A 72,089-nucleotide genomic window follows, 5' to 3' on the forward strand; every position below is an offset into this window, starting at 1 on the left:
GAAGGTCCCATAATCAAATGCCTTATGACATTCATATTTTGTAAAGTAAAGCAGAAGTGGGTGAGATTTAGCCTCGGGCCATAATAGTTCCTTACCCTGACTCTGTTTACAGTTCCCAAATGATTCTCACCTCTGACCTACATGAAGTTGCTGGAAGAGCTCATCTGGAATTTAGAGTTGGAAGATGCCACTGCTTTTTGTTTAGTTGTTGTTTATTTATTCAGTCGCTTCCAACTCTTTGTGACCTCATGGACCAGCCCACGCCAGAGCTCCCTGTCGGCCGTCACCATCCCAAGCTCCTTCAAGGTCAAGCCAATCACTTCAAGGATAACATCCATCCATCTTGACCTTGGTCGGCCCCTCTTCCTTTTCCCTTCCATTTTCCCCAGCATCATTCTCTTCTCCAAGCTTTCCTGTCTTCTTATTATGTGGCCAAAGTATTTCATCTTTGCTTCTAATATCCTTCCCTCCAGTGAGCAGTTGGGCATTATTTCCTGGAGGATGGACTGGTTGTATCTTCTTGTGGTCCAAGGCACTCTCAGAATTTCCTTCAACACCACAGTTCAAAAGCGTCTATCTTCCTTCGCTCAGCCTTTCTTATGGTCCAGCTCTTGCATCCATAGGCCACTGTTTCAGTGATACACAATTCCCTTTCTCTTCTGCAATTAGTGCCAAAGATACTGTAAAAATCTCAAGCCACTATATGAATGTAATGAAAACTTGCTTCTGGCTGAATAAATTGGGACTCAATAGAAGAAGATGGAAATCCTGTTGACCAGTAGGAATATTAATCTGGGATTAAGATTACAATCTGTTCTAGATAGGGTTGCAGTCCCCATGGAAGACCAGGTTCAAAGCTTGAGGATAATCGTGGACCCTGCTTGCTTCTACAAGGCAAGATGGCTATTGGACCCTTTGCCCAATTTTGGTTGGGTCACCCTCCACTAGGGTGAGCAGAATTTCTCATCATGGTTCAAACCTTAATGAACTTCCAATTAGACTAGTGCAATGAGTTATACGTAGTAAATACATAGCTGCCTTTGAAAGGGGAACAGGCGCTAAAGCTAAAGCAAAAAGCAGCTGAAATGTTTTGGGCTATGTGCATCTATATAGTATATGCTCTTGTAGTATAGCAATTCTCTTAAACCTAACTGTTCCCACCTATTTCTTTTCAACCATTCTCTTCCATTCTAGCAAACATGTGTTGAACATGAGATGTTTTGCTGAAGGAGCAACCCCAAAAGCCATTATGTGACCATTTAGGTCACCAAAAAAGCAACAAGATTAAGCAATGTAAATAAATACTTTCACAGAGACATAACAAAGAAAAATGTTGGAACATTGTGGGAAATAGCCGCTGCCTTCATCTCATCATGTTTGCTTCTTTGAAAATTATTTCGACCCATGGTAAAATGAAGGCAGCTGCTCCATGAAGTGGAACGATCTTCTGGCTTGAAGGAATTTTTTTCTTCAGAAAATCTACAAGTTAGGCTTTAATACAGATTTTTCTGCAAAAGGAAACTCCCCTTTGGAACAGTTCTGAAGCTGTTATTTATCCATATATTAGAAGTGACATGTAATATGCAGCAGTGTCTAGAGAGCCAGCATGATATAGTGGTTTGAGCATGGGACTATGATTCTGGACATCAGAGTTCAAATCCCTTCTCAGACATAGAAACCTTCAGGGTGATTATGCGCAAGTGACCCTCCCAGCTTCAGAGTGAAGCAAAGGCAAAACTTTCCAAAACAATCCCATGAAAGATTTGCCTTAGGGTCATCATAAATTGGGCACAACTTGGGAGGCTATTGAACATATATATATATATATATATATATATATATATATATATATAAAATCAAGTTGTTTCACAATGTTTCAAAACTTCTTTTGCTGAAACACATTAAACTGTTTTTCATATTTCTGCTGTCAGAACCTAACCCTATTCTTTCCATAGTATTCATACTTCGAGTACCAAAGTTTGTTTTAAAAAAAAAAGTAAAGCCTAAGAGCACATGTACTTTGTTAATTGAAGTATTCCCATACATTGGGACAAAGACATTGTAGGGTGTTGGTATTGTTGTTTTATGTTTTTACATGTAATGCACTCAGCTCTTAAAGGAGAATAGGCTCTAGAGATGTAGGTTTTAAATTACTCTTTAATTACACAGCTGCATACAGATGTTTGCTTTGCTTTTCTACAGGGAAAATCCCTCCCTCTTTATACTGGTGGTAGGCCAATTTTAAAAGGCTCAAAAAGGTTTTGGTATGCTTATAAGCGCATATGATACAATGGACATTGTCAGATTGAGGTCATGTTGGACATCTTGCCTCTTTTTCAGTCAGAAAACAGACTGGGGAAATTTGCAAAAAGGTTTAGCCTTCTTGCAAATATATTTGTGTTCTATGGAGAGGAAGTCATTTGCTGTTTTACACTTCGAAATTATCAAACCAGTGACCTCTAAAACAGAGCTGGCTTTATCATTAGGTAGAGTGAGGCATACCAGGAGGTTTAATTCAGAGTTGTTTGTATGATTTTTGGCCTCAGTTGTCAAAATAACTTCAGTGGTTTCAGATGCTAAACACCTTGAGAAGAATATGATTTGCTGCTCTTCCTCAGGAATATCTTGGGTCTGTCCAACCCACCTGCAAACTGAAGTGTCACATTCAAAAAGATGAATTGTAGTCCATGACAAGAATTTGAACATCACTCAGTTTTTTCTCCATTATTCAGACATCAGTGTCGCTGTTTATTTTCTAGCAGATCGCTCCCACACTAGTTTTCTAATAGGTTTTTTTTTCAAAAATATACTACTCTGAACACATCACTCTAACCAGGGTCATACCTGACTATTCCCTATATTAGAGACTATGGGTGTGTCTAGATCATAGAATTAATGCCATTTGACACCACTTGAAGTGCCACGGATCAATGCTAGGAGAGCGTGGAAGTTGTAATTTTACAAGGTCTCTAGCTTTCTGTGCCAAATAGTGCTGATGCCTCACCAAATTACAAATCCTGTTGCTCCATGGCTTCGAGCCATGGCACTTCAAGTGGTAACAAACTGCATTAATGCTACACTATAGATCAGGCATGGGCAAACTAAGGTCTGCAGGCTGGACATCGCCCTCTGGGCCCTTATGTCCTCAAAATTTCCTCCATCCTCTGAGCATAAGGATGCGGCAGGCTGCAACATCCTTATGCCAAAAGGATGAGGGAGGGAGGGAGGGAGGGAGGGAGGGAGGCATACGGCAGCTGGGAGCCCTCTAGAGTGCTCTCAGTCACCACGTGCCTTCCTTGGGCCCTCCTCCCTGCATAAGGACAGGGCGAGTGGTCCTGTCCCAATGCCGGGAGAAGCCTCGTACAGGCAAAGAGGCAAGCAGCAGATGGAGCGTCTCCAAGGCCGCCTCACCTGCCACTTGCCTCTCCCTTCATCTGGCATCAGGACATGAATCCCCATCCAAATTCCGGGAGAAGCCTGGCCTGGCGAAGAGGCAAGCAGTGGATGAAGCGGCCTCGGCTGCTGCTTGCCTCTCATTTCTCCCAGCGTCAGGACAAAGTGAGACCCCATCGTGGTGCTGGCAGAAGGGCCAAGGGACCTCCAAAGTGTCAGCTCCCTCCTAACATATGCTGGAAGAAAAGCCTCAGGGTGATCCATCCCTGGCCCTGGCCCCTGCCCTGCCCCCTCCTGGGCTTGCTCAGGCCCTGCCCCTCCCAGGTGCACCCCAGCCCTGCCCCACCTCCATGGCTCAGCCCACCCCCAGTCCATCCACTCCTGAGCCTATCTCGCCCTCCCTCCTGACCTGACCCCCTGGCAGGGCCTGCAATGCAGCCCCAGGGCAAAAAAAAAGTTTGCCCATGCCTGCTATAGATGCATTCTACCAAGAATCTCCAAGTGATTCATCAAGGAGAGATTCCTGCTTGAAACCTTAGGCCCCCATCTACCCTGCCATATAAAATCCAGATTATCTGCTTTGAACTGGATTATAATCTGGTTCAAAGCAGATAATCTGGATTTTATATGGCAGGGTAGATAGGGCCTTAGAAAGTTTAGAAAGATCAATTTATCCTTAATGTAAAGAAATCTGCACGAAGTCTTATCTATCTGATGAATGCTGAGATAAAAACTATTTTGAAGTTTGTAGTAAAGTAAATGTAGGCTTTTTAGGGTGTGAACCACTGACAAATCTTCATATATTTGCTCTTATAATTAGGAAAACACCCAGTGTTGTTAACATGTTGGCGTTTCAGCCGTTTTCTTCTCTTTTTCTTTCCCCATGAACACTCATTTCCTTCCCGCATAGATCTTGGTTTCCTTGACGACTCCCTCTAGACAAGTCTGGAATGTGAAGATGTCTGATCCCATATGCCCATAAATGGAAGGTAGTCCAAGTCACTTTATTACAAAATAAGTCAATGAAACAATTTGTGGGTATAGACCCTGATTTGTCTGGGAAGGCTTTGTTTCCTAATTCAACTTGTCCCATTTCCCAGAATAGAATAAAAATCCCTGCTCTTCAAGCTCTTGTAAACCAAAGAAGACATTTTAGCTTTCATTCTTGTCTAACGGCCAGGGTGAGTGTGGGAGGAGAAATACTGTAATAGCACAGGAAAACCCACTGTAACTGATTATTTGTACAAATTGCAACCAAGGAAATGAACCTTTAAAATTCAGAACTAGATGTATGGATAGGAAAAGGACTTTTTTTTTCAGGGATCACCTTTAAACCTTGAAAGGATGTATTCAAGTTTGACATTCAATGCAAAATGTGTGGTTGTATGGAATTAGGGGCAGGAGTGGGTGAATTTCAAATGATAGACAAGCCAAACAAAGAAACAGTGCTATTCAAAAGAAGTAATTTCATAAAACTGTTATAAGTATTTGGTGATATAGGTTTTATAATGCCTCTTGATAATCTCATCTCTCTTTTCATGCAAACACTCCAAATAATTCCAGCTGAGTCAGCAAACCAATGGAATTTCAGTAATGAATAAGAAACACCCACATATGGTTCAGTTTCTGAAAGAGCATATCTCACAACTGAGCAATTTCAGAAAACTTTCTGAGTAGGAAGACTCAGGCCCCATCTACGTACACTGTATGAAAAACTGGTGTAGGGAACACATTACCATGAGTCATATAAACGAAGCATCATGATAATGCAGATCAACCGACAATAAACATGGAAATCCAGATTTATTCTGGGTTAAAAAACACTTCCAAAGATTCAGACCTCTTACTAAGATCCTCTTTTTTGGAGGTGTGGTGAGTGTGGAGACAGTTGCTGAGATCACCATCTGTGATCTCAGCAGCAGTCTCCATAGCAATCTTGCCTCCTTAGGTTCAAGCAGCCCATGGAGGAGGGATGGTAATGCCATCCTCCTCTCCTTTGCCCCCTTTCCTGATAGTAAAGGGTTAAAGAAAGCTGTTTACCCAATGTAGAGACTTGTAATTGCTTTGTTTTCCTTCTAAGGGATGAGTGGAACTCTGGAGGAATTCCCACCTTCCTTCTCCAAAAAACTTTGTCACATCCTTTATTCAGAGAGGCAATGCCTGATTGTCTTCTGGCTATAGCTTCTTGTTGTGTGCCTTTACATCATTTCCAATTTATGGAAATGGACCCTAGGGGTTTTTGAGATTGAGAATGTGACTGGCCTGAGGTCACCCAGTGAGTTTCCATGGACAAGTGTGGAATTGAACACGGGTCTCCAGAGTCACCTCTCAGTACTAAAATCACTACACCAAATTGTCTCTTACATACAGATTTTCACAGCCACATTTTATACCACTCAGAACAAGCTAAAATCAACATAGGTCAGTTCTACATTGACCCAGGCTTGATCTGGCATCCTGGACACTGGATCAAGCCCACTTGGTGGCCTGAAAGAGATTCCCTAAGCCACTCTGGAGATGGTGTGGAGTCCCTATTACCCAGCCACTCCAAACAATGTTTGGTGCCACTGGGCAGGATTCCTAGAGGGACTAATATTGTGGCTACTGAAAGCCACAAAACCCTGATCTACCTGCCTTTTGGGGCAAACTAACTGATGTCAGGCACTGCATGGTTTGCAAAGGAGACTGGGGGACTATGATGACCACAGTCACAATGCAACTCCAACCTTTTTACTTTTCCCTGCACTGCAGGGAATGGTGATGGTGACACTGAACAAGGTAGACAGTAGGCCACTTCAAATTAGAGATGAAAAAGCTGTCCACACTAACCTTGGAATGCAGAGCTATTCCAGAGTTTTACTCAAACTCTGAAATGTTTTCCAACTTCAACTAAAATGAATTAAAACCAGTTTAACCAGTTTTATTACATGTTATCAAACAGATGCGTATGGATGCCACCTGGATATCCAAGAGATATTTCTAATCAACACTATTTAGGGCCAGTAATGGGGCCAGTGTAGATCAGCATAGAGTTAAAGGCAACATGAAGTGGCTAGATCAAATGTCTATCTTTCGGCTGAAGAAAATGTAACCCATGAGCCACATACACCTCACACCCATATCATCTTCAGAAGCTCACTCACTCTCATTTGCTACAGGTACATTGCAGCCACTTTCAAAAGCTTCATAAAATCAGTATCATATGAAACCTCTTTTGGCCTTCTATTTCTTGCAGACCAATAGAATTTATGACTGGGAGAGGAGAATTCTCACAGTTGCGATTTTTCCTGCCATTGTGATATCACTGACTTAATGGAACAATGAAGGTGAAGAAGTGGATGATGACAGAACTGAATTTCACATATTCATTTGAACAATACTGGTTGTATATTGATTGTGGGATTCTAATTTTCTCTGGAGTTTTTAATTACATTAACACCAAAAAATCCAGGTTACAGACAAATTCTTGAAGGCAACACCCCCATGAAATATATGCATACTGCTATAGATCATAAACATTTCATAAGAAATAACAGGCTACTGGGTACAAGAAGAGTTTGCTTTGGTCTTTTGATTTCTTTTTTTTTAATGAAACAGTCATAGACGTGTACAGAAATCTGAGGTCAGACCTTTAACTCGAAATAAGTAAAAAGCCTCTGTAAAACATTTTCTTTATGCAAGTTTTGCAACACTTAGAGTTTCAACTTTTGTCATGTATTTCAGGGTTTCCTCCCAAAGTGAACAATATTTCAAAAAAGTTCTAAACAGATTCCCCTTGAAATTAATTATGCGAAATCTTTTAGCATAGCAGGGATGGGAAAAATTGTCAAAATATTTGAAAAATGGTCATAAATGCCTTTGTCAAGTATTGAAAAACATTGAGGAAAAGAATCCTGGACAGACACGAATCTTCACAGTTTAGAACTTATGTAATTTTCTCTGCAGAAAATGTTGTTTCTTGAGTAGAAAATTTTGTAGATGGAAACATATTCTGTGCAAGATGTTCATGCCATTGTTTTATGCAGGGAGGGGAAGGCATTTTCTATCCAATCAGCAGCATTTCCTGCAAATAAAGTAATATTACACCAAAGAAATAATATTTCTTAAACATTTCCTGTACCAAAAATGCTGTTTTTCAGAAACCATGTGAAAAATGTGCATAAAATATGGCTAAGCTGTAAATAGTCTTCAAAAACAGTAGACATTTTCACAGCAATGAGGAAATTTCTAAAATCTTTCATAGTTTGCTTTCAGTGGAAAATTAGCAAATTATACATATCTATAACTAGTGTTAGAACAGGCTCCATATTTAAGTGTATACAGCTGAGATTGCATGGCAGCCTTTCTAGCTGCTGAAGACATCTACATTGAGGGACTGGGAGCTTGCTGAATGTCATGATGTGAGAGGAAGGGGTGGATTTCCAAAAAATCAAGTGGAGGTTCATTTGTCAATAGCAGTGCATATGAAAGATGTCACTCCATCCATCAGTGTGCTGCAATCTTCTGTGTATTATTTTCAATAGGTAGCCATGAACAAGAATGGTAGAGAAATCAACTTGCATTATTCAAATGGCACAAACTTAAATCTGGATTGAAACTTTATTTTTCCAGAGTGGAACTTATCTTCTGAAGTGTTTTCGACTTCATAATCAGAGAATTAGGTATGATTATGCCATGATTATCTTTATGAATCCCTTTTTTTAAATGTTAGTTTTAATATTTGTTCAGATGATAGTGCAATCATATTATAATCTGCTTCATAGTAGATCCACTGAGTTTTAAAGGGGTTACTATTTGACAAATGTGTACAGGATTGCAAAATTAAGTATTGGCTAATTTTGCATCAGGTAGAGTCCATGTGTTTTCTTTTTTCTGTGTTCATCTATTCATAGCATAATCCTTTACATGTTTACTTAGATCAGGTCTGAGTAGAACTGTGCAAACCTTGATGTTATTAAATGACATCTCCCAGCATTCTTCATCCAGGGCTATACACACATGGCCTGCCAGGATTTGCTGTTCAACAATATCCAGAAGACCCCAAATTCCTACCCCTGCTTTTGATGAAAACATTGTTGTTTTTAGTGGCACAGGATAGCTGTCTCACTCATTCATTGGGATCACTTTTGCCCCATGTGCATTAATGTAAGTGAGGAGAATTCTGGCCCTCCGTTCAACCACATCAATCAGTTTTTCAATGCCTTGACGACCACCTTGGCTATCCCAAAATATTTTGTCAAGGAACAAAGACTGAAGAAGCTTTTCTCGCAAATGTTGGCTTCTCAGCACAGATATTGCTGATTCGGGGAACCTGAAAGTCAACAAACAAACAAACAAAAATTGATGTAATTTTGCTTAAATGTTATTAGAAATTATAGTTGAACAACCCCCTATTTTTCTCAATATCACTGTTCCATTGTGTGTATAAAATAATATCTGCTGGTTATTTCCAGGATCTGTTTTCCACTGACAGAATGACGCTCATGGATGATGCCTCCTCCCAATCCCACAGCCTAGTGAGCCACCCCAACTCCACCCCACTGTATATCATATTTTCCCCCAAATAGGACTGGGTTTTATGTTAAGTTTTGCTCCAAAAGACATATTGGGGCTTACTTTCAGGGGATGTCTTATTTTTTCATGTACAACAATATACATTCATTCATGTAAAACAATCTGCATTTATTCAAATACAGTGATGTTATCTTCTTCTGGAACATCATCATAATATTATGTCAATACTATTAATTAATTAATTAATTAATTATATGTAGTTATATATTCATATTGTTATTTTATACTTCAAGACATCTGTCATTTATTGCAACAAGTACACTACCGGTAAATTCATCTGCCTGACTGATGCCCTAAACTAGGGCTTATTTGGGGGTTAAGGCTTCTATTACAATATTCCTGAAAAATCATGCTAGGGCAGTGGTTCTCAACCTCTGGGTCCTCAGGTGTTTTGGCCCAGAACTCCCAGTAATCCCAGCCTTATTTTTGGGGAAACTGAGTAGTATTTTCAAGAGCTATCTCCTCTTGAAAATGCTATACAGTGGAGAAGGAGAAGGTTTGCTCCCACTGTCTAACTCAGTGGTTCTCAACCCGTGGGTCCCCAGATGTTTTGGCCTTCAACTCCCAGAAATCCTAAGAGCTGGTAAACTAGCTGAGATTTCTGGGAGTTGTAGGCCAAAACATCTGGGGACTCACAGGAGGAGAACCACTGGTCTAACTGCATGCATTTGAATATAGATCCAGCTCAATCAGTGGAAGGGCATTTCCCCAAGAATATGCAAAGTAGATGAAAACAAGAAGCAGAACTAACAGGAGCTATGAAAATTTCCAAAGGCAAGAACTTTAACAGAGAATTGCAATGGACCACCTTTTAGCAAAAAAACAACTGATACCTCCCACTGTGGAATAATATAGAAAGACACTATAGATCTGAAATAAATGGTGAAGGAAAAAGGAGTCCCTTCATTTTCTGGTATAATATGGAACTTACTCATTTATGCCTTGTAATAATTTGAAATCCAGATTGTCTTCACTTCTGTCAAAGAAGCCTTTATTGTCTATAAAAACCAAATGCCTTGGATCATCCTTCCTCTGGATAATATGTGTCAAAGCAATGTTATCCTGATCATCACAAATTCCACTCAGTCCTTTCTCTACACAGGAATCCTCTTTACGTGGTTTAAACCCACAGCAGTTCTTATCCAAGCGGTGATATATCTGGAAATGAATATACATCATTCAGTGGACTGAAACACACAGTCATGTGAAAACAGCTATCCCATAAGATTATATGAGTCACTGCAAAGCATGTGAAGATGAAGTGTCTCTAGTATATATCATTCCTATAAGCTAAAATGTTTTATTATTTTAATTAAAGGAGAAGAAATGTGGTATGGTAATCAAGAAAATGACTTCTATGCCAAGTTTAGATTATAACTCCAAGAATCCAGGGTGGGAGAAAGAACTCTGTTCTGTTTGAAGCAAGTGTGAATGTAAATAAAGAACACCACTCAGAAACAGGGGATTCCAGACAGCAAACAATCAAGTGCCAGTTAACTCCTCCCAAATAAATGATGCCCCCTGGCAGCAACAGCCAGGTTTGCCTTTGCAAGGCTACTCAATGCTAATCAAGCTGGTTAATTGCCACATTCACACTTGCTTAAAACAGACAAGAGTTTTTTCTTCCACCCTGGACATTCCACAGATATATATACACACCCCATTTGCCTCATTTCCAACAGACCTCTGAACAAACCTCTGAGCATGCCTGCCATATATACTGGAGCATTGCCAAACAGCCCCAAAAAAACTCACAGTAACCCAATTAATTTCAATCTCTTTGGTTTTTGTTAAGATCTTCAAGGCAAACTGATAAAGAAAAGAGGAAGGTGTATATATGATATTATGGACCTCTTTACACGGCCCACAGGGGCCATGCCATTGCACCAGCAGCACTGGCGAAAGGAAAGGCACGTGGGGTGCCTTTTGGTGCCCCCTCCCCCGTACATCCTTCCTCCTTCCCCCTTCACTTGGTGCCCTGTCCCTGTCCCCCTAAGATAGCAAAAAGGGTGGTAATGCAAGGCAACATGCCCTGCTGCTCTTTCCCCCACCATATGGGGAAAAGGGGAGGAAAGTGTGAGTAGCTCCATCAGAGCTATCCAAAACATACTTTCCTCCTCCTTATGGAAGAGGAAGCACATTTTGATGCTTCCTTTCCATTTTGGGAGGAATGTGCGTGGGGCCTGGCGTGCATCATTTGTAGGCGCTCAGCAGGCCCTGTATAAACCGTGGAAAAAGCAAAAATTTGGCCCTATGTGAAGAAGTCGATTATAAGGGGGAGGGGGAGATGATGTGGGTGAAAACTGGAGCTTTTTAATGGTCATAGGGTTATCCTTTTCTCCCAGGCTCAAGACATGGACAAGAAGAGATGGGACCAAAATTACAATATGCATTTCTATGTGTTTAATTCTGTAATACAGTTCAATTATCATATCTGTGGGGGATACATTCCCAGGATTCTGTGGGTAATAGCAAGCCCTATTATTTTTAATGAGATGAATGACAGAGAGTGTAGTTTGTACAGGATGCATATTATTATTATTATTATTTTATTATGACACAGCAAACAAGATAGATATGCTGGATTTCATATCACAAAATCACAAGTCGAACACTTCCCAAGTGTCTAGGACTGTGTGATGTATTTTCGGATGATGCGTGCAGATCCCAGAAGGGTGGCCTTTTGCAGTTGGCAGATCGTAATTTTGTCAAGGTCTATTGTTTCCAAATGCCGGCTGAGATCTTTTAGCACGGCACCCAGTGTGCTCATCACCACCAGGACCAGCTCATCACCAACAGGACCCTGTACTGGTTTCTGTCAAAGTCTTTGAAGTTCAGTCTTGAGGTCCTGATAGCGGCTGAGTTTTTCCTGTTCCTGTTGTTGTTGTTGTTGTTGTTGTTGTTGTTGTTGTTGTTGTTATTATTATTATTATTTAGTGTCAAAATAAAAAGCAATGCTTTTGCATTGGAAAGATCAGCTGTTTACAAGAAACATTGCTCAGGGGACACACAAATGTATTTACTCAATTTTCAAGGAGGATCTTTCTGTGTCCCCTAGGGTGTATAATGAAAACCATGGATAAATGAAAACACATATATCTGTTCTACATGTATGGAAGTCATATTGTGCAGGCTTTCAATTTAAACTAAATTTGCAGTTCTCATGATTGAGATATTTATTTATACATGTTAAGCATCTCATATCTGGAAATCCAACATACTTCAGTGTTGAAAAATGTCCACATGGGTGGCTGAGATAGTGACACCTTTGGTTTCTGATGGATTAAGCTATACAAACTTTGTTTCCACAAATTATTACAAGTATTATGTATAATATTATCTTCATGCTATGTGTCTAAAGTGCATATGAAACATAAATGAATTTTGTGTTTGGACATGGGTTCCATCTCCAAAATGCATATACAAATATTTTATAATCTGAAAAAAAATCTGAAATACAAAATATTTCTGGTCTCAAGCATTTTGAATAAGGGATATACTAACATTAGTGTCTTTGGGAGGTGGTGCAAGACAAAACAAAACACTTTTTGGATTTGATGATCAAGCAAGTACTGTCAACTATCTGTGGGGTAACAAACATCCACACAAAGTAGTAAGCTTGGGAGGCAGTCCATTATTAAAATATGGGTTACTAAAATTAATCTTGCATGCCACCGTAACTCTAACCCTAACCCTAACCCTAACCCTGACGACAAACTAGAAATCCATCATTCTATAGCATTGAGCCATAGCAGTTAAACTGGTGTTCAATCGCTATATTTCTGTAGTGTGGATACAGCTGAAATCTCTTTAGAAATTTGGACATCCCTTTGCTTACCTGTAAAAGAAAATCCAAGAGTGCCATTTTAGACCACTCAAAATGATGGATGCCAGTACATCCCCATTCTGCTTTGGGCACTTTGCCATTTTGCCAACACTGGTGCTTCAGCAGTTTCTTGTAAGTTCCCCAGTTCAGCTGCACCGAAGAATGGGTCTCACTGTCTGTCTGAGCCAAAGAAGGATCCCAAAGAATAATAGGGCTTGGCTGATCACCTCATGTGAACAAAGAGGAAGAAGACCAAATAGAACCATGAGCATTGTTAGGCAGAGCATTTAAGATTTACAATCTTTGGTCTTTCTCCAGACATTATCTAAAACCACAACACATGCTTATAAAAAGGCACTTTAAAGATGCAGCAGGAAAAATCTGAAACCAAAAATGGCTTTACTTCCTCTTGGTGATTGTGGTCACACTCCACATCTGAAAGAAGCTACCACATTTAAGTAACAACCTTGGACATTGTAATTTACTTCAATGTCTAAAAGTAGCAGCTACAAAGCAAACTGCTTAAAAGGAGCACCAGCGCATAAGAAGATTTATTAAACAGATTAAAAGTGGTTTGGCAGATCAGACCCTGGTATAAATCTCTGTAGCTCATTCAGTTTCAGCATACCAATATTCATTTATGAAAGTGTCATCATTTAGTGATATATGTCTGATGGTACAATGGATTCTGGCATTCAGAAAGCAGATTTATATTCTCATATTTATTGTAATTGTTTTTAAGAATGTATGTGAACATACCATGTTGGCCATACAGCAAAATTAAAAATTTGTACAAAATCCACAAAAGAGTGAAACCTTTGTTGGCCAAACAGAATGCACAAAACACAGGCTGGAAACTTATGCCATGAGATTGTTCATTAGCCAAAATACGTTTCAAAACCAATACAGGATAAGAAAAGTTAAAGTACTGGAGTCACAGGCCCACATTTTGTATCAGATGCTATTTCTGTTGCAGTTCAGTTACATCCTCTTCACCCTGTACTTTCGAGCTGGGCCATTGAACCGCAATAGGGAAAGTGCACAGGGCGGCTCGTGGCACCCCACATGCCCTCCCTCCTCTCCTCATCCTATGGTGGAGATGGGGCAGGGTGCATTGGCACCCTGTCCCTGTCCCCATCAGATAGCAGAAAGGACGGCGACGTGTGGCAACATATGTTGCCCTGCCATCCTTTCTGCCTTCACACGGCAAAAAGGGGAGGAAAGTGTGGGTAGCTCTGTAAGCACTTTCCAGTGCTTCCCCTCTACTTTGGGAGGAATGTGAGTGGGTCCTGCCATGTGTTGTGTGATGGCATAGGGCAGGCCTGTCCAAGCTGCACATAAAAGTAGCAAAATGGGGCAAAAATGTCTCATGTGAAGAGGTCCTTAGGTTGAAGGGATCTCAATGCAGGTAGAGGACATCATTATCTTGGCCTTGTGTAAACTAAGACAAAGGACAAGAAAATGCAACCTCCATTAAAAGCACTAAAGTAACTCCTCTTGGGATCCGAGGTATCTCTGTCTTTTGTAAAGCCCAGGTCTGTTTCTTAGGCAGATACTGAATTTGGCCACAACCTGGGAATCCTAAACAAGAGGAAACTAAAAATTGGAACATGACCCTTTGAGGTTTCAACCTCCAACAAACAAAAAAGTTGTTTTGTAATACAATGGGCTGAGGTTTACCTATATAGCACATTAAGATTTTCCCAGATATAACAGTAAAGGGACAACTTGAGAAATTCAATGTTCTCTACCCAAGAATGAGGCCTTTGCAAGTATGAATTTTTTTATTTCACTTTTATTTTGGAAGATATGAGATATAACTTCTCCAAGACAAAGGAGAAATGACAGCAGCAGACACCTTTGCTATCTTGTTTTCATATCTATATTGAATCTTTCTAATACTTTGTTTTATACCTAGACAAAGGTGGATTCCTGAAAGATCTAATTTAGTGATAAAATCCCCCACCATTATTCTATACCCATACAAGCAAAACTTTGTTTAACCAACACACACACACACACAATTGGCCTCTTGTCCTGTCAAAGACACAAAGTAGATCTCCCCTCTTTTCTTTAAAGCAAAGGTATGTGACTTATTTATTCCTGTTCTCAAGGCATGTATCTCTTCTTGTTAGCCAAAAATCAGTTTTTCCTATGATGATCTCTCTGTTTTCTTCCCCCATCATGACTTCCTCTCATAGGAACAGAAAGGTGGCGAACAAAGAAAGAACACCTATTTTGACTAGACTAGACATGAAAACATATAACTTGGAAAGAACAAAATGAAGATAATGGGAAGCACAGACAGGAAACATGTGTGATTTATAGGAAATAAAGCATAGCAAAAATCAGTCACTCCTAAGAATGCTATCTTCAACTTTTTCCAACAAAGAGACTGCATCTGAAATAGATGAAACATGTCCAAGCAAACATGAGAGAAGGCAAGCTTTTAAATATTTAGCATAACTTTGCAATTCAAATAACAGCCTATGCTTTCACAAGGGGTAGGAATGCAGTGAAAAATAGGGGGAAAACATGAATTAAAAATACTGAGGGCGGGGGTTAACCTGAGAAAACATCTCTCTTAAGAATCTTTAGGTTCACCTGTACAAAAGTTGATCATAGAGTTGTACTAGAGATTTCTACAAAGGACACTAATTAAATATGCAAAAAAATCAAATCCACAAAAATTAAACTCTCACATGAGAAGAGTCAATTGTAGAATGAATCTAAAAACGTTCTGTTATAACTTTTTGCTCTAAAGATCTCTGATAAATATGTTTTATAAGAGTTAACTGGCATCTACATTATAGTGTAACACAATCTCCAAATTGGCCAAGCTACTTGGTACTCTAAAAGCAAAAGGGAGACAGCTCAGTTGCCTGCTATTTTGAAATGTCCTAGATGAATGGTTCTCAACCTTCCTTATGCTGCGACCCTTTAATACAGTTCCTCATGTTGTGGTGGCCCCCAACCACAACATTATTTTCATTGCTACTTCATAACTTCATACCTTAGGATTGTCTATGTTTGTGTGATGATGTTGTTCTTCAGACGATAGGCCGTCCCTGAGTTACAAACTATTCCTAATTAAGAATGGGGCTGAGACAACAGGGAGGGAGAGGACTCTATTCTTTTTACTCCATAAAAAGTTATCAAAGGGGAAAGTGTCTTCACTGAAGCTATATCTCCAATCCTTGTTTCCAATTTTTTCAAAATCCAATTATCACAGGGACAGAAAGTGAGGTGAAATATTTTGAACAGGGGCGCAGACAGCAGAACAAATACAACGGGGGTGTTAACCCTTCCCTATACTATTCAAAGCTTGAGTGTGTGTGTGTGTGTGCGTGTGCGGCTGGAGTTAATAATAATAATAATAAACTTTATTTATACCCCGCCACCATCTCCCCAATGGGGACTCGGGGCGGCTTACATGGGGCCATGCCCAGAACAATACAATATCACAGAATATAAATAGAACAACCAATCATAACACATTAAACAATACAATAAAAGATAATATACACTGCATTAAGCAAAATCAAGAGAACAATAAAACCATGGGCGGGCCACATGAACACTAGGTTAAAAACTCGAGGTGAGAAAGGGAATAGGAATAAATCACAGAAAACAGGGTCATAAAGTAGTGATGCAATCTGGAGGACAGATATTGGAGGAGAGTAACAAAAGGGATGTATGCAGTAATTACTCTCTAAAAGTTACACTTAAGAAATGTACCTATTCTGGCTTACATGCAAATTCAACTTAACCTATCTTGTTTGTAACTTGGGGACTGCCTGTATATGCTTAAGAGGAGGGATGAATCTGCAAAGACTTGAACAGGGATGTGGATGAGAAGGTCTCTTCTTTAGAGGGAGGCTGCTCTGATGTGACTTCAAATCAAACCTGGCCTTTGGAAATCTTAGGCCAAGACCAGCAGGGTTTTGATTGTGTTGTCACTATTGCCTTCCTTTGAGGCTGGGAAAGAAAGAAAGAAAGAAAGAAGAAGAAGAAGAAAAGGAAGGAAGGAAGGAAGGAAGGAAGGAAGGAAGGAAGGAAGGAAGGAAGGAAGGAAGGGGAGGAGGGAGGAGGAGAGAAAGAGAAACTGAGGGATGGGTAGAAAAAAGGGGAAAGGAGAAAGAGAGGGGGAAAAGGAGGGTGACAGAATGAGAAAACGGATAGAAAGAAAGGGAGGTGAGAAAGGGAGAAAGGAGGAAAGAGAAGAGTAAGAGAATTATCAATAGAAACGGGAGGGATAGAGAGAAGAAGAGATGAGAAGGGAGGAGAGAAGGGATAGAAAGAAGGGAAGAGAAAGAAGGGGGAAGGAAGATGGAAAGAAAGGGATAGAAAAGAGAAGGAGAAAGGAAGAGAAAGAGGGAGGCAAGAGAAAGAAAAAGGGAAAGAGAGAGAAGGAAAGGGGGAGAAAGAGAGAGGGAGAGCACAAGGGCCCACCTTCTCCCATCACACTCACGCATGCCTCTGCCTCCAAGTGCCTCCCTGTGACTCCTCTCCGCTCCACACCACCAGAGGAGGAGGAGGAGGAGGAGGAGGAGGAAAGACAGGAGAAGCCAAAGCGCGACCCCCTGTAAAACGGCCATCCGACCCCACAGCGGTCGCGACCCACAGGTTGAGAACCTCTGCCCTAGCTTAAGGAAGAAGATAAAGACATTATTATTGTTTTAGGACTGCCTGTTCCACATAGAATACAGAAATTCTATCACCACCATCTGATATCCTGTCTGTTCAACACTTGATTTCTATCAGCTACAGTTAATGATATTTCTCCTTAGGACCTTGTCCTATAAGATACTAATCAAGAGCATCTTTTCATATTGCTGGTTTCAGAAACACTTTGGGGATTGTTGCAATAAAAATAAAAAAAATTACAAAGTTTTGTGGGGGGAGTGGGGATGATAATGCAGAGTTAGCATTAAACACCTTGCAGGCTGTAGCTTGATGATAAACACAACATTTATAACATACCCGCTATTTTTGCTTATGATGATTCCTGTCACCATAGCAACACTGTGCCTTGCCTGCACTAATGCACCCACCAGATTTGCTAATATTAGAATTGCAAGTTGGTATATTTTGCTATACAGCTAGAGCTTGTTTGGAACAAATTATTTTAGAGGACTCCTGTCTGGTTTTTACAAGCAATTTCATTCTGTTCCCAAAATCATGTTGTCTGCAGCTTCTTTTGCCTGGTTCTTCAAATCACAGTTTATGAAACACAGACCAGAAAATCTCTAAAGGATTCAGAACTAAAGCTGTGCTCAGAGGGCGCATGCATACACATGTCAACAATGGCAATGCATCAGTCAGATTTTAGGAGCAGCATAAACAAACTAAAATGGCATAATGAACCAAAAGGCAATTGCCCAATTCCCACAAAATTGTTATCTCAGGCATATGAACTGTAAGTCCGTAACAACTGCCATAGTTATTCAAACCAAAGGTTCTAGTCCACATTTTGCAAACACCATTTGCTGACCAGGTGATCAGCCAACATGTGTTATGATAGTACAGTACAACCCTCATATACATGGGGGATACATTCCTGGACATATTGTGGGGATGTGAAACTGAAGATAATAGCGCAATCAACTGAAAGGAACAACTTCTGATGGAAGTTCATAGTAGAGTTGCACTAGAGGATCATGAAAATGCCAAGAGAAAATAGCTCGCTAGCATTTCTGGTCTTCAAGGCACTGTATGGTCAACTTCCATTGGAAGCATATGGTAGAATTGCACTAAAGGACCTAGAAAATGCATAGAGAGACTATATTTGTTTGGGCATGGCTAAGTGAAACCATGGGTAATGGTCCCATGGATACAGGGATCATACTGTATACAGTAAGTACAGTTTTTTCTTATCTGTGCATAACCATTCAAGAGTACAACAACTCTTTCTGCCTTTGTGAACAAAAAACATAGAAAGGTCCAACCATTGATCCATTTATATTGGTATTGTCAGTTTTGACTGCAGTGATCTTTTAGGGTCTCGGTTTGGTTGTTTTCCTAGCACTTCCTGAAGATCCGTTGGAGCATTCTACATGGTGCATTCTATTCAAATACTAAAGAAACCTGGCTCTGCTTAGCTTTCAAAATGAGATGAGATTCCATGTATTCAAAGAGATACAGTAGAGAACCTGGTGTTTAGAAAGGGTCATTGAAGTACAGTAGAGTCTCACTTATCCAACGTTCTGGATTATCCAACGCATTTTTGTAGTCAATGCTTTCAATGCATTGTGATATTTTGGTGCTAAATTTGTAAATACAGTAATTACTACATAGCATTAATGTGTAATGAACTACTTTTTCTGTAAATTTGTTGTATAACATGATGTTTTGATGCTTAATTTGTAAAATCATAACCTATTTTGGTGTTTAATAGGCTTTTTCTTAATCCCTCCTTATTATCTAACATATCTGCTTATCCAACATTCTGCCGGCCCATTTATGTTGGATAAGTGAGACTCTACTTTATTATTATTATTATTATTATTATTATTATTATTATTATTAACATCATTATATATGTGTGTGTGTGCATGTGTGTGTGTGTGTGTATACACACATATACATATATACCTACTTTATCTCTCCCCAAGGGGACTCAATCAGCTTAACGTAAAGCATCAGAATAACCATTAAAAATATACAACTATACGAACATTAAAACAGGATTAAATATCAACATTATTTTTAAAATTCCCAGTTAAAAACCATTAAAATAAATTCAAAGTTAAAAGCCACAGCATGCCCTGAATTGATCTTAAAAACCTTCAGCTTTAAAAGCCTGCTGGAATAAAAAGGTTTTAGCCTGCTACCAGAAGGCAGCAGGGAAGAAGCCATTCTGACTTCCCTAGGCAGCGAGTTCCAGAGTCAAGGGGCAGCCACTGAGAAGACTCTCATTCTCGTTCCCACCAGCCAAGCTTGAGATGGAAGTGGCACACAAGTTTTAATTTTGCAAAGGCCCTCCTAGCCACCACCAATACCTGGGCCTCCAGGTTTAATATTGAGTCCAGCAGGACACCCAAACTGTGAACCTGTGTCTTCAGGGGGAGTGTAACCCCATCCAGCACAGGTTGAATCTCTATACCCTGGTCTGCCTTCTGACTGAGTATCTCTGTCTTGTCTGGATTAAGTTTCAATCCAGATTAAGTTTCAGTTTGTTTGCCCTCATCCAGTCCATTACTGATGGCAGACACCAGTTTAGTGTTAGGACAGGTTCCTTGGCTTTAGGTGGAAAGGAGTAGTAGAGCTGGGTGTCATCCACATATAGGTAGCACCATACACCATAGACCAGTGATTCTCAACCTGTGGGTCCCCAGGTGTTTGGCCTACAACTCCCAGAAATCCCAGCTAGTTTACCAGCTGTTACGATTTCTGGGAGTTGAAGTCCAAAACATCTGAGGACCCACAGGCTGGGAACCACTGCAGTAAACAATCTCCCCCCAGTAAGTTACTTGCAATGTCTTGTTGCATATATCAGTACAAAGTGCCAGTAGGCACATCTAAATTGATCATACTGGGCACCTCAGTAGCACTGTAGTGGCAGGAGGGAGTCCAGATTATGCACTGGGGTTGAACTCAATTTGGCTCCACTGGGCAGTCACTCTTACCTTCATTGTCCTTTTGTTATTGTAGTATTGTTATTGTTATTGCAGTAGCTCCAAAGCTCCAAAGAGCTTCTGGTGATTATTCATTGCCTTTGCTGACACTTGCAGAAGCATGAGAAAGATGGGAAAAGGAGTGACAATCAATGGAGTTAAGGGCCATCTCCAGGCTGCAGAGCCCAGGGAAAGCAGGATTGCCGTGTGAACAGCAGCAGTCAGTTCCAAAATGTTCATGCTGTCCCAAAGTCAAAGGAAGTTCCAGAGATTCAGGGAAGATCCGGGACATTCCCTGACTTTGCGAGAGTGGAGCAAGACCATAATAAGCAGCCTTGCTCAGCGTTGGGAATGAATCAGCTATGCTCATCATGTGGGGACCACAGAGTTCATTCAACCCTGCTTTGAGGCAAAATGCTGGTGTAGACAGGCCTTGTGTTGAAAGGGGGGCACAAATCAAGGACTCACATACTTCCTTTATTTTTGAACGAAGTTTTAACCCAACTTGCAGGATCTCCACCTTTACAAGTCATCTCAGGACACAGTCATTAATAATAACACAGAGACATTCCAGAAGGACCTGATGAAGTAGGCTGTGATTCACACATACTTGTGGATCATAGCCACAAGAACCTTTGTCATTATTTCTGTAAAAGACTTAACATGGCCATCTTCTGCACATTCCAGACTGAGAATGATAGTAAAACAAGCAAAGCACTGTATGAGAACTGGAAAAACATTTATATTAAGAGAAATAATTCATTTTTCTTTTTTCCACAGAACTGAACACCACTTGAAAGGCAAACATAAGTCACTGGGGTGTTTAACTCATATTCGCAAGCAAGACAGGGGAATTAGACATTCCTGCAAAGCTAAGCAAGCAAGCAATAGAAACTGGAAACTAGTAAGTGAATAAAATGAGAATTTTGTAAATCAAGCCTACACAATGCAAAAGTCATTGGGTAGAATACAGACTACTAGTAAAGTAAGTAAGTAAAACTTTATTTATGTACCGCTCTATCTCCCCAAGAGGACTCAGGGTGGTTTCCAATCATAAAACAACAACGTGCACTACATACCAGCATAATAAAATGCTACTCCCCACTGTCAAGGTTTATCAAGTTGCTGTAGATCACAATTAGTACTTTGAATGGTATTTTTGGTGAGTACAGCACCTCAGATCCCTCAAACAAAATGGCCAGGAATATTAGGTGTTAAAATCCAAATATAGCAACTTTTCCTGCCTTTGATCACAGCATATTACTGATGGGCCATGTCTCACTCACTGTCACCCATTCTTCATTTCATTTATCTGTAAGAAGCCATTATTTTTTTGTTTCCACATGAATACCAATATTAAGACATGTGAGAAGATATACATAACAGCAGATGTAAGCTGTAGATAGCACTGCTTCCATAAGTAAACAAAAGCTCTCCAATAGTTTTTCCCTGCCACGATATTCTTTAAACCTCTGATCATACACTAAGATATGAGATCAAGCTGTGAACAAAATTGCTGAATCTGCAGCAACAGGATAAATGGCTCAGAAAGAAGGAGTTTTCTAATTGCCCTTTAGCCATGGTGATGTAATTAGTTTTATGTATGAGAAAAAGAATGTGATAAATGTGTTGCCTGTTTCTTATCTGCTGTTGCTTGTGGTCTCTTTCTTTAAAAGCAGCAGTTTTGATTGTGCTTATCAGCATGTGGAGATCATTAGAGTAACATGGTCAGTGGGATAACTGGAGATTTTCCTTCTGTCTGTGCCAAGTTCCCAGCCTCTGTTAGTATAAGGCCAATTACATAGTGAGCAAATACAATGAGACTCAAAGTCAGATGCTCTTTCATACTAAGTACATTTGAGATGAAGGCAACCCCCAAATTTGAGCACATGCTTTCGCTAGTGTTGTACAATGATGAAGCTGCAAACATGTAGCTCTTTGAAGAATAACAAGAGTTCCTCAAGAGCTGTGGAGGACTTGATTGGGGATGGGCAATGTGTTTTAAGAGAGCTGAAGATGATATGGACCACACTAATCCCTCAATAATTTCTCTTCACTGATGGGGGACCAGGGTGGGGGGAGTCATGCTTCAAAAACCTGTAGTTAAGATAATGGAAGTTAAACAGCTGTGTTTTCTGAATAATGCAAAGATTGAATATAAAATGGCTATTTTATCACTATAATCTGATGACAAGCAGGAAGTCATCTATATACCCCTCTTAATTTGTTTATTAAGTGGTGTAGTTGTCACTAGTGGTTGATATGTATCTCTTTTATTTTATTATTTTAGTTACATGTAATTTACCTTAAGTATAGTTTTGTAATATCTAAAGTATTTTTTTAAAAAACTAGAAAACACATTTCAACAAGCATTATTATAGAGCAAAACAAACTAGTTGCACACCCAAGACCCAATCATACCACTATCTCTACACTCTGAAAACTGTAAATAGCTTAGGACCTCATCACAAAGGCTATTTGCTATATTTGCTATACATAGTGGTGAATCCATGTTCTCCTGGTGGGGGAGGTGGGAGGGGGCATGGAGAAGCCGTTGCTCTATGCCCTGCATCACGCAACTTGCCTTAGACCCCATGACATGGGGAGAAACATTGCGACCCAGCTTCCCTCCATTACTGGGAATGCAACACGGGAAGGCTTTTAAGCAGAGGCTGGATGGCCATCTGTCGGGGGTGCTTTGAATGCGATTTCCTGCTTCTTAGCAGGGGGTTGGACTGGATGGCCCATGTGGTCTCTTCCAACTCTACTATTCTATGATTCTATGTTGCTGCCGCTGCTTGCTCTTCCTTTTCTGGACAAAGCTCATCCGGAAGTACTTGTGAGTTATGTAATGAGCTCCATCCTGAAAGGGGAGATCAAGCGGCATAGGATTAGCTAAGTAGCCCGTCTGATGAGGTTGTTAGATCCAGCTTATAGATCTTGAATGTGGGAAGGCATTACAAACATTTATGCTGGCTCTGTGACTTTCATCTATTCCCCCTCTCACAGCCCCCTGCAAACACACACACTTGACATGGTGCACCCTATACCAGTGCAACTCAAAGTGGTCTGTGGACTGATGCCTGTCCATGGAGAGTTTTGAAGAAAGAAAAAGTCTATTGTACTCAGTCCCTGGCAAGGAAGCTGGGAAGTATTGGTTTATGCTGTTCCAAAGGGACTCCAGCCCCTTTAGAATGGTTTCCTAGGGACACAGAAAGATGTAGTTAGGAGAAAATTTCAGGAAAGACTCAAGTCCTCCCTATTTCTTTGGATCCTACATGTTGTCTGACCTCCAGCTCCTTCCTCTGAATAGCTGCATGACTCAGATCTTCTCTGAAAAACATTTTTATCCACCATGAGAGTTGTTTGCTTCACTGACTGATACAATAACCTTTGTTCAATGAAGCATATATTTTAGGCCATATAATTATAGACTCCTGTGACAGTATCAGGCACATGTGCATTCTAATTTTGATTTCACCCACTTTTATTCCATTGTTGGAAATCAAGTAGTTTCCCACACATTTAGACACAAAACACGTGCATACCCTGGAGTCATTTTCCCCCTCTCTGTTTATTTCAAAATATTTCCCTTACAAAGGAATGGTTTGGCTAAAGTGAGGCAACATATTTAGTTCTCTAATTAGTTTGTTTTAAATCCCTTTATTTTCTGTCTTTAGATATGCTGAAAAGTAGGCTTGTGCACTGATCCGTTTTAGCCAATTCGGCTTTTGGCCAATTCGGCTTCTTCGAATAGCTGTAATGGTAAGGGCCCAGCTGTCACAGTTTCTCATCCATAACAGGACCACATGGCAGCCAATCACAGTACCTCCTCCCCTTTTTGGGAGCACGTGGCGCGCAAAGAGGCTGCTGTCGCATGCTCCTTCTCTCACAGGGTTTCCCTGTGAGCCCTGCCTGTTGCAGCAACTGGAGTAGAAAAATACTATGATATGTCTTACACAAACTGTGTCTATTTAATGGGGTGACTGCCTCTGTTGCTCTCAGTTATGACCTCGTGCTTCAGTCCAATTGCCTTGTTTTGCCACTGCTCAGCTTGATTATTTGGCTTGGCTTGGCTTGGCTTGACCTCTCTCTGGAATCATTTTGATTTTCCTTTATTTTCTTTCTTTTTTTATTTAATGGGATTGGCTGGAAGTTGGAAACATGCAAGTAGGTGGGGTGTGCGTCCGCGTTTGGGGACTTTGGAGAAAGAAAGAGCATCCTTCTTTTTCTCCTTCAGAAAATATTTCTAAAAGATTATTATTATTATTATTATTATTATTAACATAAAAAAATCATTTTCAGAAAATAACTACCTAGCTACCTACCACCTTCCTTTGCAAACTTGTTATCTCTTTAAATATTTATCTGTGTTGTTTATCTCTGCCTTCTGGATTTTCTAGTAAAAATATAATAATAATAATAATAATAATAATAATAATAATAATAATAATGAGAAGGAGAAGGAGAAGGAGAAGGAGAAGAAGAAGAAGAAGAAGAAGAAGAAGAAGAAGAAGAAGAAGTAGTATTGGTTGATTGTTGCCACTTGCCAGTACTACAGAACAACTACAACACTTATTTGGGCTTCAATCATGGAGAAAATGACAGGAAGGACAGCCTGGGAAGCCCGCCATTGCTGCCAAAGGGCTCAATCTAGGCATATTTTTTGGCCAGGGTCTAAAAACGGTCATCTGGCTGTGTGTCCATTTTCAGGAGGCGCACAAAAATGGATATGGGGGACTACTGGTATTTGGCCAGCAGAAATTTATCAAGGTTCAGCTGAAATGCACAAGCCTACTGGAAATACTTTGTTTTAAACAATTTTAAATATATGGATAGTGTAAATTAATTTTAGCCATAACTCTGTGTATGTCTTTTCTTATGTCTTTGCACATGCTTTTATCTGCATTTTATTCTTGTAAGTCACTTTGAGACCCAGTTTCAGGGGAAATATGGAAAATAAATTGGTAAATAGTAAGATATTGTAATTTTGTGCAATAATTAGATAAGTATTCCCATGTAAACACTGCTGTCATCCACATTCTGCACAGTTGGTGGGTGTGATGTGGGGCTGTGGACTAGTACATCTGGAGAGTCCCGCATTGGAAGAAAGCTATCTTAAAATGTCAGACCAGGATTGGATAGAAGTGAATTCAAAACACTTGTAACACCTTCAGATAACTTCAGGTGTTGCCTCTCAGTATAAACCTACTTCAAAGGACTATTATAGGAAGAACATTGGGTACTTATACAACACCCTGAAACATAGTAAACTTGGAATGAACAAAGATATGTAAGCTCACCTAGAACTGTATCCATAGAGTGTTGCAGCTAGGTCTTACACTTGATTTAAAAATCTCCCATGATACACACCAACTCTCCTTTAACATTTAAAAGTATTCACATTTCAAAAGTATTGAATCCAATAGCCAAATGCACAATGTAAAGGCTTGCGCTTGGTATGCCTAATCTTTCAATTTAGATCTGAATGTCTATGTATATACGATATAGAACCCCTCCAGTTTACATTTTTCATCACTTGGCCTCTAGCCATCATCCATCTTTAAGAAACAGAACTATATCTAAACTGCTGCACATCTCCACAGCTTGGTGTATCTACTTCTCCCCTTTTTGGGATGAAGGTCTTCATTCAACCAAGATCACATGCAAGCTCAGGGACAAAAGCAGCAAATTTGCAACTGACCTTACAAATTACATTGTGTTGGCTTTCTAAGCCAGAACTACAGGAGGCTTTTCACACTGGTAGTCTCCTTGTCTTCATAAATTATGATCTGTCAATGGCAATGAATCTTAGGAAAAAAAGTTGTCAATATTCAGCTTTCTGTTTAAACAATGCAAATGTGTCAGAAAACAATGTGAATTTGATTCCGTGATTTAACAGATCTCCTATTGTTTTGAGAAAATGGCAGAAACATGCTAAAATAGAAGCAACATATTGAGATATTGACCCCAAAGTCATATTTCACTAGATAGGGAAGTTCATGGTGTAAATGCTTGTGTAACCATATTATGTACAGAAACCATAAAGGTGTAAAACACATTCACTGACTACGACTGGTGAATTCAAATAAATTAACTATTCTGGATTGATTTGCTTAATGTCTTCTTGCTAAATTATGCAAGACAAACATAGAAGATAGACAGATGGAAAGAGAGCATTTTTCTGTCACACAAATCTTTGAACTTTGGGTGCCTGCATGATAAAATGCAAGTTCCCAACCAAATCCTTAATTTCATATCTACTGAGAGGCAAATTCCATTAAATCTTCCAAGTAAATAGTTATAAAATGACAGCTTTGGTTATTTGCTAATTTAAAAATCATCCCATGTCATCATTGAGGTATGCATTAGTCAACTGTATGTGATCAATGACTAAACCAACACAGACATTCACAGTATTAGAATTTACAAAATTATTAAACCCTAATAAGGCGGATGGGATCATCATAAAATCTCCCATTCATTTCAATGGGGCATATGCCAAGTGCTCCATCTATGTATTGGTGGCTAATATAGAGGATTTGGGATCCAAAACATTGCCAGCATAAGTCACTTCCTATGGTTGTTCCACATTCTGATCTCCTCTATGGCTAAAAAAAAACAACCTGGAAGGAAGGAACCAAAACCAAAACTGGCTATTTTCTCCCTTTCTCATCACCTAGCAACAGTTCTCTACATCTTTGAAACATCACCAATTATAGAGCATGAGAAAATGAAAAAGGCTGAGTTGTCCTTCTTTCTCCCTGACAATTGAAATCTATAATGCCAACTGAAAGCAACTCTTCCTAAGGCTTGGCAAAAGAACCATTAACAACGAGCCTGAGTTAGACATTATGTGTCACCAAACCACCCAGGATCCCTAAACCAAATGACCTCACTTCTAATACCTCTCCAGCAATAAACCCTTCCCTAAAAATAAAGTATGGCTAATGTGTCTTCCGTGTTCTGGTAGACCAAATAATTCTCAGTAGCAAGCAAAGCATTCTCTACTCGTTCAAACTTCTATTGCACTGTTATTATGTGCTGCCAGTTTATGGAGTGCTGATAAACCAGAGAAGCTATTATGTCTGCTTTCTAAACTCTACAAAGAGTAGAGTTTTTGCAGTACTGTAATAAAAAAGTTTCCAGTCTGTTCCGGAAAAAGAAAGGGTTTTTTTGAGAGTTTAAGACCAATGCATGCCAATACTGTATTTTGTAAAAGAAATCATTTTATGGTTGTGTTAAGAGGTAAGAGGAAAACAAAACTTTACATTGCAAAGTATTTTAGTAGTAATTGATTAAAATCCAGTACAGCCGTTTCCAGATTATATCACAGTTTATTACCTATTGGCTATATTTGTGGTCTCTTCCAGTTCTGTAATTTATAGTTTAACACAGCAGCGATATATAAAAATGCATTTTTAAACTACTTTTCATTTCATTTTTGAATTTACAAAATGAAAGGCTCAGTTCTACTAGAGCTAAACTCAAAAAGCAAAACCAACTGAATATTGTTGTTTCACAACCTCAATTCACGTCATTGATTTATCTTGAACTCATGCGGACATTATTATAGAAATGAATGAAGATGGCCTAACTAAAGTATTTGGTCACCTGGCAGTTAAACCCTTGTGCTGGCAGGACTGCTGACTTGCAGGATGGGTTGTTGACTGGAAGGTTGCCAGTTCAAATCAAAGGAGAGCGTGGATGAGATCCCTCTGTCAGCTCCGTCTCCCCATGCGAGGACATGAAAGAAGCTTCCCACAAACATCTGGACGTCCCCTGGGCAACGTCCTTGCAGATGGCCAATTCTCATACCAGAAGCAACTTGTAGTTTCTCAAGTTGCTCCTGATATTGAAAAAAAAAAGCCTGGCAGAACATCTCCTGGACAGAAAACTAAGTCCAAGTCATCTGCACAAAATCTTGATAGGGCATGTTCTTCATCATATTTTCTAGGTATACCGCTAGTATATTCTTGGAGCTGCAGTTCAAAAGCACAACTTTTACAAGTTTTCCCATTTAAGTATCCTATCATATTCCAAATTCTCCTTCTTAGAACTGTGCACAATTTTTATATTAGCTATGGATCATATTAACCTCAAGAAAATAAAGTATTTTCCACTTAAACCCAGAGTAGTGATAAATTTGTGAAAGGACAAACTGAAATGGAAATCTGAAACAGTATTAATCTTAAGAATTCCCTTTTTATCCTGCTTTCAGTCCTAGCTATCCTACAGAGAGGTGTAGGGAAATACTCTAGTTTGTCAGCACTTTGTGAAATAATTACCTTGTATGAATTCTGATTTTCGGCTTACTGTAGGCAAAGTCCGGTTCAGCCCCAGGATTCTGTCCAAATGGAAGGCAAACACTTCACTCATGTCAAAAGGCCTCTTGATGAGCCCGCAGTGTCCCTGGCTGCAAGCACTGCCTTTGGTTGCCCTGTCCACAGCAGTAGTCTTACGAAATATTAGAAGTACTCCATGTTGAAAAGGTGCCTCTTGGACCCTTTCTATTTTTGAATCTGCCAGAAGATGCATATGTGAAATGTCCTCTTTGCTCAGCCAAGGCGGTGGGCTCTCGCTATATATCCTGATATTACTCTCTTGAGCACTGGTTTGAACGTATCCATTTATTACCGTCATTGCAGCTCTCCAGTGTGCCTTATCATTTCTTGGCATCTCTTTCCCTTTGTAGTCTTCCCTGTGTTGTTGTCTGTTTTTTTCTGGAATGGCATTGTTCCTCAAATCACTTGTCTCATGGAATGATTGTTGGAGGAAGGTCTTCTCCTGGCTTGTGCCAGTGTGCGGATTCCTGTTTCCAAAGTGCATAGACACAGCTTGCTTCTTCCTTCGCTTAGGCTTCACTGTGCCTCGGATGTTGGCCGGTTTGCTGCGCTTGGAGCGCAGGGTGATGTACACTACATTGGGCAGTGCTGAAGTGTCATTTACCCCCACGGTGGACCTTTCCAGGTCAGGAAGCAAAAAGGTACCATCCAACGGGATTTCAATGGAAAGGCTCTGGTCAGCAGCTTGCACATTCCGGATGTTTTCTTTCAGAGGTCTCCCTCTGTGCTGTGGTCCAATATGGCCTACTTGGCTGACAAGGAAACCCAAATAGATCACAAAGGCTGTGCCCAATAGCAAATTCCTTCTGGTCCTTGGGCATCGGCCACTGCAGACTCTCTGCAACCGAGGCAGATGCAGAGAAAAAACGAGCCAGTTTATGATTTGGCATGTCTGTTTCAGGAAGCTCATTTCTCCAATGAATCCACATGATGAAAAGAGTTTTAAGACTCCACTAGTTGCTGGCTAGGGTGGTGACGATGCATGTCTTCTAAGTGACCAGATTTCTCCTCCTCCTTTTCCAGCTGTGTGAGTGTGTGTGTGCGTGTGTGCACACTGGAAATGCCCTAGGAATGTGAACGTTCAGACCTAATGAACATGACAGGCGCTCCTGACAAGCTGTTAAAATCTTATCAGCCACCTCTGAGGGTGTGATTTTGTTTCGATGAATGAATGGAGTCGGCTGTGTAAACAAAGTTAACTTAGTCACAGTATGAAAAGTCTGGGAGTCCCTTCTGGGCTGGTGCACTTCTACAGGACAGAGAAATACCATTTAATAGTCATCATCGGCTGCGCAGTTATTTTTAACCCATGCAAATCTCTGTGTTTAAAATCTCCAGCTTTTTAATTCCTAAAAGAATTACAGTGGGAGAGAGAAAAGAGAGAAACTGAAAAGTGAATCCAGATATAAGATTTGCAAGAAACTACAGAAGTAGCATCCTAAGAATAGTATAAAATGAATTTATTATCCAGAATAGTTTAACAGATAACTATGCATAGAAGGTTCGTTTTCAGAATTAGTTTTCTACTCCTTATGCAAAAGACTGAGAAAATGTTCTATAAACCAAATATTATATTCTCTTTTATTATTATGAGAAAATATTGCATGAACTAATAAGAGACTGAGACAACACAAACAGATATGCATGTACTATTAATGAGTTAACTTAGGCCTGACTTGAGCTGGATGTATCAGCCAACTATCAAAATCCTATCCTATATGAATTGGATTCACTCTTATATAACCAAGAATCTAGTGTTTACTACTCAGGTCATTGGTGGTTTCTTCAATGGTTGTTTTATACTATGTTATGTCTTTGTTGTTTTATACTGTTCTATGATGTTGTTTTATGAATTTTAATGTATTTTAACTATTTTGATCAGGCTTATCCCCGTGTAAGCCACTCCAAGTCCCTTTGGGGAGATGGAAGTGGGATACAATTATTATTATTATTATGACACAACGACGTTATCCTATCCTATATGAATTGGATTCACTCTTATATAACCAAGAATCTAGTGTTTACTACTCAGGTCATTGGTGGTTTCTTCAATGGTTGTTTTATACTATGTTATGTCTTTGTTGTTTTATACTGTTCTATGATGTTGTTTTATGAATTTTAATGTATTTTAACTATTTTGATCAGGCTTATCCCCGTGTAAGCCACTCCAAGTCCCTTTGGGGAGATGGAAGTGGGATACAATTATTATTATTATTATTATTATTATTATTATTATTATTATTATTATTATTATTATTACAAATGTCTTCAGCATCTAGATTTTTTTTTAATTAGGGAGATAAGTTTTTACTAGGGAGATAAGTTTTTTAAAAAAAATAATATTTAAAATAAAAATATAAAACTCCAACTAACAAGCTTTTCCATGTTACATCAAAAGAATTTCTCAGTGTGTTTTATACATGTGTGCTTCATTTATTTATACGCATACATTTACAAATATAAAACCAAGGAAACAATTATATTGACCATAATCAAATTTTCCACACACCACTGATCTGTGAACAGTTTTATTACACACATGCACAAAATTTCCTGATGCAAAAGTGATGTATCACATTATGAAATAACTTATGATTGTTGTTTATATTTGCTATAAATTAAATTTTTAAGTAATTTTACCAACATAGCATGCTTCAGATTTTCTTTACTCTCATATATTTCTAACATGAATGCAACAAAACCCTACTAAACTCTTTAAAAGGAAACCATCTTATGTTGGCCCATAGGAAAAGAAATCCCCAAAAGGCACAGTTATGCAGTGTTTTTGTAAGGACCAACAAGGATGGGAAAAAAATTGGATGAGCTTCCAACTTTTCCAAACTTGCACTTTTCAAATTCTCAGAATCACAGTTCATTTATGGTTCAGGATTGAGTGCAAACTTTGTAGTCCTTTAAAATATTCTGTTCTGATTACACAAGGAGTTTATTTCTAGACAACTGAAACAAACTTATAGAAACTTGTCAGGGATATTCAAAAATAAACATAAAGCTAATTGAAATTCTGCAATAGAAAAACTCCAGAGTGATGTGTTTCAAAAAAGAACAAACCTGCACCCATGACTTCCCAACCATTGAGGGCCCTCTAGTGTACATTAGCCAAAATTGTTGAGGAAATAAGAGCTTCTTTAATGAAAAGAAATACCTGGAGGCCCTGACAGTTTGTTATGGCTGCTAACAGAAGGACATTTATCAGTGTTTCAAAATAATATGTTAAAAGGGTGGTGTTTTCCCTATCTGACAAAGAGCAATATTATAATTGTGTATAATTATAATTATGCACAATTATAACACAGTGATTCCACTTCAACTGTCATGGTTCCATCCCGATCTCCAGTTTAGGGAAGGACATTTTGAATTCCCAGCAAAACAGCTCTAGTGCTTTTCCAAACCACAAAGCCCACATTTCCACAAGATTGAGCTATGACAGTTAATGTGGTACTATAATAGTGTGAGAGTGCCCAATGTTCTTCCCTTGGTGTGAACAATTTATAATAAAGAGATGGGATGCACAAAGGGTTTTTTCTTTGTGTTGTCGAAGGCTTTCATGGCCGGGATCACAGGGTTGTTGTATGTCTTTCGGGCTGTGTGGCCATGTTCCAGAAGCATTCTCTCCTGACGTTTCGCCCACATCTATGGCAGGCATCCTCAGAGGTTGTGAGGTATGGATAAACTGAGGTATAAACTGGTTTATCCATACCTCACAACCTCTGAGGATGCCTGCCATAGATGTGGGCGAAACGTCAGGAGAGAATGCTTCTGGAACATGGCCACACAGCCCGAAAGACATACAACAACCCGTTTTTTTCTTTTTCTTTTATACTTGAGAACATGAACTTTCATTGTTAGAGTAGCAAGGGACTTTATGTAGAGCTGACTGTAGAAAGTAGTTGACCAAAGATACCGGGAACATTTCTGAAGTGGCTAGAACACTATACTGCTCTAGTCTATAGCATTCAGAAGCTCTATAGAGGATGAAAATCATCTAAGCACTAGAGTTGTGTGCGGAATCGGTTTCTCCCTTTCATCCATTCTTTTATTCCTTCCATTATCTTCAGGAGGACAATATGAAACCTGAATGAAAATCACTCGACACGAAAGCAAACAGGATTGGGCCCGGGCTCTTCGCCTACTTTTTGTGCAATGTGGTGGTCCTCACACTGCTCACAGAGAAATGTCGTGTGCTGTTTCCTTCAGAGCCCTGCTGTTGGCCCAATCGGAGGAGAAGAACGTTGTCATGTGGGTCATGCATTTCTGAGTCTATTTAATGGGACTGCCTCCATTGCTTCTCATTTGCGTCACACTTCCAGTGCTGCTGCTGCCTGCCTGCCTCTCGCCTTGCCCACTGCCGTGCCCACTAGCACTGCTCTTCTGAGCTTGATTTATTTTTATTTTTGGTTCAGCTTGGCTGGCTGCTGCCATCTTTCTTTTTTATTTTTAATTTAATTCTTTTTATTTAAAGGGACTGAGAGTTGGGAACGGGGGTGGGATGCTTGTCACCACTGGCGCGTGGACCTTGGATTGGGAGAAGAGCATCTCTTTGCTCAGTGCTCCTTTTTTCTTTTCTTAGCTTTTCTTTAAAAATATTTTAAAATATTTGGGTGACTAGAGCCTTGAGAGTATCCCTTCTTTATGTCCTCCCTTCTTCCTCTCCTTTCTCATCCTCAAAACCTTTTCTAAAGATAAAATATTATGAATAATAGCAAACAAAAAGGAGAACACTCAAAAAATACTAATTTTATTACCCCTACTATTACCCCTACTACTAAAATTCCTTTGACTACTTCTTCTTCTCATATATATTTCTCTGTGGGTGTCCTTCCTGCTGCATTATAAAATAAAAGTATCTGTTGGGCTTATGTGGTGAGAAATTTGGCCAGAGGGCCATCCCCTTAGAAAACTACATCTCTCTCTAGTCTCTCTTGTTCTTCCCTGCTTGCTTGCTGCATTTCCAGAAATAATTACTATTCATAATAATGAAAACAATCAGAAGAAAAAAGAATCACTGTAATTTTATAATTTGGCTGACTGCTGGCAAAGGTGCCATTGCCCAAGTGGGCACAGAGAAAGGAAGATTTCAACAGAGCTGCCCTCTCTGCCTTCCAAATTGCAATTTATAATAATAAAGAAGTAATCCTTTTCCAAACTATGAATGTCACAGAGGACAACAATGTTAAAGATGTTGAAGCTTCAAATTCCGAGAAACTATTGCAGTGCCCATATGACAAAAGTCATCAGATTAGGGCATGTAGGTTTCCCTATCACCTTGTCAAATGCCGTAAGCACCATCCTGGTATCATAAAAAGTTGGCCATGTGCCCATTTAATGCCTGTCATCAGGTTTCCAGATAAGAGCTCTGCCAACACATAACAAATTGTGATGATAAAAACCTCATCGAGCAGGACATCACATAGCAATAGAAGAGAAGTTAATGACGATTATGATGTCATACATTTTTCATGGCAACCTTGTCCATGTGATGGAGACTGGGACAAAGAAGTGCTGGAGGACCCACCCCCAGCCTCTGCCTTCATTTGGGGCACCAGCTGCTCTGAAAACATATCTGTAATTAGATCATGTACAACTGTGGGAAACAAGAACCACCAGCAGCCTGTGCCACAGCCAGCAGCGTTGGGTTTGAGCCTGCAAGCTCCCAAGTCCTTGCCACCAAGTGTATTACCAACTAAACATCACAACATAAACTGTCCTTTCCAGTAGCTGGCTCTAGTGGGCTATCCCACTCCAAAGAATTGTACCAGCAAAAAACACCAAGCAATTTCTACCAGCCTGCAGTGCCTTCCTCTACCTCCTTCACCAATGTATCATCCTTTCTCTGCCAACCTCTCTACCTTCTGAATTTCAATTTATATAATAAGAAATAAGAAATAATCCACTCTCTGACCTATCTGCCATCACACTTATATCTCCCTCTCTCTCTCACTCGTTGTTGCTCTCTGGTCTCTCTGACACACTGCCTCCATGCTCCATGCCATACTCCAGTGGTGTGGGGCCACACCAGTTCTCCCAGTGTCCTTCAGAGTTCACCAAGGCACACGCATCAACCTATCACTGATCCTCTTCTCCAAACTCAAAGTGAACTACTTCAACTCTCACTCTGTTGCAAGTAACCTATCTCTAATGTTTATTACAACAATGTTTTTATATTACAATTCAATTTTTATGAGCTGCCCCAACAGCCGCGTGGCACGGCCTGTGTCACACAGCAGCCCAGAATGGATCTTGCAAGCAACCTCTCTCTCTAATGTTTGTCACAAGAAATTTTTTGTACCAATAAAAACCAATTTTTACAAGCAGCCCCAAGGGCCGTGTGGCATGCGCCTGTGTCACACAGCAGCCCAGGATGGCTGCTTCAGGATTTCAAAGCAATACCTCATGATCTCTCCCTTTCCCTACCTCTAATTTTTGCCAATTTTTAAAGAAGTTCCACCAATGGTGAGGGAGTCCTACACCAAGAAAACAACACAACTCTGCAGGATTTCCACAAAACCACCACCTCTCCAGAATTCTTGTAGTTTGGTTTCTTGGTCCTTGGGGAAATCCCATAGAGGATTCAATTATCTTGCTTTGTCACACCGCCTCTGTCTCCCGGCTACCAACGTCCCACACTTTAAGTCTGCTTCTCTGGAGAATCTCCCAGTCCTCTTTCTCCACAAGGTCTGCTTGCTCTGTCAATGTAATGAACTGGCTAATGGGGCCCTCCTGTGGCTAGGATGTTAACTAGTGTTATACTATTTTCAGTGTGGTAGGAAGTCATTGTATCTGTTCAACCACTAACTCTATAATATACACTCTTGCTTTGAAGTAGCTGCCACTGAAATTCATGTAATTTACTTCCAAGTCAAAAGGGAGAGCCAGCATAGTATAGTGTTTTGAGTTCAGGACTCCAGAGATCTATATTTGAATCCTTGTTCAGCCATGTCAATCACAGGATGACTTTGGACAAGTCATACTCTATGAGCCTCAGAGGAAAGCAAAGACAAAAACCCCTTCCAAACAAATCTTGCCAAGAAAACCCCATAAGGGTCACCATAAGTCAGAAACAACTTCAAGGCATATAACAACAAAATGTAATAAAAATCAGTTGTGAAGCATACATAATTTCTGAAGTAGTGCATGGCTATAACAGTTTTTATGATCATAAAAGAGAAGCTGAGACCTTAATAAGAATAATTTGTGCTCCAAACAATAGAATACTGATCTGTGTTGGATTTAAGGTCATACTGAAAGGTTGCTAATAATAGAAAGATAATTCTAATTTATTACACTAAGTCCAAAGCTGTCAGATGAAAGTTAAAAGACAAGTGAGGCTGCTGCTGACTCAAAGTTTGAATCAGCAAAACTGCCAAACTCACAAATATCTGACAGTACTTTTAGGTGACCTGAAGCTAGCAAACTGCATACCAAATACTAGCTTCCTCTTATGATATGCTTCCTTTTCTTAATGACTGTGAGAATTTGAACAAGCAAGTCTACATATACTTGCTTATAAAACAATCCAGATCAAAGCCACCTGTCTGAAAATAAGTCCTATTGAACAGATGTCATACTTCCATGTAGAAATATGAAAGAGTGTGCTGTTAGGACTGTAAAAACTGAACACAATGGAAAATGCCAATCCAATTGCATCAAAAATTACCGTCCATTCTTTCTGTTCATTGTACCAGCCTTGTTGACTGGGAACAACTGGGATTTTAATTCAATATGTTCAACACATCTGAAAGATGCTAGGTTGGAGAAAGACTGTTATAATGATTATGTCACACTTGTAGCCTTGACAGAACTCTAATGTAAGACCTATCCTCTGAAAGCTTGCTATTAAATGTGTTCACCTCCAAAGGGCCCCAAGATTAATAAAATAATACTACAGTTGAATCTTAAGTTTCAAATTGGCTATGAGGGTCATTTTGTCAAACTTCTTCCCATGCAGCAATACACTGAGAAGGCATTTATGAGAAATAGATATCAATTCCCTGGCAGTCTATTTGACTCACAAACAGCTATTACTGTAAGGGAGTTCTTCCTAATGTTTAGCTCAAATGTTTTATTCTTGTAATTTGAATCCATTGGTTTGAGCCATCAGTCTCTGCCACAACAGGAACAAGCTTGCTCTATCTTCTAAAGAACATCCCTTCAAATAATTAAAGATAGCTCTCATATCACCCTTCAGACTTCTGTTCTCCAGGCTGTTCCTGATAGAGCTTGGTGTCCAGAAGGTTTAGCATCTTAACCTCCTTCATCCAGACAAATTCTAATTTGTCAATATCCTACTTTAATTATAGCATCCATAACTGAATACAGATTTCTGAGTGAATTATTTCCAAAACTGCGATGTAGGTGTAGGCACTTGATATGAGATTTCATACCAGTGTGAACTTCATGCTTCTGTGGGGCAAGAGGTTATGCTAATGGTAGCAGTGCTGCCGGAAGGATCTTCTGTGGACCTTTTTACATGACCGGTGGTGACTGTTGACAACAGTCCTCTTTAGGGCAAGGCACGGAGGCCCTCACCTCACTTCGCTTCACCTCGTCTGTATCGCTGGACAGCAGGGAGATCACATGGAGGGAAGTGATGAGCAACATGGGAGGCTTCGTGTGTTGCTAGATCCATGCCAGCTCCATGGGGGAAAGTTGCGCACACTACACATGCTCCTTGCTTTTCCCCATGGGATTGCCCTGCCGGCTGGTAAGGTGGGAGCCCCATGCCCCCCCCCCCATGAAGAGGGGGGGGTTGAAACTAATTTAGAAATCATTGATAAACTTCAGTGAACACTCAAGACAGATAAACTTCAGTGGACACTCATGGGGATTTGGTTAATTAGTTAAAATTCATGAGTAAATCAGGTTTTGTAAAAAAAAAACCAGAAAAATAGAAGGGTTGAACCCCTAACCCCCCCCCTCCCCCTTGGTCTTGGCTACAGCCTGGTCATGTGACAAGATTGTATGTCAGATATGCTTTTCCTGATTGTTCAGACTAGGGATAAATCTCTACTATAAAAATTAATGAACTTTGACACTACTTCAACTGCCCTGGCTCAATGCTATGGAATCCTAGTTTTGTGAGGCACCAGCATTCTTTGACAGAGAAGGCTCAATACCTTGTAAAACTGCAACTCACATAATTCCACAGCATTGAGCTTTGGCAGTTAAACTGCAATATTTCCAGAGTGCAGATAACCTAAATAAACCCAAAGGCTACTGGGCAGCAGTAGTAGAGGGAGGTGACATTGGTAGAGGATTTCTCAGAGCCAATAGCAACAAAAAGTAAAAAATAATAGTTATTGATGATTACGTAACTTTTTAAAAAGATACAGCAATGGATTCTGCAGCAAATGAAATTGTTTCTAAAAGCCAAGCTGACTAAACTACAGTTGTTTGGACATAACATGAGAAGACAGAACTCACTTGGAAAAGCAGTCATTTAATCATAGATTCATAGAGTTGGAAAATACCACAAGGGTCTTAGAGTCCAACTTCCTGCCATGCTGAAACACACAATCAAAGCACTCCTGATAGATGGCATTCCAGCCTCTGCTTAAAACTCCAAGGACCTCTTCACATGGCGCTTAGGGCCATGCCGTTGTGCTGGCAGTTGATGGTAAAAGGGAAGGGGCACGGGGTGGCTCATGGCGTTCCACACGCCCTCACTCCTTGTCCCTCCCCCATCTGATGGCAGAAAGGGCGGCAACATTTGGCAACAGAGCTACCCAAAATACACTTTCTTCCCCATTGTGGTGATGATGTCTGGCACTCCCCGTCCAGGCCTGGCCAAAAGAGGCAAAACGGGGCTATTTTTGCCCTGTGTAAAGAGGTCCCTAAAGAAAGAGCAGGCTCCAGCACACTCTAAGGAAGGGGTCCCCAAACTAAGGCCCGGGGGCTGGATGCGGCCCTCCAAGGTCATTTACCTGGCCCCCACCCTCAGTTTTATAATATAATATTTTTGTATTAGTTTTAATAATATAATATATTGTATATACATATAATATTGATAATAATATTATGTTATACAATATAATACAAATAATAATACCATATAATAATATTAATTATATGCTATATATTACATAACATATAATAGTATAGTGGTATAGTTCAATATAGAATTATATAATGCTAATATTGTGCTATGCTAATAATATAATATATTATATGTACATATACCTGCTCTGAGTCCCCTTCGGGGTGAGAAGGGTGGGATATAAATGTAGTAAATAAATGCAGTAAATAAATAATTAATTTTAGACTTAGGCTCGGCCAAAGTCTGAAATGACTTGAAGTCACACAACAACAACAATCCTAATTAACTTGACTATTTCATTGGCCAGTAGCAGGCCCACACTTTCCATTGAAATCCTGATAGGTTTATGTTGGTTAAAATTGTTTTCATTTTTAAATATTGTATTGTTCTTTCGTCGTTGTTGTTTCACTACAAATAAGACATGTGCAGTATGCATAGGAATTTGTATTTTTTTTCAAATGATAATTCGGCCCCACAACAGTCTGAAGGATTGTGGACTGCCCCTCTGCTTCAAAAGTTTGAGGACCCCTGCTCTAAGACAACATATTCCACTCCTGAGCAGCTTTTACTGTCAGGAAATTCTTCCTAATTTTAAGGTGGAATCTCTTTCCTGCAATTTAAATCACTGCTCCATGTGTAGTCTTCAGAGCAGCAGAAAACAAGCCTCCAGCTCTTCATTGTGACATCATTTCAAATATTTAAACATGGCTCTCATGTCACTTCTCAGCCTCCTTTCCTCATAGCTGAGTTGTTCCTAATAAGATTTGGCTTCCAAATTCTCCTCTGGACCCATTCTAGTTTGTTCATATCCCTATTTGATTGTGATGCCCAGAACTGGACACAGTATTCCAAGTGAGCTCTGACCAAAGCAGAATGTGGTGGGACTGTGACATTTCTCAATCTAGACACTATACTCCTCTGTTGATGTAGCTAGAAAGGCAATAATTTTTTTAGCTGCTGCATCAGAGTACTGACTCATATTCAGCTTGTGATTTACTAACACTCCTAGATCCCTTTTCCCATGTACTGTTTTCAAGCCAGGCATCACCCATCCTGTATCCGCATTTCATTTTTTCTACCTGGGTGTAGCACCTTATATTTCTCCCTGTTGAAATGTATTTTGTTCGTTTTGTCCCAGCTCTCTAATCTGTTAATGTCAGTTTGGATTCTGATCCTGTCCTCTGGTGTATTAGCTATCTCTCCCAATTTGGTATCAGCTTCAAATTTGAAAGACATGCCTTCTATTCCATTGACCAAGTCACTGATAAAGATGTTGAATGGCACAGGACCCAAGACAGAACCCTCTGGCACCCCAATGGCACCTCTCTCCAGGATGAGAAGGATCCATTGGTAAAAATCCTCTGGCTAGTTATCAAAAAAAATATTCCTAATCCATCAACAGTATTATTATCTGGGCCAGGGGTCCCCAAACATTTTAAACAGGGGGCCGGTTCATGATCCTTCGGACCATTGGAGGGCCGGACTATAGTTGGCCACCGAGCAATAATAATAATAAATAATAATAATAATAATAACAACAACAACAACAACACAACAACAATAATAAAAAAGAGTGTTGGAAGAGACCCTTTGGGCCATTGAGTCCAATCCCCTTCTGAAAGCACCGAAAGCACAAGCAAAACACCCCTGACAGATGGCCACCCAGCCTCAATGTTAATAATAATAATGTGATTTTGTGATACGAAATCCAGCATATCTAACTTGTTTGCTGTGTCATACAATATAATAATAATAATAATAATAATAATAATAATAGTAATAATAATAAAGGTTGTAAGAGAAGAGACCCCTTGGGTCATTTAGTCCAACCCCCTTCTGCCCTTGTGCCGTGGGGGCCGGATAAATAGCTTCGATGGGCCGCATCCGGCCCCCGGGCCTTAGTTTGGGGACCCCTGATCTAGGCCATCTTTCACAAGCTTTTTTGTAAGAATATTATGGGGGACCCTGTCAAATGTCTCACTGAAATCAAGATACATGACATTCACAGCTTTTCCATCTACCAGGCTTGTAACTAAAAAGAGAGAGAGGGCGGGGTAAGGTTCCTCTGGCATGACTTTTTTTTTGAGAAACATGTGAATGTGTTTCTCAAATGGGTTTTTCAAAAATAAGGCATGCCAGACAACCCTTTTCCTCTTATCTATGATGCTTGGTAAGGTAAAAGCAGTAGCTAATAAAGGGCTGCATTCAGGTGCATAGATGCAACCAAGGAAACCACAACCTGTGTGACCCAAGCAGGGTTACTGTCACTGGGATGCCTTGAAGGTCTCTCATTCACAGTTCGAGGTAGAGGTAGATAAGTACAATAAAATTGTACTGTTAGTGAGCTTCTTTCTCGAGACTTTTCTCCAGCATCAATCAGGGAGAAAAGGTAAACATGGTTCATTAATAATTTATTATATGTTTACATGTTTAAATGCATTTGTGTTATTGTATTTTACTCTGTATTACCGGGCTTGGCCTCCATGTGAGCCGCCCTGAGTCCCTTTGGGGAGATGGAACAGGATACAAAAATAAAGTTGTTGTTGTTGTTGTTGTTGTTGTTGTTGTTGTTGTTGTTGTTGAAAGAAGGAAGTTTTTAAGATTAAGTCAGGGGGCTGTGGTTTTAGCTATAAATAGATTTTTACTTGGTTTTTAAGGTTTTCACTGCTTATTTTTAATACTTTTAATGTTTAATTCATTTTTAATGTTTTTTTACATTTTAAATTGTATATTGTGAGCCACCTTGAGCCTCTTTTAAAGAGAAAAAGCAGGATACAAATCATAATCATAATTATAATCAGAGCCACAAAACACTGATGGCACTTAGAAGGCAACACAAACGTTGAATCGGGGCTTGTGGGCATGGTTCCACACAGGCCTGTAGCCACCTCTTGCTCCAGGAGCCACTCACGGAGCCCTTGGTCCTGACGTCCTCCTTGCTGGGAAGCCTTCTCTACCATGGGATACCCCCCCCCCCCGCACTACTATTATGGAGATGCCTATTACAACAGAGACTACTATGGGTCTTTACCACTCTCACTACAACTTGGGCTATCATTATTACTCTCCACAGTGCTACTATTATGAAGTCCTCTCACAGGAGAGGCCTGACCACTCAGCTCCACCATCAGCTACAGTATCTCAACCCCCAGCCGACCTGGCCTCAAACCCAGTACAAGCGGCAGCCGCTACCACTCAGATAGCAATACCTCTCCCTCAGGCAGTGACACCTCTCCCTGAGAGCTCTCTGGTGCCCCCAGTGGACAGTACAGTGGATGTAGGTACCGATGAGGGTTCAGACTCAAATTGCTAATAACTACAGAACGAAATATGAAAAACCACAAAAAGGATGGTTCTGTGCATATTTTCGTACATTTAGTTTTTTTTCAAGATAAATATATCCCTCCCTAGTAAAGGTAAAGGTTTCCCCTGACGTTAAGTCCTGTCATGTCTGACTCTGGGGGTTGATGCTCATCTCCATTTCTAAGCTGAAGAGCCGGCGTTGTCCGTAGACACCTCCAAGGTCATGTGGCCAGCATGACTGCATGGAGCGCCGTTACCTTCCCACCGGAGCGGTACCTATTGATCTACTCACATTTGCATGTTTTTCGAACTGCTAAGTTAGCAGGAGCTGGAGCTAACAGCGGGCGCTCAAGCCACTCCCAGGATTTGAACCTTGGACCTTTCGGTCTGCAAGTTCAGCAGCTCAGCGCTTTAACACACTTTGCCACCAGGGCTCCCTATTACACGCTAATATAATGACTATTAAGATAATACTTAATATTATCTTAATATTAAGATATTAATATTTAATATCTTAATATTTAATATTAAGTGTTATCTTAATATTCATTATATTAGCATGTAATACTTAATATTAATTTAATATTAGGTATTATCAAAAGGTCCCAGGTTCAAATCCCGGGAGCGGAATGAGCGCCCGCTGTTAGCCCCAGCTCCTGCCAACCTAGCAGTTTGAAAACATGCAAATGTGAGTAGATCAATAGGTACCGCTCTGGCGGGAAGGTAACAGTGCTCCATGCAATCATGCCGGCCACATGACCTTGGGGATGTCTATGGACAATGCCGGCTCTTCGGCTTAGAAATGGAGATGAGCACCAACCCAAAGAGTCGGTCACGACTAGACTTAACATCAGGGGAAAAACTTTACCTTTACCTTAAGATAATTCTTGTTGTACAGTAACGGATGTTGGAAATATTAGGCTGATAGATGTGGTATGCTACTAGTTGTTTCCAGGTTTGCTTGTTCATTCACATCCATTCCCATTCTTCCTACTTAGAAAAAGAGATGAATATACTTTTCTTTAAACAGGTTTTCTAAACTGTTTGATCTTTATTCATTATTGTGGTGAAATTAAGGGTTTGGTTTTAGATTCAGTGATGTCTACTAGCCACTTTGAAGCATTTCCTGGTTTTTAGTGGAAAGACAGGCTGAAAATGTATTAATTAATAAAATATTGTATTTCTCTATTTCCACTACTTGTAGGTGAAATAGACGGACGTGGCTTCTCAAAGGAGTCACTGAAGTCTCAAAAATGGCGACGGGTGGTTCACAAGGAAGTAATGTTCCTGAAAAAAACCTTCGCCTTACTACTTCAGCAGTAGCTGTCCTCTTATCTGGAACAACTTTTGTGCCAGTTAAGAAATTCGACGTTGGGGATGGTAATTATCTGAACTTTGACCAAAATGCTGTTGCTATACCTTGTACAGATCTAGATCTCATTGTGCAATTTGTACATACTTAGAAGAAAGCTTGTGGCATTAAATAACTGCTATTACAGACTTAGTAAATTAATAGTATTGCAAAATAGATTAAGCATTCAATATATCCTTAATTTACATTTCAAAATGAGATTTCATAGAGATCAGTCTACTTTCTCATATGCATTGATGAAATGATATTAAAACCAAAGGTTTTTAAGCATGACTAAACCGTTGTGAGAAAAGGAACCTACGGGAATAACCACTGGAGTCATGCACTCCCAGGAGGGGCCACAGAGGAGGCTCCAGATTAAGCACAATCCGAAGACCTGAAGATCTCAACAATGGATCAGGCAGAAGATAACATGGTACATGTTACAATGGCTGTGAAGGCGGAAGAAAGCTGCACCAGATTGGGAAGCCACCATTGTCATGTTAACCATGCCATTGATTGGGACCCCACTCTCTGAAAACTGTGTGTTGGTTGGCTGTGCACCAATCTCCACACATAGGCATCTTCCAAGAAAAATAAAAAGTCAACAAAAGTACCATGGTGATCAGTGAGTGGTGACAGGGGCAGGACTGTGAAATCTGGAAGTCTCTAGTCACAGACTGCCACATGGGCAGTGAATATAGATTCAGTCATTCTACCTCAAGGTTTGAGGCAATTGAGAAGTCCGGCAGCTGTATCCATGACTGAACAGCCCTTTTTAGGATCCACTCTGCTCACTCTACACAGGGAAGGGGCTAGAAAAGGTGCCCTACACATAGTCTGCCTCCCTTATCCCTGACTAGACTGCTGTGTCCAGAGGGGTCACCACCCTGAGGCCAAAAAAGAAAAATGAACTTTTTTGGAACATGGAACATATGGACACTGTTGGACAACACTGACAGTAAACTCCCGGAACGCAAGACTGCTATTATTGCAAGGGAGCTGGGACGCTTTAACATCAACATAGCAGTACTTCAGGAGACCAGAAGAGCAGGAAAGGGACAGCTGGAAGAAGAAAAAGGAGGCTACACCTTCTTCTGGAAGGGACTGGCTGAAGAAAAATGCAGAATACACGGAGTTGGCTTTGCTATCAGAAATGACCTGGTAAAGCACCTGTCTGAAGCAATGACAAACAACTCTCAACCCTCTGAATTAACCTTGCCAAAACCCAACAGGCAGCCATCATAACTGCCTATGCACCAACACTAGATGCTGATGAAAACATCAAGGAAAATTTTTACTGTCAGCTGGACACCATCCTATCGGAAATACCTAAGGAGAGCCAAATCATCCTCCTGGGGGATTTTAATGCAAGAGTCAGACAAGACTTAGACCTGTGGCCAGGGACCATAGGAAAAGACAGGGTTGGAAACAGCAACTTGAATGGCATCCTGCTTCTCACCAAATATGCAAAACACAACTTTATCATCATCAACACACTCTTCTGCCAGAAAAACAAGCTCAAGACATCATGGAAGCATTCCCAGTGAAAGCATTGTCACCTCTTAGACTATGTAATTACACGTGTCAGAGACTGCTGTGACATACTTCTCACAAGAGCCATGACAGGTGCTGATGATTGCTGGACAGACCATAGGCTAATTCAATCCATGATGGCTATCAAAATCACCCCCAAATGCAGACTCCAAGGAAAAATGAGGCACAAAATGAACACCCAAGCCCTTCAGGAGCCCTCCAAATGAGCCCTTCTCCAAACAACACTCAAGGATCATCTACCCACATAACACCCTGAAAATGTTGAGGAATATTGGAACATATTGGAAACCTCCATCATCACAGCCTGCAAAGAAACCATCGGATATCAAACTAAGAAACATCAAGACTGGTTTGACGAAAATGAAAAAGAGATGCAACAGTTAATTGATAAAAAAAAGGAAAGCCTTCCAAACATGGAAGAAAAACACCAATTGTGCTGCTAAGAAAATGACCTACACCAGTGCAAAAGCTGAGGTCCAAAGAAGGACCAAAGAACTCAAGAATATCTGGTAGACAAAGAAGGCTGAAGAAATCCAACATTTGGCAGATACCCATGATGCTAAGGAATTTTTTAAGGCCACCTAGGTCATCTATGGACCAAGAAATCATGGCATACACCCTCTACGCTCATCAGATGGAACCAAACTTCTGAAGGACAAAAAATCACACTACATTGGAAAGAGCACTACCACAACCCTCTGAATTGCAGCTCCAACATGGCCAAATAGGCTCTCTCGCAAATCCCACAACAAACCAAGGCGCTGCCTAGTCTGGAGAAATTCGGCAATGCCACCAGCCAACAAAACAAACAACAAAGCCAGAGGACGTGATGAGATCCCTGCTGAAGTTTTTAAAGAGAGTGGACCTGAGCTGACACAAGAATTCCATCAGCTCATTGAAAAAGTTTGGGTAACTGAGAAAATCCCAGTAGACATCAAGGATGCCACCAGCATCACCCTTTTTTAAAAAGGGGGATAGAACAGACTGCAGAAACTATCGAGGTTCTAACCTCTGCTGGGAAAATCATTGCAAGAATCCTTGCAAATTGCATTGAACCTGTCTCAGAAGACACACTCCCAGAATCCCAGAATGGCTTCACCTCCTCCAGAGGAACAGTGGACATGATCTTCATTGCACAACAGCTCCAAGAAAAATGCAGGGAACAAAATCAACCACGGTACATGGCATTGATTGACCTTGGAAAGACATTTGACACAGTGAATTGCAATGCTCTCTGGACCATCCTCCAAAAAATCGGGCACCCTGACAAATTTGTGAACATCCTGCGGCTCCTCCATGATGACATGATGGCAACAGTCTTGGACAGCAGTGGCTCCCAAAGGGACCCATTTAAGGTGGAATCAGGCGTCAAACAGGGAGGTGTTATTGCCCCTACCTTATTTTCCATCTTCATCGCTATGATACTTCACCTTGTTGATGGGAAGCTTCCCACCAGAGTGGAAATCAGGCAGAAATCAGGACAGAGAGTGTTTGGGGATCAGGACATCCATAAAGATACCAATGTGCTTGTTTATAAAGCTATTGTCCTCCAACCCTGCTATACGCTTGTGAAACGTGGACTGTCTACAGATGTCACACTCAACTCCTGGAACGATTCCATCAGCGATGCCTCCAAAAAATCCTACAAATCTCTTGGGAAGACAGGTAGACAAATGTCAGCATGCTGGAAAAAGCAAAGACTACCAGCATTGAAGCGATGCTCCTATGCCATCAACTCCGCTGGACTGGCCATGTTGTCTGAATGCCCAATCACCATCTCCCAAAGCAGTTGCTATACTCCCAACTCAAGAACAGGAAACGTAATGTTGGTGGACAGGAAAAGAGATTTAAAGGTGGACTTAAAGCCAACCTTAAAAACTGTGGTATAGACACCGGGAACTGGGAAGCCCTGGCCCTTGAGCTCTGTAACTGGTCCTAACCTTTACTTTTGAAAAAAAAATTGGCTTTATTATCACAAAGTCTAAGCACTTTATGACATATTTAAAGTAAATGAGAATTTGTAGCAGCTAGTTAAGAATTATCTATCTTGCTTAACTCATCTTGCATTTATTTGTGTTTTAGGAATGTTCTTCCAGTGGGTTCTATGTGCTGGCATCTCAGCAGTAGGTCTAGTTGTTGAGTTCACTCAGAGAAGCCCTACATTTTGGCCTCTTGCTATGGTTGGGGGCTTTTTATGGGCTACAGGTAATGTTGAATAAGTCTTATTTTTTCCAAAGAATGCACATTTAAAAATTACAACAATGCTATGAGTTAGAATCATAGAGGCATACAGATAGAAGAGACCACATGGGCCATCTAGTTCAACCCTCTGCTATGCATGAGCAGCACAATCAAAGAACCCCTTGCTATTGGCCACCCAGCCTCTGTTTCAAAGCATCCAAAGAAGATGCTTCTACCACACTCCGAGGCAAAGAGTTCCACTGTTGAACAGCTCTTATGGTCAGAAAGTTCTTCCTAAGTTTCCTGTAGTTTGGACCCATTGCTCTGAGTCCAGGCCACAGAAAACAAGCTTGCTCCTTCTTCTTTATGGTATCCTTTTAAATATTTAAACACAGCTATCATGTCTCCTGTTACCCTTCTCATTCTGCAGACTAAACATGCCTATCTTTTTAAGTCTTTCCCCCTCCTCCTCTTTCCTTCTTTGGGGGATTGGCTCTTTACGGGGGTGGGGTGGCCAGCCAACCACTCTGCCCTGACCTGGTCATCCTTCTCCCCTTGTCCCTGAGCCCCTCTATTGCCTTTTTGGGGGGGCAGCGGCCACTGCCTTCCCTTTCTGAATCAGTGGAGCTAATGATGACCTGCGCTGAACTGCTAAGCCTTAAAATAATATGCTCCAAAAACATGTTTTTTTCCCCAACATGTCTAGATTTCCCACAATACATTTTGAAAATGCCCCCCACCCCCAGTGGATCATACAGGAGTGTTTTTCTAATAAGGGGACAATGCTTGCTTGCTGCTGCTGCTGGCCTCTTCCATTATGTTTGGTGAGAACAAGAAATGCAAAAGCTTTGGAAGAAGTTGTTTTTTATTAGTAAAGAAGAAAGAGTAATAGTGAAGCACTGGGCTGTATGATGTGGAAGTACATCTTTGATATTTGGCAGGAAGGAAAGGTGTGCTGCTGCTGCTGCTGGAGAAGTTACAGGGCAGGGCTAGTGGGGGATCTCTTTTAGGGAATTTTTTAAAGGAGATTTTATTTATAAAAAGAAAAGAAATTCCTAAAAATCAGGGGATGACCCAGACATTATGAAACTTGGTGGGGTAACAGTGGTAGATATGTTCCCCAGATGTGGTCATTTTCATCCCCATAGTCCTAAAAATGACAGGAAGCGGAGGCTAGGAAGCCCCCCCCCCCTTGCCGGCAATGGGCTGGATCTAACCACATTTTTTTTGGCTGCTGAACAAAAACAGTTATCCATCTACTTGTCCATTTTTTGGAGATACACAAAAACAGATAAGGTGCTCTACTGGTATCTGACCAGCAGAAACGGATCAAGGTTTAGACAAAATGTGCAAGCCTATCCATTAGTATTATCATAATGAGTATAGTTGTTGCAATAATATAGCTATAAATGTTGCATCAAGACTCAATGGATTTTGTTGTCCTTTTCATCCTGTGCAGGTAATGTCACGGTTGTTCCTATTGTAAAAACCATTGGGCTAGCCCTTGGTCTTTTAATCTGGGCTTCTTTTAACCTGCTTACTGGCTGGGCCATCTCAAGGTAAGCACACTCATGGAATCATAGAATTGTAGAGTTGGAAGAGAGTGCATGGACCATCAAGTCCTATCCCCTGCTTAGCTCATGTTTAATGTTTGTTGTGTGTATTTGGGATATTTTCTGCAAAGACTGTCACAACTAGAGAAATCTTGACAACTACATTCCCTTGCTCATATATGTTTGTAGCAGCTTATGGTACAGAAATAATAGATCCCACTTAGAACCTCAAAACATTGGCTAGAATCTGAATGTCCCGCGGAAGCTATTTCTATGCACTCAAACAAGACAACTCTACCTTTTCCTGTGGTCCCTATGCACCCTGAGAAGTTGACACAAGAGTGGCTACACAACTGTCTGAGCAATGTTTTAGCATGGAAAAGAATGCTATGGAAAGGAGCTCAAAATCATGAGCAGCACATTGCTTTTACACCATTACTCAGACCCCGCCAACACTGCCATGCATTGTGATTTCAAACTGTATTATATGATCACTTTAGACTCGTATAATACAGTTTATGACAGTGTAGAGTGCTTCTGATCTGCTCACATCTTAATTTTAGGGGGCTATGGGTTCTTTTTTTCCAGACTGAGATGAAAGAAAAAGGCATTAGTGGTCCTACTTTCAAATGCAAATATCTAAGATTGATTAATTTGCTGAATTAACTGCCACTCTTTATTATTTTACTCTTCCTTGTTGTTGCATATTAACACTTTTGTAACAAACACAAGTGGCCTCAAACACAAATCAATAAAAGCAGCACAATATGAAAAAAGAAGGTAAACAATTGCATATATAGTAGATCAGAGCCAGATATCTATGCTTTCAGAAAGGCGTGTATGTATATTTTCTATTCTATGTATCAGATTTATTCAATCAGAGATACTGTGTACCTAGAAAATTTTGTATACAGGCCATCCCCGAGTTGCAGACATCTGACTTACATCCTATTCATAGTTAAGAATGGGGGTGAGACAATAAGAAGTGAAAGGAAATCTACCCCTTGGAAGGAAAACTCACTCCTGGAAGAGTTATCATGGCAAAATTGCGACTTCACTTAAGGTTTATTACCAATCCTTGTTTCTGTGACAACCCAAAAGTGAGATGAAATATTCTGAGCAGGGGCATCATAGACAGCAAAACAAATGCCACAGGTGTGTTCACCCTTCTTTATGCTATCCAACTAAAAATACATACAAATCCAGTTTAAGAAGAAACCTAGAGGACCTATTTTGTCTACAACCCAGGAACTGCCTATACTGTCTCTGTGGTCCTCTAGGTATTGTTTGGCTGTGGACCTTTCTTAGTTTCATTTATTTTTGAAAATTTAAAAAACAGAGTTCTACTTTTGCTTCACAGGTTTGGTTTGTTTGGAATTGAGCCAGAACCAGTTGCAAAGCCTGTCTTGAACTATGTTGGAGCTGGACTTTCAATGCTCAGGTATTTGTTGTTGTTGTTGTTGTTGTTGTTGTTGTTGTTGTTTTAAAAAGGCGTTCTTAATAACTACACTATTCTAGTTTTTTAAAAAAAAACATAATTGAGTGAAACAATGAGTTTTGTGTTTCATGAGATTTTCTTTGCAGCATCATCCTGTTCCTTTTAATTAAAAATGATGATGAAGGTTCACCATCTACATCAGAATTTACGCCATTATCTAAAGATGAGGTAAGTTCCATTATCATATGTTAGGTATATGCTTCAGCACTTGAAGAAAGGCTTTAGCTTCAGATCATTTGCTTTCTAAAGCTTTGTGGAGGAGCTATAAGGCCCCAGCATTCTTTTTTTCCTGCTTCATGTGAGATTCTCTTCAATAATGCATGTTAAGTTATTCCATACTACAAAATGATAGCACTATGATTCCACTTTATCCTATGGGATTCTGGGATGGCAATTTAGGCCCCACCTACACTTCTATAAAATTCAGTTTTGGGATGCAGATTGCCTGCTTTGAACTGAATTAGGTGGTAGTGTAAATGCATGTCATCCAATTTAATACAGATACTTTGCATTCCGAAATTGGATTATGTGGCAGTGTAGATAGGGCCTTAGGGAACAGCATTTAGCATTTTGAACCAGAGTGAGCTGGTGCCTAACGAAATGACCAATCCCAAGATTCTATAAGAAGTTGCCATGGCAGTTTAACTGGAATCATAGTGCTATAGTTGTGTGTTGTGAAATGGCCTTGGAAGTGATTTTCAGTGTCACCTCAGGTACTAGAGGAGACATATCTCTCTCATAGTTGGTAAATGTTGATAGCCAAAGAAACCAGGTTGGAATATTTTCAAAAATTTTAGACTCAGTACATTTCATTTTTTTTTTGTCAACAGCAACTCAATGCTTGCGAACGTGGGCTTTATCAAAAGCCAAAAAACGCTGCTGAACAAGGAACTGAAAACAAAGACAATGTGTCATGGTTGAAAGGACTTTCTCCACTGAAAAAGAGAATAGTGTATGTTGACCATATGCTTCTGTTGCATTTCTCTACCCTGTTACTTTTGGTGACATCCATTTTTGGTTAATTTTCAAAGGCAGCAGAAATAAAACACTTGTAACTATCCTATTACAGTTGTGAGAACTTTTGACATCTTTTTCTGGGAACCCATCAACATTTTTTATATGTTGCTATGTTTTCTATGACAACATTGCTCAAAACATACTGAATTTACCTTCTCTTTCTCTTTCTTTTCCTATCAGAGGCTGCTCTCTGGCTGCGATCGCTGGCATATTGTATGGTTCTAGTTTTGTGCCTATACTTTATATCAAGTACCATGGCAAAAGGAATGTACCGGGCTATGAAGGAGCCAGTCAGACTGGTAAAGTCCAATGAATACTTGTAATAATAGCCTCCAGAGAGAAATCCATAACAGTCCAGAAGTCCTATTGCACCTTAAAGATTAACCAATTTGTTTAATCATAAAACTTCAGGGACTACATTCCACTTTGCAAGGAAGCACAAGGCTTTGCATTAAGGCACATTACTTTATTTCTAAAAGTGGTGTGTGTGGGTATGTGTGCCTTCAAGTCACCTGATGACTTGCATAAGGAAGACTAAAATTCTGCATTGGCCTGCCAGAAGACTTCAAAGGGACACACCTGTTCTGGCAAACAAAATTCATTCTTTTTGTTCGCAAACACCTTTTATGGGACATGAGGGCATGGTTTGGGGCCTTCCTGGACTCCTGGGTGCGTTTTGGAACATTTAATGGGGAAAATGTTTGGAAAACCTTTGCGAATTTTTATTTTGACCCATGGGATTGGAGTGCTCAGGGAAACTCCAAAACATGTGGAAATGCATCCCCTAGATATAATTGTTGGGCTTTGGGAAGCAAAATCATAACTGGGGGGGGGGGGCACAAAATTATCCTCAGGGGCACAAAACTACAGGAAAGGAGATTACACCTGAACATCAGGAAGAACTTCCTTACTGTGAGAGCTGTTCGGCAGTGGAACTCTCTTCCCCGGACTGTAATGGAGGCTCCTTCTTTGGAGGCTTTTATGCAGAGGCTGGATGGACACCTGTCAGGAGCGCTTTGAATGAGATTTTCCTGCTTCTTGCAGGGGGTTAGACTGGATGGCCCGTGAGGTCTTTTCCAACTCTACGATTCTATGATTCTACATGCCACCACAGGCCGCATTTTGCCCACAGCTGAAGAATGGTGTTAACAGCCATTGTGAATGATGATTATGCTTACATGCAAGCATGTGCATGTGGTCGTCTTTGGTCTTCTTCAACCTGATGCCCCCCTGTGATGTGGGAGGATAAATCCTGATACCTACAGCCAACATACTAGCTGGCATGATGGCTAGTGCAGTCCACCACATCTGGAGGACTTCAAGTGGAAGAAGAATTCTTTATATCAATGTATATGTAGTTAGGGAAATATTGCAATGCTTGATGAAATAGTTGTGTTTGTGACATCCTTATGTAATTCCTGAATATGTTTCCTATATGACTTTACACACACTTTGATCTTTTCTTTCAGATTTAGATTATGTTCCTGCACAATTCCTTGGTATCTTTGTTACAAGTACCATCTACTTTTTGATCTACTGGAGAGCGATGTCAAATAATGTTAAAGTTGATTTTGAAACCGTAATTCCAGGTATAATTTTGAAATATGCCACTTTCATTTTATTTACAAGTTCATCTCAAATATATTTTATTCCGTTTCTCTTAAAATAATGTATAATATAACTGGCGTATGTTGCTGTTGTTTTTTCTTGGGGGGGGGGGGAGCATTGCTCTCCCAGTGAGACCCTGTGCTGGTTTCATTGGAGCCAGCACAACACGGGAAGCATCCTGTGTTATGGGGAAAGAATGAAATGAGGCTTTCACCCCAGATGGAGACGAGCCCTTGGCTGGAAGTCACACAATGTTGTGTGTTGTCCGGCATGGGACTCCATTCATTAGACAAGGTGAAAGCATCCTAGGACGCTAAATTCATCCCATCTGATAAAGTCCTATTGTAGTGGGGGATTCAGAGTCTAGTACTCAAAGCACCATGTCACACTGAAGTATACCATTCTTAAAGTCACTAGCTATCTTTTCAATGGAAATGAAAAGTCTGCTATCCTGCAGATAAGCCTTAAAAGTTACTGAAAATCATGGGAATTTAAATATTATTTAATTCTAGCATCTAAAAAAAGAAAAAATATTATAATAGAAGGTATATCCTCTATAAGTATGCTATCAGTGGTAGCATTTAGTAAGTAAAATTGTTTTTAAGGTAGCAATCTCATGTCCTGGTTCTATAAATGACTTTTGGAACATAGGAAGTTGCCTAATACAAAATCACACAGTTGGTCCGTCTAGTCCAGTATCACAATTTCTGACTAATAGTAGCTTTTGGAGGTTTCATCATCAAACTGGCCTGGTGGCTGAAAGAAGTTTGGTTCGGCACCACTAGACACCACCAGTTTCATCATCCCTTGTGTCCTTTGCTCAGCAGGAGACATGAAATCCTGGTTGTCATTCCTTACCACATGTACTAACAGTGGTCACAGCATCTACGGAGGAGGGAGGGAGGAAGGAGAAATCACCTCCTCCATCCCCCTCTGGCCGGTGTTGGTAAATGTGTTAAGCAAAAACCACCAGCAATTTTGCTTTCTAAGATGAGCACATAAGAAGGATGTAAAGCGCCATCTCCTGTCCCCGGGGCTGCCCAAGGCTAGGGAAAAGCAGGATGGCCATGTGAATAGCCAAAGCCAGTTAGGACTCAGAACTAGCCCCACTGTTTACACTTCCACAAATTGCAAAAAACCTCCAACATTATGCTTTTAACACAGCAGAAGACAACATTAATTAACCTTGGTGGGCATTAGGGCAAATGAGCCTCATTTGTCATGTGGATGTCATGAGTCTATTCACTCTCATCCAGCTCATTTGGTCTGTGTAGATGAGCCTTTAAGAGAAGCAGTCTGCCTTTTTTGTGCTGTTAATTTAGTCCTGTACTGTTGGATTGCACAGTTGCAATTGTGTGAGGCACAGTTCTCTTCAAAATAAACTCTACAACTGTGCTTCTCAAATTTTGTTTTCACAAACATTTTGGATTTCAACTCAAAAGTGGTCAGGTATTCTGGGATTTGAAATCCAAAACACCACTAGAAGATCTGAGCTTTTGAAAATCCCTGTTTTGTGTAACATGCTGGACTCTGTGGTCAATGTCTAGAATTATCAAGAACAAACATATAGTATCCCAGGATTGGTTAAAACAAATAATACTAATATATTCTGCTAGCTCCTGCTTGAATTGAGTATTTACTTGTTTGTTTCCTTGCTTGTTTATTATGCCTATGTAATTTAAATGCTATAAATGTATTTCCCAATAGTCAATCTTCATTTAGTTAAAATGGCACTATCTCTCACTAGAGGGGGAGAGCAACTGGCTCAGGGAAACAGTTGAGTTTTCAGGGGAAAATGCAAGAGAGTAGATAGCTTCTCTCTATTTGGGAAAGGGGAAGGATATTATTAAGATGTAATCAGTCCAACCCTATTACAGAAATAGGGAGGGGAAATGAAATAGTATATTGTAGAAGACAGTGTCACTTGCTGGTTGACTGAACCCTAAATAGAAATAACCCAAACTGTAATTGTTTAGATCCCATGAAGACTGAATATACTGATTTCATTTTTAATTGGTCATCAGGTTTTATTTCTGGCATACTGTGGGCAATCACCACTTGCTATTGGTTTATTGCGAATGGATACCTTGCTGCTATAGTCAGCTTTCCCATAATAACCGCAGTAAGTTACAGTAAAATCATAAATCTGTCTGTAAATGAGAAGTGGGGAACATGGGTTGTATAGTTTAGAAATATGGCAGGGTATTGAATAGTTACTTAAGGGGTTTCATTTTTTTTCCATGCCAGGTAAGGCATGCAACATTTTTTTCTGTGCTACAACTATTTTTTGCATGTTGGCTGAGGAATTATGGATGTTTGTCCTCCAACAAATAGCTTCTCTGAACAGAGACATGCATATTTCTTAATCCTACCTCTAAATGAGGAACTTCATCCCACATAATAGATCAAGTGTTTGAGAGAATAGGTTTTCCCTAAAGCTTTGCCATACCCCATTTTGAAATTAAATTGAAGATTTTCATACCTCCATCACACCTAATCCATCTCTCCACTTTTAAAAGGTTTATCCATGTGATTTGCTATCACACTGTAAAGACTTGTTTCCCCCATTTTATGTTTTTAAAACTTCTCTCTTTGTAATCTTGGGAGTCCAACTTACAGCCCAAAAAAATTACAAGAACCTATAAAGAAGGGTTATTCTTACATTCTTACAGGAGGGAGGGGGGAAATGAAGTTTTAGCTTTCTTAAATCTCTCTCTGCTATCCTTTTGATAGTCTAAAGCAGTACATCATGAGTTTCAGAGAGACAAGAGTTCAAAAGGACTTTTATGACCCAACACAGGAGGGCGGAGGGGGGTGTTGAAAGAGGGAGCTTGCTAAGGTTACAGAGAGATTAAGTGCAGGTTTTGCATGCTTGCTATTTTCTCCTGAATGTTTTAAATATCTCGTTTGCTATACCTCCTCAGTCCCAAAACGGTAACGGTGGCAGAAAGGAATTGATTCTGCCGATCTCAGCTCCTTCTCCATGATGACGTCGTCGTTTTATTTACAAATGGTCAATGGGGAATCCCCATCACATATTAACTTGGGCATTTTCCTACATCTCTACGCGGGGAATTGAAGAATAAGCCACTTGCCAATCAACTCAGGAATCATGGAAAAAACCCTCACTTTAGAAACAGCAAGATACTACTACCCCACATTTGAAGCTTGTGTCATGTGAAGGGCACCATTGTTGGCAATTTCTTAAGTGTATAGAAATGTTTATTTGTATGTGTTGAAGTCAGAGGTTTTACATATGATCTTGAAGAGTTTATTATAAGGAAGTATATATCAAGTTCTATTCTGCTCTGTAGATTCTGTTTTCCTCATTTCCTTATTTTATTATGATAATATGTGATTGCATTTGAAAAATGTAATTCTAGCCTGACCATGCTGGAATTTGCAGAGCTAGAAGCCATGACTGATCCTATACACTTTTGATTGAGGCAAAGGCCCTCACATCCATCAATATAAATATACAATTCAATGTAAAGAAGCAGAAATGTGTTCATGATTGAACAATGCCCTTTATGGTGCATATGGGCCACTTAGGGATGTCAGAGAGACAAAATATGGACTTTACTCTTCCTTCTCTAAGTTACTTTGGTGTTTATGCCATTGGAAGTTCCCATGATATTACATGGGATGTGCAAAAGAGTCACTATGGGAAGGAGAGCAGGGTGTCTTTAGAACATCTCTTTTATTAATGTTTTCATTTGTTAAAATGCTTAATTGCACCTTTTTATCGTACAACCTTTTTAATGAACAATAACATCAAAAAATATGTCATAACAGGAAAATGGCCGTCTTATGCTCCTCAGCAACTTCCTTTTGTGTGGTGCTTACCACTTCATCATTATTCACCATCAAAATACAATAATGGGAGAATTAAAAATAACAAACTATGAGTTACTGCTCGAGTCAGCGGAATGTCCTGATTTGAGCATTGGACTACAAGTCTGGAGCTCAGGATTCAAATCCCCACTTGGCCATGGAAACCCACTGGGTGATCTTGGGCTAGCCATATCCTCTCATCCATAAACAGATCTTGTCAAGAAAACCTTGTGTCAGGTTTGCCTTACAGTCACCATCAATCAAAGTGACTTAAAGACACACAACAAAAATGAGTTGCCGCAGCCATGAGTTAGTGTGTGGTATCTCTACATAGGCAGGAGTTGAGGTGTGTTTCAAAATGGACAGTGACAAACTTTTACCTAGCTTTGAAGCATGTTTGTACAGAAGAGTTTGAGTTCAGCACATATTAGTGTGAGAGGTAAGCCTATCTACCTCTGACAAAAACCAAAGTTTCCTTATTCTTGTCTAGAGCCTTTTGCAGGGTTGATTTATGCTTTTGTTTGTGCAATTAGTTAATAATTTACTGCACAATTATATTTTATTGAATGCATTATTAAATTTAAATGAGATTGTTCAACATGAACAAAATTCTCCTGAATAAATTATCTTTTATTCACTATATGTTAATCATGTTCTTATAGGGTCCTGGCATTCTAGCTGCAGTGTGGGGAGTGCTGGTGTTCAAAGAAATAAAGGTAAGTGATGCAATATCCTGAACATACACATGTCTTCACAGCCATGTCGACATTTGAGGAACAGTGCTAAGACTGCAAGAGAAAAAGCCCTGGGAACTGAGATGCACACTTTCCCCATGCTACAGTTAAAGTATGCTGATGCATTTTCCACCCTGGCAAGATGTGTGAGTTCAGACTTGAATGTTCCAAACTAGTCAAGAGAAAAGAAGCACAAATCTCTTTTACCTTCTTTCCCCCTACTTATTTTGACTTTCCAAACCATTAGATGGAAGTTGTTATCAAAACTAACCTTGCCCCACATTACCAAAAGTCAGGGAAAAGTCTGAATTCTGCCCCAGAATTTGGATTTCCCGTCGACTTAGGATAGTAGCCTACATGGAACCAACTGCTACTGTCCCCACTGCCTTCCCATGTTTCCAGTGCTCTTGACAGCCTGGGGAAATTGTATAATATTCCTCCCTGCTCCATGTTGAGGCAATAAGCACAGAGAAGGGAGAAGAAGAGGAGGGATTTCCTCCTCTTACTCTCTCTTTGCTTTCACTGATTTCAGGGGAAGTGAAGAGAAACATGTATTATGACTGGATACCACTGGGACATCGGGGGAAAGGGGGTCAGTTTGGGTAGTTGCCCAATGGCACAGAACTGAATTTGGACTTCTGGGCAATGGGAACTTCTTCCCAGATTCATGACACCTGGAGAAGTCCCTGTGGGGACATCTTTTGTGCCAATCAGGTGTCTAGCATGATGGATCAGCCCTGAATTAACTGTCATTATAGATGTGCCCTTGGACCTAAGTTCTTTAGATCTTTAAATGATAACACCAGTACTGTTCCATATTCAACCATTCTTGCCTTCACTAGCATTCAGATGGACACACTATGCACCAACACACATTTCTAAACCTTCTTTAAAGGCAGAGGCAACATAAAATACAGCATGATTGTTCAGAGGGCCTTTCACACTATAGAGTTATAGCACTATGGTTCTATTTTGACTGCCATGGCAACATCTTATGGAATTTAGAGAGATTTTTAGAATTCTATGCCAGATAGTTCTATTGTGTCACCAAGCTACAAATTCCAGAGTTCTATAAGTTGTTGCAATGGCAATGGCAGTGCTGACATAATGTTATAACTGTAAAAGTGTGAAAGTGCCCTAACAGAAAGGTAACTAGCATATGGGTAATTGAGTCAAGATAGCAATTGCTTTCCCACACATCTGCAGCAGTATATTTGTGTTACGCTATTTTATCCTCACAATGATTAAATTAGTTAGGCATGGAAAATAAATAGTGATTGATCCAAGATAAAAAAATTCATAGCTCACCCAAAGTCCAATTACAGGCTAATTTAATAAGCAGTGCATTTCATTTGGCTAACTGGATGTATGTTGTCTAGCTACTGTATACCTATACTAGGTATAGGGTACCTGGACTTAAATTTTCTTACAACCTCATCAGACAGAGTAACATTCAGCAGCAAACACCGGATCCTCTATAGTTTTGAGACAGAGCTCACCAGCTCCCGTCTCACGATGTAGAACTACTTCCATTGGGGCTCTGTCACAAAAATATAGAGGATCCAGCGTATGCCGCTGCTGCTCAATTGGAATCAAGGGGGGGAAGCCGGGCAGTGGACGCTTCCCCCACATGAGATTAGGTAAGGGGGAAGCTGGGTGATATGGGGCAATGGATTCTCCATGCCCCACACCAGACACCGCCCGATTCGCCATGATGCGTGGCCATTCCGGTGGCCCATATGATGAGGTCATTATAAATAATGTATGTACTGATAAACCAACACTGATATGAGTCTGCTGATCTACAATGCAATGCATGTTATATTTCTTGAATCTCTTGTATTTTTCTTCCTTGCTTTTTCCCTTTCCAATCCATTCTATATTTCTGCAGGGACTGAAGAACCATGTCCTGCTCATTGTTGGATTTTGCTTCATCGTAGCTGGATTGCTTTCAACCATTTTTTCAAAAACCTGAAGATAACATCACTTGAACCAGCAGATGGCACCATCAGTTTAATAACTTTGTGTATATAGTTTTATGTAGGTGTGTAGGTTATATAGGACGTTATATAGGAAGCATTAATTAATTAGGTATTTAGACTTGTATCCTATCTCTAAGCTATTTCATTATATGTTTATGTGTAATAAAGATATTCCATAATCCAAACCCTTTCTGATTTCAATCATTTTGGATAAAGAATACTTTATCTATTATTTTAAGGCGAACTAAATTTTATATTAAACATCACAGAATTAGAGACTACAGTTTGACATTTCTATTCATATAACATATGTTCCTGAATTTACCATGGAAACAGAAGAATGCATTTAATAGTCAACCCTATTGACATTAATGACTTCTGCCAGAAATTACCACAGATCAAACATTGCTTTTTGAATTTTTAAATATTTTTAAAGCCACACATCGTTGAAACTGTGGATACAGAATGCATGGAGGTCCAACTGTATCTTAGCTATCAGACCTAATAGACTATGACAGATATAATTAAGATACATTTAAATCTTAGATCTTTCCGGTTTTTAATTCTAGTCCATCTGCTGTCTTTAATTATGTTTCATGCAATTTCAAGGTAACAAAAATATCAGCTGTAATGGCTGTCGTGCACTGACTTTATGTCTCAATGATATGACTAGCACATTCATTTTGACTTAGCAAGATCTTGTATTACACTAGACTAGTATATACCCAATATTCCCTTTGTGCAACATGTAAAAGTCCAGCTACTCCTGAAGAAAGTCTAATCCCAAGACCATTCTTGTACATCCCAAAATTCTTATGAAACTGGTTGCCTTTATAACTAACTTTATAACTCTTTCTAAACTATCTAGGTTCAGATTCAAGTTTAATTTAAACTTTAATTTAATTGTATTCATAATTTGGGGACCTATGCACATTATGGGATCACACACAACTGAGAGGCTTGTTTTAGAGTGTCAACTCGATACTTAGCCACAGGCTAATAGAACGACATGTTGGTGTTACTCGTGCTCAACAATATTTGGAAGGCCACACAATTCCCACCAATGATTTATACCAATGTGATTTTGAAAAATTAAATATTAGCTGTCCTTTCAAGGGCATTCTATAAATCTACATATATGCAAATTGGCCACTGTAGAAAACAACATGCTACAGTAAACAGCCTATTACATTTGCTGAAATGAGCTCGACTAGAGAAGTTGCCAATAATTAAATGTTGTTGACTCTGGTTTCAGCGCCTCTGCAGACAGAGGTCCTAGCAATACCAAGAAATGCAAGGGTTTGACCCCAGAACTGCCTACGTGCAAATCAAGTGGTGTACTACTGACACATCTCACTAACCCAGTGGTTCTCAACCTGTGAGTCCCCAGGTGTTTTGGTTTACAATTACACCGGTTGCGGACCACTGCTCTAACCACTTAATCACACTGGTCCTTTTTGCCTCTTTGAAGCACTTTGGAGATGGTCTCTTCTGAGCGCCGTCACATGACGCTTGGCAGGCCCCACCTCATTTACTCTCCTAGTGCCGAGGAAGTACTGCAAGATGCTTCCCTGGCAACAACAGAGAGATAAGTGGGTTTGGGGTAGCTTCCATGGAGCTACCGGCATTTTTTGTTCTTTCCCCTCTGTGATGGGGAAAAGGACAATGAGGCAACATATGTTGCCGCCCTTTCTCCCATCTGATGAGGACAGAGACAGGGTACCAACACGCTTTGTCACATTGTCTCCACCTCATAGGGGAAGAAGGGAGGGCGCACAGAGTGCCACAAGGTGCCTTGCATGACTGCTGCCGGAACAGCACACAGCAACATGTGAGGAGGTCCTAAGTGTTGTGTTCTTAATATAATATTTCCCATTCATAAGATGCCTAGGATATGAATTTGCATTTGGTAAGAGCACTGTTGTTCCTCACCCTTTCTACTTTAGCTTCCTCTTATTAGGACATCATGAGTTTTTGAGAAAGGTCACTTGTTGGGCACCACTATGATACAAAGGTAAAATACTTAGCACTAGAACAGTGGTTCTCAGCCTGTGGGTCCCCAGATGTTTGGGCCTTCAACACCCAGCTGGTAAACTGGTTGGAATTTATGGAAATTGTAGGCCAAAACACCTGGGGACCCACATGTTGAGAACCACTGCACTAGAATATTGTTCTGTTAGCTTATTGTTCAGCCTAGAATCATCACCTCTGATAACCAGTTGGTTTGGAGACAGAAGAAATGTATGCTTGAACATACATGTAGAAATCTTCCATGCCATTGACACATTTTTCGGATATAATTAAATCCAGTGATAGAAAGTGCAATTTTGGGAGCTATAGATTCCCCTTTACTAGCCAGCATTATTATATACTGTATATATTTATATCCCAACTTTCTTCAAGGATTCAATAAGGCATACACATTTTTGAAACCAGTACAGATTAAAAACCACACAATATATATATATATATATTAAAAATATTAAACTATCTGTAGATCTAAAGGTAGGTAAAGGTTTCCCCTGACGTTAAGTCCAGTCATGTCTGACTCTGGGGGTTGGTGCTCATCTCCATTTCTAAGCCGAAGAGCCGGCGTTGTCCGCAGACACCTCCAAGGTCATGTGGCCGGCATGACTACATGGAGCGATTGAAATTCTTTTAAAAAATATTAAAAATCAACCAAACATAATATGAGTGAATGAGGCTTTATTTCTATCTCACCCTATCTCCCCAGTGGGGACTCAGGGCAGATTACAACATATAGAGAGGCAAACATTCAATGCCATATAAAAATACAAAATAACACAAACCAAAAGATAAAGCCCAATTTATATTTAAACAACCAACAAAGACAATCATACAATTGAACACAGACCAACAAATTCACATTATAACCTTTTCATATTTAACAGATTCCTTTTAAATTATGAGTTTAAAAATTAAATTAAAAGCATTTAAAAGCCAAATCTATATTCCACTTCTTCTTGTCCATTGGTGTAAAGTATTACAAGTATTGCCCTGTCCATATGCCTGTGCGCACAGAAAGGTCTTCAGATGTTTTTTAAAGGACAGTATTAATGGAGCCATTAGGGAGAGAGTTCCAGAGATGGGGGGCAGCTACAGAAAAGGCCCTTTCTCTCGTTCCCACCAGCCTTACTTGGGGTGGGGGCGGGACCGAGAGCAGGGGCCCATTTGCCAACCGTAGCACCCGGGCGGGCTCATAAAGGGAGATGTGATTGGCCAGGTAATCTGGACCCAAGACATTTAGGGCTTTAAAGGTCATAACCAGCACTTTGAATTCTGCCCAGTAGCATACTGGGAACCAGTGGAACTGTTGTAGCATGGGAGTAGTTCTATTTGTACGGAGCCTCAGTTAGTGGTCTGGCTGCAGATCTTTGTACCAGCTGAAGCTTCCGATCGCTCTTCAAAGACAGACCCACGTAGAGCATTATAAAAAAATTAACCACAGTAAATTCCTTTAAAAGAATAAGAATATTTTTACTTGCCAGCAGAAGCAGAGCAAGGATAGGACCATTCTTGACTCTCTAAGGAGGGCTGTTCATAGTCTTGGAGCAGCCACCAAGAAAGCTCTCTCCTTTGCCTAGGAAGATAGAGTCATAGACAGAAAGGTCTCTTAAAGTTCTAACAGATTCCTATAAGGAAGTCAGTCCTTAAAATAGCCTGGAGACTGGCTGTTTAGGGCTTTATAGGTTATCACTACCACTTAGAATTGTACTTGGAAACAGGTTAGTGGAGCTGTTATAACAAGGGAGCTGTGAACTTGGATAATATAATAGACTCTGTATGGGGTTGGCTTTGAAAGGTGATCAGAAACCAGTTGGCAGTCAACAACCTACCAACTGAGGTTTCTGAGCACCTTTCAAAGCCAACTCCATACAGAGTATATTATAATATCCAAGCAAATTTAGCCACTGGAGAAATCATCTCACTGCCGAGTAGGCATAATTAACTACACACATCTCTGATTAGCTACAAACATTTAGTTTGTACAATTACAGAATTTCCACAGAAGCTTATTCCTTGAAACTGTTGCACATGTTCAAGTTTGTGACTTGGGAGTCCATCATTCTGTTGCAAATCTTTTAACGGTTTTTGGCCAAATATATGGACTGCTTGCATTGAAAGTTTGGGTAAAGTGTTTCTTCTTCAACATGGATTATAGCGGGGGAGAAGGAGATTATATGAAAGTGGTATATGTCATGCTTTTTGAGTAGAACAATTGCTGCTTGAGTGTTAGTCCTGTGAATCGGAATGTTATATTCAACTTGTTTATTCATCAACCTTAACTGGTCTTGCCTTAAGGTATTTGCTTCCTCCTATAGCAATCTATCTGAGATCATATAATCTGCTAAAATATCAGGTCTTTTTGGTGATGGCCCTGCTCCATTTTGTTCCATCCTTTTCTGGAAACCTTTGGTCTGATTCAAAACTGCACCAGTATCATTTTTAGATTTCTGTGAAAACATGATGTTTCCAAACTCTGATTCCAGAGTAGCTAAAACATACAGAATCTCCACTTCCAGCACATTTTAACAAACTTGAAGCATGGATCTGTTGTATATTTCTGATGTTTTGGTAATGGTGTTATTTTTTTCTTGGTCACTGCATCTGGTGTTCAGATAGAGGATCCAGATGGCTACTGATCTGTTGCCGGCATTGCCTTAAGCTACCTAATTATCTCACCAAGCCTTCAAACCAAGGCACATCCTAGAAACATAACATCTCAGCTAGATGCAGACATCAACCAAATTCCAGGATCCATTATCCCTGTCAAAGCTTCTTCCAAAGCTTGTCATTTAAACAAATTCTCTCGATAATAGCCGATTTATTGCCAATCCCACACATTAGAATTATACTGGAAAAACCGCATTTTGGCTTGCATTATAGGCAAAGATAAAGTGGTCCAAAACATGGCAGTCATTTAAATTAACAATTTAACTTGGCTGCAGTTTTAGCAATAGCAATCTAACTTTTATCCTCTTCCATGCCCTAGATCCAAAGAATTAAACCATGCAATTTTAACTAATCTTACCTGGTTGTCCTCCTTTCTCATAACCTGCATAGTTTCTATAGCAATGTGAAGGCACTGTTTTTGTACCTCCCTGAGGATTTATAATGCCTCTGTGAGTATTTTATCTAGCCCACATCTTCCTGGTCCATACCAACTCATTTCATTATACTATAGCTACTTTCAAGCGGGGAAGGTAAGTCTCCTGAGACCATAGGAAAGTAGAAGAAATTGACTTGTATGGCTAAGTGATTCAGCAGAATTCTGAACTGTGCAGTTACTATTGAAAACTGCTCATCTATTTATCTATCTATATTTATATGTGTTTGTGTGTGTGTATATGCCTGGCTTTTTCCTCAGGAACCAATACCCAAAGTGGTCCACAACCTTAAAAAAATATAATTAAAACATTCAAAAAGTAAACATTAAAATAGAATTAAACCAGAACAATTGAAACAATTTGGTTGAAATGCAATTTAAAAATAAATTAAAAAGCATCTGCAGCCCATTTATATCATTCAGTCCATCAAGGACATGAAAGAAAGAAAAATATTTTACCTTTAACTGGCAAGTAAAAATAACACCATCTGAAGCATGTGTTGTTGCTCAAGTTGCTCCTGACACAAAAAAATAAAATTTCAACTGCTTCACTAAATGTTTGCTTGAACAAAAATATTTTTACTTCATCCATCTTCATTTGAACAAGATTGCCTAACAAGGAAAGATTCCGTAATTGTGGTAAGAAAGCAGCTAATATTCAGAGAGGTGTGATATGAACATTTTTAACACTAATTAGTATAAGTAGAGTGATTCATATGAACTGCTAATTGAGCACATGAATGCATTAGGTAAGGCCATCTATTGGAGCAGGTGTTAGTTCAGCACTTAATATTGCCTAATTGACTTGCATCTATCTCAGCTGTCTAGGAAGAGTATATTTTCCAAATAATATTCAATGTGTTCCTAATCTGATTAACCTAATTCAGAAAAGCCGCTTCTGATTCCAGGAGGAGAGCAGGCATAATTAATGCACCAGGTACAGAAGTTGTGAAAATATGGTCTGCCATCAAAAATCTATAAACACAGGAAACCGATATATTAATATGAATGTTCTAATATTTTAGATTATTCTGTTATGCCTATAGGCAGGTGAAAAGAACATAAAAGCTATCCAGTTGTTTCCATGCAAAGTGGTAAGAAAAACAAGGAAAATATAATGTTATTCAGACAAATAGCTCTTGTGCTGTACTTTGGGTTGATGAATCAGATTTCCACATTGTACCTGAGAAATTGAGGTGGCGTGTAAGAAACACACAGAAAACATCATGTTGGAAGCAGTGACATATCTGCTACTTGGAAAACATGAAATGCAGGACAGTCGGGTTAGAGGTACAATTTTCACATTTAGATGTGCTCTGATGTGAGAAATTTCATCCATTCATCTTGAAATGGGAAGCAAAATAACCAGCTGTGTGCAATACAGGAAAGCAACTGGTGTATGCATTCCATTTTTTGCTGTTACCATTTCTATTTCTTTCTTATCGGGATTGTAATTTGAGCATTCTCTTTTTTTGGTAAGGAAAGTTGCTTATTGCTTGCTAATACATCAGATAGTTCAGAGATACTTCCCTTTCAATGTTTTTTATCATCATCATCATCATCTATGAAAATTTTATTTGGATTAGGCCACAATTATATAATTAGGAATATTAGCCGACTTTCAATTGAAACATTGCATTAAACTGTGCTTGATTTTTCAATTAATTTTTAATAAATGTTTAAAACATACAACTTAAATCCCCCTTAATTAAAACAAAAAATACAGTAAAAACACTAATATTTTTCTTGTTTTCTACATTTGTTTTCTTACTCTAATTGCTATGTGTTTCTTTTTAGAACTCTGACTCCAGTCTTTATAGAGCTCATACAGACCTAAAAAGACTGAAATCATTCCAGTCAGAAGTTTGTAAGGATAATGAATTCACAACTGCACACTTTACCTGAATTACTTGGTTACAGAATTTTGACTTTTTCAAGGAAGTTACACATGTACAAAAAGAAGTGTTAGATAGTTAAAAAGATTTAGGGTAGAAACCTAAAGAACATAATTTTGCATTAAATTTGTATATTTTAATGTTGGTCTGGATGTGCATCTTTCGGCTGGGATCCCTGTCTACAAGAAACATTGAACTTTCACACTGTCCATTGAGACTTTCTTCCTTAGCATGGAGAACCAAACTCAACTTCCTAGCCACAGCTCCAACTGCTGCTTTGGGGCATTATTTCAATTGTCTCTTTTACCATTTCTCCACCTATTGCCCAGCTGCCTAAGGGTGTCATGAGATAACTACATCACATAGGAACAACTGGATAGATTTTCACCAGATTTGGTGGATCTGTTTCAGATGGTCTGATAAAAACATAGGATATGGCATATATGATATTCAGTCCAGTGATCACCACATTTAGTAGTACTGCACTAAACTACATGTATATAATATGAAGTAGCCTGATTTATATGTGACTGCTTCATCCCATTAAAGTCTGTCTTCCGCAACACTGGCTGTCTCTCAATAGAAGATTCTTTTAGAATATCAAGTATCTTCAAAAGAGACTGTTCTCCTAGAATCAGTGCTTCATTATGAGGTATGATGTGTAATGACAGGCAACAGAACCAGCCAAAGTACTATTCTGTACTGTAGCTGAGAGTGCCATCATGGCATAGTGATTAGAGCTTTGGACTATGATCTAACTAGGGTCTGAACAGCCATGGCATTTTAAGGAGACTTCCCACTCCCAGGTAAAGAAGAGCAATGACCTCCTGGAGCTAGCCCTGGGCTTCCTTTTTTCCTGGCACGCTCCCGGGTCTGCGTGCCACATGCATACTTTCCAAGACATTTAAAGAAGGCAAGCTCTTAAAGCTGTTTCTTACTCCAGAGGAGAGGTGCTGCAGGCAGGCGTGCACACTTTAAGGAGGCTTCAAATTCTTATCCGTTTCTACTCTAGAGGAGAGGTGCTCGGCTGCAATCAGGAGCTCACTTTAAGGAGGCTTCTTGTTCTTTAAGCTTTTTTCTATGCTAGAGGAGAAGTGCCTGGCTGCAGACTCCTGGGCCCACACCATGCCAGCAGCCACACACTCTTTCCAAGGCATTTTAAGGAGACTTCCCACTTCCAGGTAAAGAAGAGCAATGACCTCCTGGAGCTAGCCCTGGGTTTCCTTTTTTCCTGGCACGCTTCAATCTCCTTTTTGCTTTGGGTTTAATGCTTACTTACAGCTGTTTCTACTTTCTAATCTAGAGGAAAGGTAACTGGTGTAGCTGTTTTCAGGGAATGAGAGTTTATTTTTGTTTGCTAGGGAATTAATTAAAAAATTAAACTGTGATGCCAAAAAGCAGAGGATGAGCCGAGATCAGCTCCCTCTTGCTTTCATTGCGGGTGGGTTTTTGTAATGGGAGAGCCCTTACCATTGCGGGCTCCTAAAGTACCTAAGGATACAGAGGAAATAGTGGAAACAAATTCTGCACACAAGTTTATTAACTATGTAAATGCACCCCTGACCACTAAAAAACCTCAAATATCCAGGATCAGATTCAGGGGTACACCCAAACTGTAGACCTACATCTTTAGCTGGAGTGTAAACCCACAGAATGAATTCCTACTCCCTAATCTATCTTTTGACTGAGACTAGAAGCACTTCTGCCTTGTCTGGACAGCTTCCATTTCTTTGTCCTTTGCTAGTTTGTTACAACTGCCAGGCACCAATTTAACACAGAAACCAATTTTGTGGAAAGAGAAGATATAGCTGGGTATCATCAGCACAGTAGAAACACCTGAATCAAAAACTCCCAACAATCTCTCCCCAAGGTTCATGATATATATCAAATACATGTGGGACAAACAGAGTCCTTTGGGATCAAGGAGTGAAACACCACCTTTAACACCTCCAGGAAAAAATGAAGTAATAGGAAAACATTACCTCCAAGTCCCATCCCAACATGGCCTAGAAGGATACCATGGTCAGTGGTATCAACTGCTGCTGACATGTTCAAGATAACCAAAAAGGGCCGGGCTGTGGTGCAGCTGGTTAGTAGCTAGCTGCAATAAATCACTCCCGACCAAGAGGTCATGAGATCGAAGCCCGGGTCAGGTTAAGCCCCCGACCATTAATAGCCTAGCTTGCTGTTTAGTAGGCTTGCTCAAATAATTCGTTTTCCCCGTTAACCGTTATTAATTCGTTATTTTCGTTTGTTTTGAAGCAATTTTGAAGCATTGGTTGTCCACACGTCTGGATATCGCGGTTTCGAATCGCGAGAGGCCGTTTTTCGTTATGTCGTCGTTTTTTTCGTTAGGAAAAAAAAGCTTTTGCAAATCACCCAAACTCCCACCATTCAGGCCCTTTCCTTTTGCCCCTCAGCAAAAGGGGCGTCACGGGCTCAGCCAATGGGAGGGGGCGAGGGGGAAGGAGGCCGAGGAGGAGGAGGAAGACGGAGGGGGAAATGGCCGCCGCCGCCGCCTCGCCTCAGCTCAGGCCTGGTGTCTCTCTGTGAGGCGGGAAGGCGGCGGATGGAGCCGGGAATGGAGAGACCGAGAGAGACAGAGAGGGGCCCGGCGGTGAGGTTTTGACGTCTGTGCGAAGCTAGGCAAGTGGGGTTTATATATCTGTGGAAGGTCCAGGGTGGGAGAAAGAACTCTTGTCTGTGGGAGGCAAGTGTGAATGTTGCAATTGGTCACCTTGATTAGCATTGAATAGCCTTGCAGCTTCAAAGCCTGGCTGCTTCCTACCTGGGGGAATCCTTTGTTGGGAGGTATTAGCTGGCCCTGATTGTTTCCTGTCTGGAATTCCCATTTTCTGGGTGTTGTTCTTTTACTGTCCTGATTTTAGCTTTTCTGTAGCTAAAAATGCATATAAAATTGATTCTATAGGGAGGATAAATGATTGGATTTCAACTCCTACAGCTTGGCTTTCTCTGCCAATAATGGTACCCATCTTGGATATTGTAAGGGATTTATTATTATTATTATTATTATTATTATTATTATTATTATTATTATTATTATTAGACCTTGCTCCCAGGAAGGTGCCTTCGCTGTGGCTCCCAACTTATCTATCTATCTACCTTTCCACATATTCTCCACATTGTGTGTATGTGTATGTATATTATATATACATGAGCCCCGATGGCGAAGTGTGTTAAAGCACTGAGCTGCTGAACTTGCAGACCGAAAGGTCCCAGGTTCAAATCCCGGGAGCAGAGTGAGTGCCCGCTGTTAGCTCCAGCTTCTGCCAACCTAGCAGCTTGAAAACATGCCAATATGAGTAGATCAATAGGTACCGCTCTGGCGGGAAGGTAATGGCACTCCATGTAGTCATGCCGGCCACATGACCTTGGAGGTGTCTATGGACAACACTGGCTCTTGGGCTTAGAAATGGAGATGAGCACCAACCCCCAGAGTCAGACATGACTGAACTTAACGTCAAGGGATACCTTTACCTTTACCTATACACACACACACACACACACACACACACACACACACATTATGCAGGGACTATATACACAGTATATATCACACACACACCAATTTAACAAAGTTTCAGCCACAAAAACAAAGTTTCTGAAGTAGAACAATGACTTTCACAGTAAAGACAACCCAATTTAACAGGAAATAAGACTTTCAAACCAGGAACAGATTTCTGCAATTATTAAAAAATGGTTTATTATAAAAGCTATGAAAATTCGCCAAAAATCAGAGGATAAGGGAAACATTCCAACTTTTGGTGAGCTATCAGTGTTAAATGTGTTCTACCACTGTACCAAGTTGGAAGAAGATCACTCAAAAAATGAGGGTGGGAGAGTCCTGTAAAGTCCTCTCCCTCTGTGCTGTTTTTGGGAATTGCGCATGCGCATCCGCCATTAACGAATTAATTTAGAAAATAACGAATTTTCGTTAATTTCGAATTTTTTGGGGGGCCAAATTCGGAAATACCATCAGAAACGAAAAGCTGCCCCCCTCTAGTTTTGAAACGAGTTTAGAATCAAATTTTTCGTGGATCGATCAAGCCTACTGTTTAGCTAAACACCCAAAAGACAGTTGCATCTGTCAAGTAGGAAATTAGGTATGCTTTATGTTGGAGGCTAATTTAACTAATTTACAACACCATAAAATTGCAGCAATGCGTGGAAGGAATGAGGAAGTAATATCATTCGTGTCACAAGTGGATGGTGAAGCAGCAGCTCCCCCTCATGAGCATACCCTCATGAAGCTAGAAGCTACAAAATGTTAAATTGCCTCATGTGTGTCTATATGTCGTACGTCTAATGGCATTGAATGTTTGCTATGTATATGTGCATTGTAATCCACCCTGAGTCCCCTTCGGGGTGAGAAGGGCAGAATATAATACTGTAAATAAATAAATAAAAAGGACACACTGCTCCCAGTGACACTATGGTGGTGTGCAGGCATTGCAAACCACACTGTTTGACGCCATCAGAGAGGGTGAGAACAGAATGACTGTAATATTTTTATATTGTGCAGAGATTTATTATTGTATAGCATTGTAGTTTGATAAATATTTTCTTCATAAGCCCACTTTACATGTATTGTATCAATATACAAACAAAACTAAAATGTTAGGCTGATTTACATGTGCTCCAGTCAGCTCTGTCATTAATATCCAATTACAATAATGCTTCAAAAATTGTGGTTTCATCTTCATGCACTACAAGAATGTGTTTTTAATTTAGTTGCTGCTAATACTTTGAATTGATTTCATCAAATTGACTGATAATTCTGCTTCAATATGGTGGTTTGGTCTGGTACGGGAAGAAATCAATGAGGGTGACACCATGAGTTACACATTAGATTACACCAACTCCTCCTTCCCAGTTCTTGGTTTAAGTCATCCATGATTGAAACCAGGTCTGAAGACAGATTGAAATAGATCTAGATAATTAATTTCATTTTTTTAAAACTAGGACTTGGGATCTGGATCTGGAAGGTCAGCACATACTCTAGAATCTTTCCAAACTGAGGATATTGGAAACTGGTCAATAGTTCTTTAGTATAGTGGGATTTTAGGAAGGATGTGGTCTCACCACAACTTCTGTTAGGCACAATGTCTTTAGAGTAACACATTCACTTCTCAGTAGTCAATCTCATCGAGAAACCCTAGGAGCTGCAAGGCTACCACATGTTCCAGAACCAATCCTAGAAGTCTTATCTTTCACCAGGAATTCATCTTTTGAAAAACTAATGGTTCTTATGCTAGATATACACTGCAAGATTATTGAAACAGAAAATTCATATTATCTGCTTTGGACTGAATTATATAAATATATACTGTCATATAATCTAGCTCAAAGCAGATAATCTGGATTTTATATGGCAGTGTAGTTCCAGTCTTAGTTGCCTATTCAAACCCAAACCATCATCACCCCCAAATACTTTGGATTACTACAAGGCAGTGTAATAAAACATTGTTATTGTAATAATATTTTTATATTATAGTAAAGTTCCAGGTAAGTGGAAAATAAACTGACAAAAGGATATGACAAATTATGTCATATTATCTCTTGTCCCCAGGCTTTGGCCCCATCTACACTGCTATATAATGCAGTTTGAAACTGCTTTAT

General features: G+C 40.0%; 2 protein-coding genes across 2 annotated transcripts; one reads left to right on the forward strand and one right to left on the reverse strand.

Moving 5' to 3' along the window:
- Positions 1–6,787: 6,787 nt before the first annotated feature.
- On the reverse strand, positions 6,788–29,885 carry gask1b (golgi associated kinase 1B). The gene is made up of 4 exons (XM_003221729.3): positions 28,698–29,885; positions 12,806–13,020; positions 9,899–10,125; positions 6,788–8,704 (listed from the first exon to the last, which is right to left on the reverse strand). Exons 1-4 carry the CDS (start codon positions 29,662–29,664, stop codon positions 8,497–8,499), a joined length of 1,617 nt encoding a protein of 538 aa, XP_003221777.2. The 5' UTR covers positions 29,665–29,885; the 3' UTR covers positions 6,788–8,496.
- Positions 29,886–40,852: 10,967 nt separating this feature from the next.
- On the forward strand, positions 40,853–59,611 carry tmem144 (transmembrane protein 144). Its single transcript, XM_062981226.1, has 12 exons — positions 40,853–41,197; positions 43,316–43,491; positions 47,102–47,224; positions 48,660–48,759; positions 50,114–50,194; positions 50,338–50,419; positions 51,082–51,203; positions 51,449–51,567; positions 52,738–52,857; positions 54,901–54,998; positions 57,373–57,426; positions 59,336–59,611. The coding sequence occupies exons 2-12, from the start codon at positions 43,365–43,367 to the stop codon at positions 59,417–59,419; spliced, it is 1,110 nt and encodes a 369-aa protein (XP_062837296.1). The 5' UTR covers positions 40,853–41,197; positions 43,316–43,364; the 3' UTR covers positions 59,420–59,611.
- The last annotated feature ends 12,478 nt before the right edge of the window (positions 59,612–72,089 follow it).

This window comes from Anolis carolinensis, chromosome 5 (assembly GCF_035594765.1).
Source record: "Anolis carolinensis isolate JA03-04 chromosome 5, rAnoCar3.1.pri, whole genome shotgun sequence".
Lineage (NCBI taxonomy): Eukaryota > Metazoa > Chordata > Lepidosauria > Squamata > Dactyloidae > Anolis > Anolis carolinensis.

What these genes read in the sequence shown, in the direction of transcription:
- gask1b (XM_003221729.3), bottom strand. Translation starts at nt 29,664, where the DNA reads ATGAGCTTCCTGAAACAGACATGCCAAATCATAAACTGGCTCGTTTTT. An exon ending in AAAATCAGAATTCATACAAG is followed by an intron (nt 13,021 to 28,697) that starts GTAATTATTTCA and finishes TGTTCACATGAG; the next exon opens with GTGATCAGCCAAGCCCTATT. An exon ending in TCTTGGATTTTCTTTTACAG is followed by an intron (nt 10,126 to 12,805) that starts GTAAGCAAAGGG and finishes ATTCATTTCCAG; the next exon opens with ATATATCACCGCTTGGATAA.
- tmem144 (XM_062981226.1), top strand. Translation starts at nt 43,365, where the DNA reads ATGGCGACGGGTGGTTCACAAGGAAGTAATGTTCCTGAAAAAAACCTT. An exon ending in ACTGGCTGGGCCATCTCAAG is followed by an intron (nt 48,760 to 50,113) that starts GTAAGCACACTC and finishes TTTGCTTCACAG; the next exon opens with GTTTGGTTTGTTTGGAATTG. An exon ending in TGAAGGAGCCAGTCAGACTG is followed by an intron (nt 51,568 to 52,737) that starts GTAAAGTCCAAT and finishes CTTTTCTTTCAG; the next exon opens with ATTTAGATTATGTTCCTGCA.